General features: G+C 44.3%; 1 protein-coding gene, 1 long non-coding RNA gene, 1 other non-coding gene and 2 pseudogenes across 3 annotated transcripts; 2 read left to right on the forward strand and 3 right to left on the reverse strand.

Moving 5' to 3' along the window:
* Window positions 1–2,588: 2,588 nt before the first annotated feature.
* Window positions 2,589–3,317, forward strand: LOC136461687 (uncharacterized; annotated as a pseudogene).
* Window positions 3,318–10,590: 7,273 nt separating this feature from the next.
* Window positions 10,591–11,765, reverse strand: LOC136461707 (calmodulin-binding receptor-like cytoplasmic kinase 3; the record flags this gene model as incomplete). The annotated part of the gene is made up of 3 exons (XM_066461014.1): window positions 10,591–10,880; window positions 11,412–11,501; window positions 11,582–11,765. Coding segments are annotated over 3 exons (564 nt in total), but the record flags the coding sequence as incomplete, so codon positions are not given.
* Window positions 11,766–12,282: 517 nt separating this feature from the next.
* On the reverse strand, window positions 12,283–47,449 carry LOC136539054 (uncharacterized). Its single transcript, XR_010779525.1, has 5 exons — window positions 47,262–47,449; window positions 46,708–47,169; window positions 46,569–46,633; window positions 46,424–46,485; window positions 12,283–12,449 (listed from the first exon to the last, which is right to left on the reverse strand). It is a non-coding gene; the product is annotated as an uncharacterized lncRNA (long non-coding RNA).
* Window positions 47,450–58,195: 10,746 nt separating this feature from the next.
* LOC136511122 (small nucleolar RNA R71) lies at window positions 58,196–58,304 on the reverse strand. The gene has a single exon (XR_010772648.1). It is a non-coding gene; the product is annotated as a small nucleolar RNA R71 (small nucleolar RNA).
* Window positions 58,305–69,034: 10,730 nt separating this feature from the next.
* On the forward strand, window positions 69,035–70,971 carry LOC136491303 (uncharacterized; annotated as a pseudogene).
* Window positions 70,972–72,089: the final 1,118 nt, after the last annotated feature.

Below are 72,089 nucleotides of genomic sequence, written 5' to 3' on the forward strand. Positions count from 1 at the left end.
CCTGAACATTGGGTGTGGTGTGAACGTGTGATTCCCATACCTTTCTACAGCAGCGAAATCACAGACAAGGATTTGGGTGTCATCATTTGTGCTGTCTGTTGCACTGGTTCTTGTACCTGCCCCGCTGGTTGAATTCAGATACTACACAATTCCATTCGTGATACTGGTTCTTCACTCTCCAGCAATTGGCAATGGCAAATTGCTTGCTATGGGGTCACTTTATGCAGCCGTTGACTTGTCTACTCTGGTGATGTTTCTGTTCCGACCATTCCATTGGGAACATGAGCCTGGAACACAAAGGTTTATGTGGTATTTTAGGATAAAGCACGGAAGTTGGGAATAGAGCAAAAGCTTCATTTTACCATAGTTTTGATTTGAACTTCTAACAGGACCATTAAGCATGCCTTTACCTGTGTCCGGCCAATTTGGATCCTTGAGTGAATTTAATTGAAGAAATCAAAACAATAGTGCTGAGTATCGTCGTTTTCTTTTTGTCAGCTTTTATGTACACTAGGCATTCTAATCAACCATTGCACAAGTCAAAAATAGACAGTGGATACATTGTTTGATCACACGGCTTTGAAGGGCAACAGCAATTTATATGGATTGATATTGAACAGGAAGTGCAGTGTCACGCCATAGGCAGGTGGTGCTGATAATTTTGACGAGGTTGCCCTCTTCGAGTCAATCGCAGCTGACTGAGAGAAGCAGCTTTGCAAATGGATTCATGGTTTCACTAATGTCTATCTGGCTGAGAGGTTTTGTCCTGTGAGCTAATATTCTTGTATTGTTCCCCAAATCGCTGTCGTAATTGAAGCAATGTTTGCACTTTGCACCAGAAACTAATTAGACCTTGCGATGGTTTTAACATTAGTTTCGAATTTGGGTTTTGGCTGCATCTAAATTTAGCATGTTTGTTGAATATGTTGGACTGGTTTCTTAGGTCGATTTTCCAATTATACAGTTCATGGGCAGTCCAAAGAAGCATTTACAGCCTGTTTGGTTTCCGGAACGAGTCCATCCGGAGTTATCCGATCCAGAAACCGAACCTCATTATTCTGTTTGGTTTGCATCAGTAGTTGGCTCCGTCCGTCACCACGTAGTGCTGCATGTAGATTACAACGTAGTGCTGCATGTAGATTCTGTGGAGTGAGTTCATTCCACAGAAAATGACCGGACCGACCTGTTCTGCATGAGTTGATGCTGCATGAACCAAAGCGGCAAACCAAACACGCTATTAATGTCTTGCAAGATGACACAAGTGAGGAATCATAAATTTTAGTTTCCTTTATCACTAGTTATATCCAGAAGAAATTAGTAGTCAAAGGTTTCCTTCATGGAGTGTCTAACTGTTTTAAAAGCCTCACCCAACAATGCAGCTGTTTCCTAAAGTACACGAGCCATACACAGAAGCTACACTGTACTTCTCGAGGATACAGATTACTGAACAGCTTATGCTGATTCACAGTAATGGCTACACAGGGAAACCATCAATCGCAGGACATTGGTCCGCACATCTCTTAAACATAGAGCCATATACAACATACAACAACATTTTTGCAACCCTCTACAAAATTTCAGTTGTTCACAATCACAAATTTGCATTATTTTTATGTGGCCATCTTTGGTCTTCACAAGGAACTGACCCATGTTCTCCCAAGCAAAAACGGCAACCAGGATCGGATGGTTTAAGGATTCAGAGAGTCACTTCGGCTATCCTTTGTATTTTTGTATAACCCCGTCTTATCTGTTAGAATTAATTACCTCTTAGCTGTAATCTCTTAGTCCTATGCGCCACCTCTAGGCCAGTCCCTTTGGGCACTCCCTGCTCTCCTATATATACGTGTAACTCCTCTTGTAATCTAATTAAGTAATCCAAGCTTATTGCCCTTCCTCTATTATGGTATCAGACTAACTTACGATTCCTCTGCTTCCGCTATTACCGGCGCCCGCCTCGAGCCGCGCCCGCTCCTTCACCCACGACCCTTCCCTGCCGCCGGCGTGCCCGGAGCTGCCCCCGTCGACGTGCCTGGTGCCGCCCCAGCCGCGCGCCCATGGCCACTTCGACCTCCGGCGCCTCCGCCGCGGCTACCGTTATCAAGCTTTGTGATGAAGCTCTCGCCGCCGCCCAGAAGATGGAGGAGGAGGCCGCCTCCCTGCACTCCACCAACACCGAACGCAGCCAGCAGCTTCAGACGGAGGCCGACCTCCTCAAGTACGCTGCTGCCGCTCAGGATCGCGTTCGTGCCACCGCTGATGCCCTCGAGAAGGAGCGCGCGCAGGCCGACGCCCTGGAACAGCAGGCCGCTGCCCTCCGGGACTGTCTCCGCACGGACTCCCTCCATGACGACGACTCTCAGGACGGCGACGATCACTCCATCTCCTCCGACGCCGCGGCCATCGCTCATCTGCACAGCCAGGCTGCCGCTGTCCAGAACATCAAGAACTTGATTCCGATCGTTCTGGACCTCCAGTCCTCCAACTACTCCAGGTGGCACGGCTACGTCCTCCTCATCCTCGGCCGCTTCGCGTTGAAGGACCACGTCCTCAGTGACGCCTCCCGCTTCAACGATCCAGCGTGGTCCCGCATGGACTGCGTGGTCGTCTCCTAGATCTTCAACACCATCTCCACCGACCTTCTGGACGTCATCCACGAGCGTGACGGCATCTCCGCTCGGGCAGTGTGGCTCGACATTGAACAGCAGTTCCTAAACAATCGCGAGTCACGCGCCATGCTCCTTGATGCTGAGTTCCGCACCCTCTCCTAGGGTGCCCTCTCCATCGACGACTACTGTCGCAAGATGAAGGGCATGGCTGATGCCCTTGCCGATCATGGCGAGCCCGTCCATGACCGTACTCTGGTGCTGAACATACTACGAGGCCTCAATGAGGGCTTCCAGTTCATGTCGCAGTTCATCACGCGCCAGAAGCCGTTCCCCTCCTTTGCGGACGTCCACGCCGACCTGCGCCTGGCCGAGCTCAACATGGCACCTCCCTCGGCACCTCCATCGGCTCTCGTCGTCTCTTCATCCAGCAAGCCACCTGCATCCCAGCCGGCCTCTAGGTCTGCAACCCATGTCCTCAACAGAACGCCAGGGGGGCCTCGTCTGGTAGTGGTCGTGGGCGGCGTCGTCGTGGTTGCCGTGGCCAAGGTGGCTCGAACAGTGGCTCACCAGGTGGTTCCCAGTGGCCCTCCCTCCTCAACCCGTGGACCGGGTCCATCCACATGTGGCCTGGGTCCACTCCCGGTGGCCCTCGCGGTCCACCTCCCTGCACCGGCCCGCCTCCGTCGCAGTAGCTGCAGCAGCACGCTCTAGTGGCCGGCGTGCCTCCAGCCTACTACCCTTCGACTCCTAGGACATACCACCAGGTGCCCACCCAGGCGTCTCATCCTGCCTAGATGCCAGCACCACCTCCGACGCCTCCTGCTTGGTCACCGTGGGATCCCCAGTCCCTTGCCAACGCCTTCAGCACCGTCACCCTCACCACGCCACCGAACTCCTCAGACTGGGTGATCGACTCAGGTGCTTCGTCTCATATTGCCTCCAACCCTGGTATGATTACCGTATCTCCATCATCCTCTTTTCCTTCCTCCATTGTTGTGGGAAATGGCGCCACTCTCCTAGTTGTTGGCACCGGATACTCCACTCTTCCTGGCCCTTTCCGTCTCAACAATGTCCTTATAGCTCCTGACATCATTAAAAATCTTCTTTCTGTTCTCAAGTTCACTACTGATAACTTTGTTTCTGTGGAGTTTGACCCTCTTGGTGTCTCTATGAAGGATCTCCGTACCAAGAACACCCTCCTTCGATGTAACAGCTTAGGGCCTCTCTACACCTTGCAGCTCCTGTCGTCGCCTTCTGATCCTTGTGCTCTTGTGGCCACTCCTTCTCCAACTACCTGGCATCGTCGTCTCAGCCACCCCGGTAGGGCTACCCTTCAGAGTCTCGCCCAGTCATCTTCCATTATCTACAGCAAGTCTAAAGATGACTCCATCTGCCATGCCTGTCAGCTTGGGTGCCATGTTGGCTTGCCTTTTACTAGTTCCTTGTCTAGAGCACCTAAAAATTTCGATCTGATACATTGTGACCTGTGGACATCACCTATTATCAGTGTATCCGGATTTAAATATTATCTTGTTATTATTGATGATTGCTCTCATTTTCTTTGGACTTTTCGTCTTCGATTAAAGTCCGACACTTTTACTGTCCTCTCCAATTTCTTCGCCTCCGTGCACACTCAGTTTGGTTGTACCATCAAATCCGTGCAATGTGACAACGGTCGTGAGTTTGACAACTCTGCGTCTCGTGCTTTCTTTCTTGCCAAAGGTGTTTCTCTCTGCATGTCAAGCCCCTACACCTCGCAGCAAAATGGCAAAGCCGAACGCATGCTTAGCACCACCAACAATGTCACCCGCACCCTGCTCTTCCAAGCGTCCATGCCCCCCTCCTACTGAGCCGATGCACTTGCTACTACCACCCACCTCATAAATCGCCTCCCCACCAAAACCCTGAACATGAGCACTCCCTTCTTCGCACTCTATGGCACTCACCCTTCCTATCATGACCTCCGAGCCTTCGGGTGCACCTGCTACCCTAATCTAACCGCTACCACTCTTCACAAACTTGCCCCGCGCTCTTCTTTATGCGTTTTCATTGGCTACTCTCCCGATCACAAGGGTTACAAGTGCCTCGACCTCGCCACAAACTGTGTCATCATCTCTCGCCACGTTGTTTTCGATGGAACAACGTTCCCTTTCTCACTTCGCCGGCCCTCACCGCCTACACACGAACTGGATTTTCTAACTGATGACGACCCTCCGTCAGTCCCTTTTCTCCCTATAGGTACACCTGGAGTCGCTGCCACCTTGCCAACTCCTAAACCTCTATGGGCCGCCCTCCTAGCCGGTGTGTTCCGTCACCCCAACGCCGGGGCTGGGCACACCGGCATCCAGGTCACCTCCACCATGCTTCACCATACCCAGACCAATGGGCGCCTCGGTGCCCACTCCGGGCACGCTAGTGTCCCGGTCTCCTCCACCCGGCTTCACCGTGCCCATGGTGCCCCCTCCATAGGCGCCCGCTGTACAGGCATCCACGGCACCCCCTCCGCCAGCGTCCCCTCTATAGGCACCCATGGCGCCCCCTGTGTAGGCGCCCCTGGCTTCCTCCTTTAGCAAGCCGCCCGTTGTCCACGTCTACACCCGTTTTGCCCCCACACCCAGCTCGCCACCTGAGTCCCCCACTGGGGCTCCTCCTCGATGCTCCGACATGATTCCCCCTCCACCGAGCTATGTCAAGAGTGGTCCTCCACTACCAACAGGAGCCGTCTCCATCCCGCCAATCGCCAACTCTCATGGCATGGTGACCCGCGGGAAGTCCGGATACAGGCAGCCTCGCCTTGCTCTACACACCGAGGCTCTGTTCCCACTGCTGCGGTCCTGTCGTGACGCTCTTGCTAATCCGCACTGGCATCGGGCCATGGAAGAAGAATTGCTGCCCTCTTGGACAACCACACTTGGGATCTCGTTCCTCGGCCTGCCAAGGCAAATGTGGTCACCGAAAAATGGATCTTCAAACACAAGTTTCATGCTGATGGCTCCTTGGACATATACAAGGCTCGTTGGGTGCTCCGTGGGTTCACATAGCGCCCCGGAGTTGATTACGATGAGACTTTCAGTCCCGTCGTCAAGCCCGCTACCGTTCGCACCATCACTCTGGCTCACTCTCGGGATTGGCCCATCCATCAACTTGATGTGAAGAATGCCTTCCTCCACGGGACTTTGTTAGAAACAGTGTATTGCTCTCAACCCACTGGCTTTGTTGATCCTGCTCTTCCTAGACACGTCTGCAAGCTCAACAGATCCCTCTACGGCTTAAAGCAGGCACCGCGAGCATGGTATAGCCGGTTTGCCTCTTTTTTGCTCTCACTGGGTTTCACTGAAGCCAAGTCAGACACCTCTCTCTTCATATATCGCCGTGGCACCGCGACAGTCTACTTGCTTCTATATGTGGACAATATTGTCCTTACAGCCTCCTCTGAGCAGCTCCTACACCGTGTGATTGATGCACTGAAGAAGGAATTTGCCATGACTGATCTCGGTCCCCTGCACCACTTTCTCGGCGTGGCAGTTCAGCGACACATGGATACTCTCTTTCTCTCACAACGTCAGTACACTCTAGACATTCTTACTCAACACGGCATGAGCGACTGTAAACCATGCTCTACCCCTGTCGACACTTGTGCCAAAGTGTCTGCTGATGTCGGCCCTTCTGTTGATGATCCTACAGCCTACCGCAGCCTTGTGGGAGCTCTTCAATACCTGACCTTCACCCGGCCTGACATTGCATACGCCGTCCAACAAGTCTGCCTACACATGCATGATCCCCGGGAAGTTCATCTTGTTGCTGCCAAGCGGATTCTTCGCTACATTCAGGGCACTATCGATCATGGTCTGGTCATCCCCAGATCTGCTCCAACTCAGCTCGTCGTGTACACCGACGCCGACTGGGCCGGCTGCCCCGACACCCGCCGTTCCACCTCAGGCTACGCTGTCTTCCTCGGAGGCAGCCTTGTTTCCTGGTCATCTAAGCGCCAACCCACCGTTTCTCGGTCAAGCGCCGAGGCCGAGTACCGTGCCGTTGCCAACGGTATCGCTGAAGCCTCCTGGCTGTGGCAGCTTCCACAGGAGCTTCACCTACCTCTAGATTATGCCTGCCTCATCTACTGCGACAACGTCAGCGCCGTCTACCTCTCCACCAACCCTGTTCAGCATCAGCGCACCAAGCACGTAGAAATCGACCTCCACTTCGTCCGGGAACGGGTCGCCATTGGAGCCGTCTGTGTTCTTCATGTTCCTACCACATCGCAGTTCGCCGATGTCTTCACCAAGGGGCTTCCTTCTTCTGTATTTATGGATTTCCGCTCCAGTCTGAACATTCGCTCTAATGACGTTCCGACTGCGGGGGGGGGGGGGGGGGGGGTGTTAGAATTAATTACCTCTTAGCTGTAATCTCTTAGTCCTATGCACCACCTCTAGGCTGGCCAGGCCCTTTGGGCTCTCCCTACTCTCCTATATATACGTGTAACTCCTCCTGTAATCTAATTAAGTAATCCAAGCCTATTGCCCTTCCTCTATTATTATCTTCCACAGCCTCTCCACAACTTTTTTCATGGATGGTCTGTCTTCGCGGGTAGGAGCGACACACTGGAACGCCAGATCGAAGATTTTGTTCAGTATATCCTCGTTCACTTTTTCAGTTAACATTGGATCCAGTATGTCCCTAACATTGCCTCTCTGGTACTTATTGAAGGCCTGTATCAACTACAGACTGAACCTCAGACATCTTAAGTCTAGGACGTATACAACAACAGGAATGAAAAAGTACAAGCATGGGAAGGAGGTGGGTAAAAATTTAACCCAAAGAAACATTAAATAAGAGCTCATCTTCTTCACTTAATTAGTAGTAATTAGTTTGCAATCTGTCTCCGGCTTCTAACTGGCACACTGGTCTACTTCCCTCGGAAAAATCACTATAGAGGAACTAAAGGGACATTATATCATGTACCTTATAACAATGCTAATGGCAGTCTGACAAAAAGACATCGGAAAAAAAACATCAATCCTCGAATTGGTAGGCAAGAGTAGGGTAGAGAATACATACCCATGTCACTGTGATCCTTTCTGTTGGTGTAGCACCTGGTTTTAAGAACAAAACCAGATACACATCATATGTGAGCTCAGGAAGTCAAATCTCATATATAACTACAAATAAAGGTAATATCGAAAGACAATGCTCAATATATAACATACTTAGTATAAAGGATATAACATTAGACAGCAAATAGCGGAATGACAACTCCGATCTTCGGGTGAATACTCCAATTCCACAGGGACAACCTTTCTGGTTGATCACAAGCCTAATTCCTCCAAACTCTGGCAATCTGATACCCATCCGGGATTTTTATCCAAATAATTGAAAAATAAAGTAAGCGTATGTACATGTCGTACTCAACAAATATAATATGGGGTTCATGAGGCTCAAAAGGCTGATACTGGTTTAACTGCGATTAGCTTTGAATTGTCACAATTTTAGGATAGGAGTAGTAACAAGTTTATCACAAGCCCATATAAACACATGAGCAGGTAAACATGAATAATGAATAGCATAAACAGTAATTATTACTGAACATCTTCATCATTAGTATCATCAGTGTTAATCATCTATCCCGTAAGGGTTCCAAGGCCGCTCATGACCTTGAGCATGGCTGATATACTAGTTTTACACTCTGCAGAGGTTGTACACTTTCACTGTGAGTAGTGATTTACCCTTTCGCCAGAGGTAGCTAATCTCTTGACCCACTTCCAAGGAAGGTCGGCAGGGTTCACTATGAATCCTTTCAAAGGCTCGTCTAACAAGTTAGGCCTATTAGATTCACTCGGCAAAAAGAAGTAGTGCCCTCTTCCCGATGGCACAATGACGCGCAGTCTATACACAAGGGGACAAAGGCCGCACTATACCCGATTCGAAGAGCTATTCTTACGCCAATAAAGGTAACCACTAACAAGCTAGAAAATATCCTTATACTGAGCTAAAGCCAGAGCCATATAGCCCTCACAACTGTACTGTAAGTCCTAGATGATCACTTACAGATAAGTCCTTAGGGAGAGGAATCTAAAGCACCATAAAAATAGCCCAATGCTCTAGCCCCCTAGTTCTATGTTGCTAAAAAGCATCTTTTAGTGTTTATTGCATATACCATTAGTCAAGTTACAAGATCATGGTCTTTAATTGAGCACTAGCATCATACTACCCAATGCATATCCCATAGGAGACAAGGTATAAATTCAATTCTAGGAAATCCCAATCAAGGTGACACATGCAATATGCATTAAATGTATTAAAGTTGATAGGAAACAAGGATGATCCCATGCAATACTTGCTTTAAACTTAGATCCTTCTTCTATTGAATTATAACCTCCAAAGGACTTTTTTTTATCACCAACTTCTTTTATATCACCAACGCAAAGCTCACCATCTGGACATGATCATAAAGCACCACACAAGCATCCATGCAATCATACACGAAGCAAAAAATAGATCTAAATTAGAACAATACACCAAACATAATAAACAATAGGTAAAAAAGTTTTAAAGATGTTCTACATGTTACTACGAACACACAGACACAAAAAACACTCTAATCGGAGCTATAACGAAAAAGTTATGAATTAAACAAGATTTCCTTTAATAAAATAATAGATTAAATCTAATCTCAAATTTTAAAAGTTAAAAATATATTTAACAGTAAGATGAACATGTAGATTACTCAATTACGAATCTAACACAACTTGAATGGATCAAAACAGAGTTAAAACGGAGAAGTTATGGCCTAAAGAAAACTAGTGGCAAAACTGTAAATAGATGAAAACGTATTTTGAATCTACTAGAAAGAAACTACGCTTTCGGAATAGAAAAACGTATTCTGGAAGTGCGCCATGGGCTGCGGGTTATATTACGCGAAACTGCAGGGTCTCTTTTGCAAATAAATCCGGCGAAGGGGTACGGGCGATCTTGGACCATTGGATTGAATCTGGACGGCACAGATTAGAAAGGAGGGGGGAGAGTCACCGGCCGAAGAAGAAAACCGGCGCGGTGGAGCTCCATTACCGGCGGCGAGAAGCTCCCCGAAGCGCTCGGTTTGGGCCCTAGAAGCCACGGTTTGACAAGCCGAGAGCACAGGGAACAAGAGGAGAAGACGGCGAACTCAACTAGGGCCTTCTTGCGGTCGACGGCGGGTCTACGGCGTCGGGCAGCGCGGCGGTGACAGCGACGGCGACGACGAGAGGAGAAAAATCTAATTTACTACACGTGAAATTTCCCAAACTAGGGGCTCCCCTTACGGTAGTTTTGATGTGCTTTGCCCAAGGGGTTGGTACATATTTATAGGGAGAAAAACTCTCCACATCTACATCAACTAGTAATATGGTATAAATTAATGTTGCACCCTCTATATTTACTAATGGACCTAAATAATCATTAAAGCCCATTAGTAAATAAATGCACGAGCCTTTGAGATTTATTAGGATTATTGCACATGGGCTTTGAGAGTTGGTTGGAAAATGAGAAATATTATTTATTTTCGGAATTAATAAATTTTACGAATAAAATAATTCTAGAAAAGTCCAGAATTGATATTTAAGCCACGAAAAATACTACGAGACCTCCGAAAATTTGGGAAAAATTCCCAGAAATACTTTGGAACATGATGAACCCAAATAAAGTATTTGGAGCTCACGAAAAGATTATTGGAAACTCGGAACATAAAGATTAAGGTGAAGAAGGTAGGAATTACATTCCAGAAAGAAGCTAGAAAATTCCTAGAGATAGATATTCGTCTCGTAAACGTATTTAAAAAAAACACATTCTGCACATAGAAACACAAGGTGTGACCGGCATGAATACAACAAACACATTTCTACCTTAAGATAAATTTTAATCTAATGAAAATTTATTATTTCCCCATGTTTTCATGAGCATAAAAATACAAAATTAAACCATTTTAGCTCTATTTCAAGATAAGTAAATTTTAGGGTGTTACAGTTGGACCCGTCCTTGCCTCAATAGGACGACGGCCTGAAAGGATTTCTAGGAGCAAAATACCATAAGAGAACACATCGCTCTTGATCGTAAGATGGTTTGTCCTCAGATACTCTGGATCTACATAGCCTGCTCTTCCTCTCACATCAGTCTGAAGCTGTGACTGGCCTGGCTCAGTAGGACCAGTTCTTGCAAATCCAAAGTCAGCCACTTTGGCCATGAAGCCTTCTGTCAGTAGAATGTTTGATGACTTCACATCCCAGTGTATTATGGGCTTCTCTAAAGGCAAAAGAGCAATAGCATCAAACTATGATTTGAGAAAAAAATGCATGCATGTTTTTTTTTTTTTGTAGGAATGACAAAATAAACTTTTCTTGTTATCTGGGTGCATACCACTTCATCACTAAAAACCTGAAGAACATAAATGTGTTACAGAAACTTATTTTTCACTGAAGAGAGTTACACTGTTACATATCCATGGGGTTATTTCACATGTGGAACTGCATCATGACAAAAAAAAAATGTTTGGTTAAATAGAGATCTGGTCCAAGTTCTTATGGCCTACTTGGATTGGGTGGTTTGCTCTACAGATTTCAGATTTAGTTCCATTTTGGACTGAACCATAAGGAACTGGACCTCTATCGCCCCATCCTAACAAGCCTTAGTTGCAAAAGGAATTCTTTTCATCTTCAAAAAAGTGCCCTAAGCATACTGGTTCATTTCCTTACTGCAGTTTTGAGCAGCACAAGTGCATGATTTGGATTGAAAAGACTACATTGCCTTATGCTTAACTAAGTACGTGAAGTGTACCTGCATAGAGATGCAGGTAAGTCAATCCATGGGCAACATCTATAGCAATTTCAAGCCGCTGATTAAATCCCAAAACTAGGCCATGTTGACCTGAAAGAAGATTTCAAAATATTAGACCAATCATTTTGGAAGGAATAGAAAAAACTAGCAATCTGGTTTATGCACCTTACCATCCAAATGCTCCCTAAGAGTGCCATTTGATACATACTCTGTTATGAGAATCTGTTCATTGGCTTTGTCAATATAACCAAGCAATTGGACCAAGTTCTTATGTTGAATACTTTTTAGTAATGCGACTTCGTTGCTGAATTCAGCACGTAAAGAGACAAAATTTTCCTGCCAAATGAAACCATATTAGAATTATAGTTCATACTACAAAGTATGGTCTACAAGAAAACTGCTAATGCAAAGGGACGTTTATGAAGAAGCATATCGAAAAATAAAAACCATCACATAAAATTATCATTGACTGACTGAGTAAAGAATGGAATGAGTTCATAGTTCATCATCCAGCACCCATCTATCGGTCTATAAATATGGATCAAGTAACGGGTCTACAACATACCTAAACCTGGATTTGACACTCTACCTCAATCTTGATTCCCCAAAATACAATGCATACAAATGTGCGCAAATGCAGATGAGTAATTGTATGTATATAGAAAGGAAAGAGTACAAGATAAGGTCACGGTCCAATTGTCCAAATAAGTCTCAACACAAATAGAACATTCATAGGTAGCTCACCCAAACTGGCACCATGCGGGCTAAAGCTAGACCATTGTAGCTAGGAAAGTTGCTAGAATAGTTGCCTGGACAAAAATAAGTTACCTTCTTTGCCCTTTTAATAGCTATGACATGCCCATCGCAAGTTCGGCGCGAAGTTATGTGTCAGTTTAACGACATGTTCAAGGCTGAGGTTTAAAGGCTCGTTTCTACTTGGTAGCGAAGAAGACAATGAAAATCTAGATGGACTTGCAGGTACTCGAAGTGGGCTTCCAGGAATTCTATCAGAAATCGACCTCATTTCAGAAGAGTTCACTGAAAACAAATAAAAGCAATGTCACAATGTAACTAGTAATTGAAATCCCATGTTTAGAGCACCACAAGTATTTTATTTTCCTGATAAAAGTGTGTTAACTATATCGATGTATGTGTCACACCCCAAAATTTGTGAATAGAAAATACTAAATAAAATGAATGGTTTTAATATTTGGATAAATTTTACAAAGTTTAGTTTGAGCTAGCGTAAATTTAGTTACAGGGAAAATTGTGAATCTTCAAACTTTTCTGGATTAATTTGACTCGATGTGATGTTTGCTTGCTGCTTGAATTTGTGTTGTGAGTGAGTAAAGTTTTGGAAACACAATTATTAAGTTTTTTATCTTTTCCAGCTTGTCTCCACCTTGTTCCCCAGCTTAATCTTCTCATTTAGAGCTTTCCAAAATCTTTTCATTGCACTCCAAATATTTTATTTCCGTCCTCATGTTCTAAAATGTCTCTGTTGAAACTGGAGATTTCAGACAATGTGGGGGAGACTGAGGCCTCCGCCCGTCGGACGTCGCCCTTGGGCGGAGGCTCGGGATAGGCACGACAGGAGGGTGTGTAGTGAGTTGGCACGGAAAGCTAAGGTTTCATTGATTCATTCACCAACCATCCGCATGGTTACAAGTGTTCCCTATTTATAGGGCTCAACTACTTCCTGACAGAATTTATTACAATGCCCCTCAACTACTACGGTACATTCCTGGAATATTCCGCCTCTTGTCTCTTGTTTGCGGGGCATTCCTGCCACTCCGTCTCCAAGTAACGGGCCTCCATAAGCGGCCGGCCCACCGTACCTCGGTCTTCAGCCCAAAGGCCCGGGTTCCCGATGCTGGCCTCCGTCTTCGGGAGCGCGCCGTCGCATTGGCGGGTCTTCGCCGGTCCGGTCGGAGACATCGTCCGTATGTCTCTGCCCGGCCGCGCGGGGGCCGTGGTCCCCGACGCTGGCCTACGTCATCGGGGGCGTGCCGTCACCTCGGCGGGTCTCCGCCGGTCTGGTCGGAGACATCGTCCGTATGTCTCCGCCCGACCGCACGGGGGTCATGCTGGCGCGCTCGTGCGGACCACGGGCGCCTGCGCTTGAGTACCTGCACACACTCAGGCAAGATTGCTTGTTTAATTAGTTCAGAGGTAAGACGGCCTCCGCCCTCATCGCCAGAGGCGAGCCGAAGCGGGGCGGGGTCCGCCTGACTATAGGTTGGAGGTCTGAGCGCCCGGCCTGGGCGGAATTCGCGACAGGCCCGCCGAGCCTCATGTAGTGCCCTACGAGCATAGCCAGGAAAGTTCCTTTAATCAGCGCCAGGTCTCTGCCCTAAGACGGTCGAAGACGCCTTGGCGACACCTTGCTGTTGGAGGCCTTCGTCACTCGCCGAAGCCGTGTTACAACAGTTCCCCCCTTTTGAGACCATGGTTCGCCGGAGCGTGCCATGAGCTCAAAACGCCTTGGCCAAAGGTGTCCACGGGGGCGGAGGCCATATTCATCGGTGTCTTCGAGCGAGGCCCGGCAACTTCCCCCCTGGCCCGCTCTGGCGTGGCCGTTGGTCTCGTTGAGAGTAGCCGTTGGGCAGCAAATCTAGCCGTTGCCCTACGGCGTGGCCGTTTCTGCCGTGTCAGTTTCAGTTGCATACCCTACGACTTTTTCGGAGGTGACCGTTGTGCGGCGGGCGAATTTTCCGGAGGTGACCGTTGTGTGGTGGGAGCCGGACCGCCTGCCCGCTGCCTATATAAGGGTGCTGTTGGTGGCGAGGTCCCCCCCCGCATTGCTCATTCGCTTTCATTGCATTCAAGAAATCGCTCTCTGCTCTCTTCGCTTTCGCCTTTCGCTACCCTCGCGCGTTCCGTCTTTCTGCTTGCGTCTCGCGCTTAGGTTGCTGTCGCGGTGGCTTTCCTTTCCGCCTCCGCCCAAACTCGCCGGCCCACCTTTTCCGGACCCTACCGCCACCTTCTCGGTGTTAGGGCCATCGGCTGGGGTGCGTGCTTTGAGGAGTGCATGCTTGCCTCTGCCTCCGTGTTGGAGTTTGAAAAACTAGCGGAGGAGGATTTGGGGAGTGTCTCTGCGTCTATCGAAGACCTGATCGCCGCAGACTCTAGAGATATGGCGATAAAGTCTTGGGACTTCAGCCCCTCCTCTATTACTGAGGAGGCAATCGCGGAGATGTTGAAGGAGTCATGTTTTCCTTCTTCCAGGGTAAAAATCCCTCCGCCGAGTCAGACTATTCCGGAGCCGGAGGAGGGATACGCGGTGGTCTTTTGGGACTTCTTCACCTACGGCCTCCGCCTTCCTTACATCCCCTTCCTTCGCCAGGTGTTGGAGACCTTCAATGTCCAGCTCCATCATCTGACCCCTACTGCCTTCCTCACGCTTAGCAAATTTTGCTGGGCGTGCGTTTCTTACGGTGCCGAGCTGGATGTGGATACCTTCTACGTGTACTACGAGCTGCAGAAGCAGCCGAAGAAGAAAAATGAGGTGCGAGAGGGCAAGGAGGTGGAGGTGATCTACCAGTATGGTAGTTGCACCTTTATGTCTAAGAGGAACCAGGGCGCGGATCGCCTGGAGATCTCTTTCTGCCAGAAGGGCAAGTGGGACCACGGCTGGCTTGAGCAATGGTTCTACGTGAAGACCTACGGGGTCCATAGCACCGCCGAGGATGGCGCGGAGTTCTCAGAGTATCCATTAACTTCGAGGATGTAGGAGATGGCGCCGCTCACGCGTGTGGATCCACCGGAGGAGGTGTCTCCGACGAGGGAGTCTTGTGATCAGGCTTTTGCGGCAGCGTGCCGCTACTTCGGTGGCCGCGACCTAGTGGAGGAGATTATGGCCTCCAACTACTGGCCCCTGGGCAAAAACAACCCAGCCTTTCGGCTGGAACAGGTAAAGGTTCTTGTCTTTGGGCCGAAGGCCGGGATTCCGTTTCCCCGTTTTAGTCAGTCTTTGGGGGAGGGGGTGATGGAGGACAGTTTTGTCTCCGAGGTTGAGGAAGCCGCCATAGGGTTGGTTGCCAAGATTTCCGAGCGTGAGTACACATCTCGGATGGCCGTGGTAGGCACCATGCCGTGGCTCAATTGAGTTTTTGAGGAGGTCAAGATCGTCTACCGGGAGCGCAAGGTTCCCGCTGAGGTTCTGGCCTCGATTGAGAAAAAGAAGAAGAAGGCCTTCATGAAGAACGTTACGGCGGAGGCCGAGTCTAAGAAGAGGAAGGGCGCCGTTGTTGCTCGGGCACCCGCAAAAAAGAAGAGCAGTGCTCCATTGATTGCGCCGGCCATGTCTTCTGCCGGTAGTGTGGGCGTGGCCTCCGCCGGCAGTGAAGACATTGAGAGCTCCTCTGTCCCATCAGCAGACGCGCGGGTTGCGAGCAGAGGGCATCACAGCTCTCCCATAGCTCTGGTGTGCCCAATGAGCGGAGTTGTGAGCGGTGCCGGGCATCCGGAAACCAGCGCTGCCCTGGCGCGCTCCTCGCATGGTGCTACGAGCGTCGGCGAACAGCCAGAAGATAGCGCCGTCGAGCCTATGCCTGACATTCTTGGCGGGCTGTGCTCAAGCTCTGAAGAGGACACGGAGGCCATCCCGCGGCATGCTCCTTCATCCCCTGCCATTGTCATGCCTTTGCCCGTGCCTACGGCCGACATCGAGCTGCTGGAGGCCGTGCTTGCTGAGGAGGCCCCGGTGGCTCGGCCTTCTTCGAGTCCTCCACCCGCCGGGCCGCTGGCTGAGGAAGTCCGGCCCTTTGGGCCTCCGCCACACGATATGGCGGAGACTTCTGCTCAGAGGGCGCGGCAAGCTGCCTAGCCTAGGCTTTTTATTAGTAAGTCTGTTTGGTGCACATCTTTGTGTTTATTGTCTTCGCCCGGTTCATTCCTTTGCGTATTGCGCTAAGTGCTAATACTGTGTATCTGTTGCTTTGCAGGTGATGTCATGGCTGGACTCCTCACCCCGGAGGAGCGAGCAGCCATTGCGGGCGCTAGGTTCGGTCCGGGGCAGCCGGGGCTGATAGCGCCGAGTCCGAGTGAGTATAAAATGTTTTTATTTTGATCATCATTTGGCCTGTTCTGATTTGCCCTCTGACCTGAGCTGTTGTTGTTGTTTTTGTTTTTACGTAGGCTCCTCCGACACTTCTATCTTAGGTTGGGAGGAGTGTTATCTTGCCGTTCTTGGAGACGTCGGAGGTGGTCTTTGGCTGTTGGTGCGTTTAACGTGAGATTTGCTTTTCTCACCTTATCGTTTCGTGTTTGTTTGTTTTTCTTTGAACAGATCGCTTCAAACAGCGTCTGAGGGACATGGATTTCTTCCAGCTTCTCCTCGTTCACCTGGAACACCAAAGCCTGGTGCGTCTCCGGCGGTTTTGCCCCTTTCCTTCTTTTATTTTTTTGTGTATGCTCACTTCTAGACTTGTTCTTGATTCCGTTGCTGATCGCTTTGGTTTTTCCCCTCTGGTCGCAGGGGTATCACATGGGTGTTGTTATGGAAGAGCGCTATACCCGTGAGGTCTCCGACCGAGACGTCACGATCGAAGCGCTCAAGGCGGAAATCGAGCGCCTGGAAGGTGAAAAAGGGGGTCTGTCGGACTCTCTTATAGCTCTCCGCCTGTCTCTGACGGAGAAGGAGCGAGAAAAGGATGGCTTGAGGGCCGATCTTGCCAAGGCCCGGGAAGTGGAGGTTTTGTCCGTCGAGCAGGCCCATAAGGTGAACGAGCTGACCGAGGGTCTCCGGTGAGAGCTTGCCTCTGAGAAGGAATCCGCAGCAGCGGTGAGGGAGCAGCTATCTTTGACGACGAGGCATTTGGACTCGGTCAAAGGAGTCCTTGCTACAACCGTTGGCCACTACCGGGCCACCGTCGCTGAGCTCGGAGGCGAAACCTCCGCTCCTCCGGAGGAAGATAGCGTGTACGCCCTCGCCTCCTGGCTAAAGCGTCACCTTACGAAGCTCCCCGGTCTGATCAATGGTTGCACGGACTACGGGGCGCTAGCGGGAGTGGCAAATTATCCCAAACTTTTGGCACGCGGCGGGTGTATGCATACCGAAAGTATTCCAGAGGGGGCGCTACCTGGTCCGGAGGAGCTCGGTGAGACCTCTCTTGGTTTGCGAAAAACCTTGAGAAATTTCATTGGGCACTTTTGGGCTCCATTTGGGAGATCTGCTGCCCGGAAACTAGCGGAGGACAAGAGGGCGAAGGTATTTGTAGTCTTTGTAGCCGCCCCTTTTTCTTTTTGTTTTTGGCGATGCTGTGAAGGCTTTCATTGCTTTTGCCCCTGACACTCTAGCCTATGCTGTAGGATGCGCAGAAGAGTCTTGCGGGTAGGCCTCCGTCAGTTCCGCGCTTGGCGACTACGGTCGGTGCCTCCGCCGCTGGTGGCGCTCTGGGGGGATCTACGATTGGCGGTGGTGGTGGTGGTCGGAGGCCGCAGGCGCCGTGCCCGCCCATAGTTGATGCGGGCTCCGCTCCAGGGACTTCTGCTGCAGCCGATGCGTGGAGGTCTAGGCTCTTTGTAGCACTTAGTTGTTTTAGCGTGTATTTTGTAGTCCAGCTGGACTTTTGTGAATAAAGTTTATTTTGTTCTGAATGGTTTTGTGGAAAATTTTAACCTTGTGCAGGTTCTGAATCGGGAGCCTGCGCAAGATGTTGCGCCTTTGACTCTCTACAACGACGGTATTTACGTGAGCGGAGAGCTTTGGGAGTATTGGCGTTTGGCCTTTCCCCGCAGCATTGCGCGCGACGTGTTCGAGTCAGTTAGGTTTGACATAGACGACAAGCGCGCTGGGTTTACTCACGCGCTCGCTTGGCGCGAACCTCTGCCACAATAGTTAAGATTTTATTTCAAGTTGGTGTCCTATAAGAATGTTTCTCGATGCTTTATGGAATACAAGACAGGTTCACTTTCTTGATTGTTTGTGCGGTGGCTTGAGCCCATCGTGGTAGTTTACATATCTCGTCTAGTCCCGAGCTCGCACACTGTTGTCCTTTGCTTGGGCGAACGCGCGCGATACAGAGGTGGTGGCCAGGACCTTCGCCCCGTTTTTTCTCATTCTCTGTGCTCGCTTGATGGCCGGGGTAGAAGTCTCTGCAGTTTTTCAACCGGCGGAGGCGTACTTGAAATCCGCCTGGCGAGGCTTGCCGAATCATTGTTTGATCCGACTGGAGGTTTGGCGCAGCTTGTGCAGACGGCGGAGACTTTAGATATTTCTTTAGCTGGGTGTTTTAGCGGTCTGGAGGTATGGGTCTCCGACGCTGCACACCCATGGGACATGGTTGATCTTTGGAGATGGCAGGTTAGGTCTCCGGCACTAGGGGGATGTTACGAGATTTCATGCGATATCCCCCTGCTTCCGTAGGCCTCTGCTGTTCATCACCGTGCCATAGGTCCTATCTCTTTTCCCACTGCCTCCGACTGTCTACTGTTGCCTCCGATTTTACAAGTTTTCGTATAATATCTACGGCCGAGTTGGATATCTAAGGAGACCCCTGCCTCCATGGCTGCCGCTATGGCTTTTGCCTGTGCTATGCCTTGCTCCCCCCTTGCGCCCTTGCGCCCTATGCTGACTGAGTTTTTAAGGGCATGGGGGGAATCCGTTTTATAGCGGGGTGGTGGCTTTCGGGTGTTAACATTTTTGTACGTTGTTGGTTGGATCGTATCTTGGCTTTAATAGCCTGTATCTTGCTTGAATCATTCGTTCCCCTTGAGATCTTTTGAAGTACAGAGGCCTGGCGCCGCAGTGGTGGCAGTGTTTTGTCAAGCACTTTCTGTTTTTCCTATTTTTGATGTCGGAGACCTTGGGTAGCTTTCTAGCTGGAGACCTTCCTGGTCTAGTGCCACAAATTTTTTACCCCTGATGCTAGGGGTGTGTTTTTTTTTATATATATATTTTTTTGTTAAGGTCGGAGGCCTATTTAGCCGAGGTTGTTTTTTCCTTAGCGCCTGAACTTGTTTAGGTCTTCTTCGAGGGTCGGAGGCCTGTTCGGCCAAAATTTTTTGCCTTGATGCCTAACTTTGGTCAGGTCTTTGTCAAGGGTCGGAGGTCTTTTTGGCCAAAATTTTTTGCCTTGATGCCTGACTTTGGTCAGGTCTTTGTCAAGGGTCGGAGGCCTTTTTGGCCAAAAATTTTTGCCTTGATGCCTGACTTTGGTCAGGTCTTTGTCAAGGGTCGGAGGCCTTTTTGGCCAAACATTTTTGCCTTGATGCCTGACTTTGGTTAGGTCTTTGTCAAGGGTCGGAGGCCTTTTTGGCCAAAAGAAAATTTTGCCTTGATTCCTGACTTTGGTCAGGTCTTTGTCAAGGTTGAAGGCCTGTTTGGCCATAGAGGTCGTTTCAAATTGCCCTTGCCTGTGGCTAGCGCTTTGAAAGGACCTATAGTTTTTGTTTATCGAATATTGCGGCGCCAGAGCTGGCCGCTTTCGGTTTTGTGTTTTTTTGGGGCGTTCTTTTGGGGAATTACCTCTTTATACTTGTAGAGGATTTTTACATTGAGCCTGCCTTGTTAAAAACCTCACCTCCGCTTGGAGTTCCCCTATGAAGAAAAGAGTGCAGGCTCTTTTACATTTTGTTTTGATTGAAGTAAAAAAACTAAGGTAAATGCATGGAGGGGCCTCCGCTTATATTTTGCGGAGGTTGCCCTTTGGTACATTGCCTAGATGTAGTATCTGCGAAGGCTGTCAATATTCCATGTGTGGGTTGTCGTGACACCTTCGCTGTCGGTCAAGTGGAAAGAACCAGGTCGGCCTGCTGCCGTTGCTGTGTATGGGCCTTCCCATTTCGGTTGCAACTTGCCGACAAGTTGTGCGTTGGGTTTTCTTCTGAGTACGAGGTCTCCGTGTTTTATGTATTTCCCTACCACCTGGAGTCTCTCTAGTTTTTGGTTTGGGACTGATATTTTGCAATGTTTTCGACTGCTTCCAGTCTTATTGCTTCTATTGTTTCTTTTGCATATTCTTCATCTTGCAACATCAGCTGACTCGTTGTGCGGAGGCTTTCGTGCTTTATTTCTTTTGGCATCATGCCCTCTTCTCCATAAAGCAGTTTGAATGGTGTGAATCCTGTTGTTCTTGAGACGGATGTATTGTGTGACCAAATAACTCTAGGTAATTCATCTATCCATTTTCCTTTGCGTAGGCCCAACAATGTTTTTGATATTGCTAAAAACACTATTCTGTTTGCTCTTTCCACAGCGCCATTGGACTCTGGGTGGTATACCGAGGCGAAGGCTAGTTTTGTCCCTATGCTTTTGCAGAATTCTTTGAAGTTCTCTGAATTGAATTGTTTTCCATTGTCTACTGTCAAAATCCTTGGTACACCAAATCTGCAAATGATGTTCTGCCAAAAGAATTTTCTGATAGTTTCTGAGGTTATCTTCGCTAGCGGCTTTGCCTCTATCCATCTTATGAAATATTCCACTGCTACTACTGTGAATCTATTTCCTCCTTGGGACGGCGGTAATGGGCCGACCAGGTCCATACCCCATCTTTGCAGCGGCCATGTCGGAGGTATAAGCTGGGTCTCCAACGATGGTTTTGACTGTCTTGGAGAGAATGTTTGGCATGCTTTGCATGTTCTGACTATCTGCTCTGCGTCTTGTATGTGTGTTGGCCAATAAAAGCCTTGCCTTATTACCTTTGCTGATAAAGCTCTAGAGCCAATGTGCGACCCGCAAATTCCTGAGTGTATTTCTTGAAGCAACTCTATGCCTTCGCTCTACGATATGCATTTGAGGAGAGGCTGGACTACTCCTTTGTTGTACAGTACACCATCTATGATTGTGTAATTTCTTGCCCTGGCCTGTATTCTTGCTACTTTTGCTTCATCTTCTTCGGTGGTTTTGCCTTCTAGGAATTCTGTTATCGCCTTTCTCCAATCTTCATTTTGCAGGTGTAGTATGGGCTTTAGTGCCTTAGATGTCTCCGCAGTTGCCGGAGACTTCAAGATCTGGTAAAAGGTGTTTGGTGGCAGTGGCAGGTTGTTTGCCGTAGCCTTTGCCAATTCATCTGCCTCTGCATTTTCTGATCTTGGGATGTGCTTTAGGGTGAAACCCTCGAATCTCCGCTCCAAATTTCTGACAATGGATAGGTATTTGATGAGTTCTGGCTCTCTTGCTATGTATTCTTTCTCTACTTGGCCAGTGACCACTTGAGAATCTGTTTGGACTGTCAATGTTTTTGTCCCTAGGGCCTTTGCTTTGCTCAGCACTAAGATCAGGCCTTCATATTTTGCTATGTTGTTTGTTGATTTGAACTCTAGCCTTGCTGCGTATTTCAGTCTGACGCCGGAGGGTGCCGTTAGGATGGTGGAGGCTCCTGCTCCGGCTTGGCCCTAGGCTCCATCCGTGAATGCTATCTAGCCTTGAGTTGTTGGTTGTACCTTGGGCTCTGTCGGAGGTGTCCAATCTGCTACAAAATCAGCTAATGCTTGTGATTTGATTGCTGTTCTGGGGACATACGAGATACCAAACTATGATAGCTCTGTAGCCCATTTGCCTATTCTGCCGGAGGCTTCTTTGTTTCTGAGCAAGTCTTGTAGTGGCAGCGATGTTGGAACTGAGATTTCGTGGGCTTGGAAATAATGCTTTAGTTTTCTTGATGCCATCAGCACTGCGTAGGCAACTTTTTCTACCTCTGTGTAGTTTAGCTTGGCTCTGGACAGTGCTTCTGAGATGAAATAAACTAGTTTTTGAGTTTTGCCTGATTCTTTTTCCAGCTCGTGGACTAAGACTGCGCTGACTGCATGGTCGGAGGCCACCACATACAACAATAGGTGGCTGTCCGATTCTGGGACGGAGACCATCAGTGAGTTTGCTAGATACTCTTTCAAGTTATGAAATGCCTCCGACTGCTTGGACCCCCATTCGAAGTTGCCTCTGCCCCTCAGGGCTTGGAAGAAGGGTAGGTTGCGTTCTGCTGATTTTGAGATGAATCTATTGAGCGCTGCTATTCTCCCCGTCAGCTTTTGCACTTCTTTCTTGTTCTTGGGCTCTGCCATTGTCATTATTGCTCTGGTTTTGTTCGGGTTCGCTTTGATTCCTTCGATGCTTATGATATAACCAAGCATCTTCCCTTTTGTGACTCCAAATATATATTTCTCTGGGTTGAGGCGGAGGCCAGCTGTCTTGAGGTTGGCGAAGGTCTCCTGTAAGTCGGAGACATGATCATTCTTGTTCTTGCTCATGACCACTATGTCGTCGACATAGGCTATGATGTTTCTATCTAGTTGTGAGCCCAAAACTTCCTTTGTCATTCTAGCAAAGGTTGCTCCGGCATTTTTGAGGCCCTCTGGCATTCTGGTGTAGCAATATGTCCAGAATGGAGTGGTGAAACTTGTCTTGTCTTCGTCTTCTTTTTTCATCCAGATTTGGTGATACCTAGAGAAACAGTCGAGGAGAGAGAACCTCTGGCATCTGGCTGCCTTGTCGACGGAGGCATCTATTCTTGGCAATGGGAAATGGTCTTTTTTGTAAGCTTTATTCAGATCTGTGAAATCTATGCATATTCTCATTTTGCCATTTTTCTTTGGTACCAGTACTACGTTTGCAATCCATTCTGAATACTTGACTTCCCTGATCACTTTTGCATCTAGCAATCTTTGCACCTCCGCCTTTGCTGCCAAGATTCTGTCTTCCGACATTTTTCTCTGTTTCTGCTTTCTTGATCTCATGTTTTCATTGATATCCAGCTCATGCTGTATGATGTCCCTGCTGACTCCCTGGAGGTCAGAGGCTGACCAGGCGAAGATGTCCTTGTTTTTTACTAGAGTTTCCATGAGCTCTTCCTCTTCTGCCTTGCTCAATTGTGAGCTGATTGTTACTTTTCTATCTGGTAACTTCTTTTCTAGAGGGATTAGCTTTGTCTCTTCTTGACCTGCCATATCTGTTTCTCCTCTGGGCATATCCAGAGGCTCTAGTTCTTTGTCTACCGACTCGACTGCATTGATGTTTCTTTGGGCTCTATAGATAGCTTTCTCTATGTTTCTTGCTTCTTTCTGGCTGCCTCAGACTGTGATAATACCATGGAGTGCTAGTATTTTCATGCACAGGTAGGCCATATGCAGGGCTGCATTGAATTTGGTTGTGAATCCTCTACCCAAGATGGCATTGTATGGGTAATACAGATCGATGATGTCGAAGGTTATGTACTCGGTTCTGGCATTCGCTTGGGTTCCGAACGACACTAGGAGTGAGATTTTTCCTAATGCTTGTATCTGCTTGCCTCTGAATCCTATTAAAGGGGATTCAGAGGGCTGTAGTTGATTTCTGCTGAGCTTCATTTGGTCGAAGGTATTTGCGAAGATGATATCTGTTGAACTGCCGGTGTCAATCAGTATTCTGCTTATCTCCCATGCTGCTATGTTGGTCTTGATCACCATTGCGTCTGCGTGAGGGTAGCTCTCTAGCTGGAGATCTTCTTCTGTGAAGGTGATTAGGACTCTGGACCAATCTGTGTGTTTCGCTGGGCCTTGGACTGCTACATTGTTTACCAGGCGGAGGTGGTCCTTTTTCTGCTTTTTCGTTTGAAACTCCATTGATGATCCTCCGGCGATTGGCAATATCATGCCTATTGTTGGTAGTGCTCCATGAGGGTTGGCTTGGTTTTCTCGGTTTGGCTCGTTTTTTGGTGTTGGGGGTTTGTTGTGAGGTGGTGGCGGAGGCAGTTACTGCATGTGGTGCTGTGGCGGCGGAGGCTCGAACCTTATTCGGTTTTGTTCCGGTGGGTTTGTTTCGAGGTAGGTTATATGGGGAGATTTTGGGTTTATGTAGGTCAGGCTTGCCTCCGACCTGTAGTTGCCCGCCAGAGGCTGCTGCGAAGGCGATGACCGCCATGCTGGTAGGAAGTTTGGGTAATAGGCATAGGCCAGTGTGGAGGGATGTATTTGGGTTGCGTTTAGCGCTGGGTACATTGGGCAGTACTACTGGTGGCCAGTTGTGTAGGTGGTGTTGACCTCTCTTGCGCTCTACTGTGTCGGAGGTTGGGCAGTCTGCTTGTTCTTCATCCTTTCCTGTGTTTCTTTTGTCTCCAGACAATCTTTGGTGCTGTGCCCTGCGTTTTCGCCGTGAAAAACGCAATATGGCCTGCGTTGTTTCTAGCTTTGGTTTCTGTTCCAGTTTTTGCCTTGGTAACCTTGCCGACCTTGGTTCCTTGTCTGGGTCTCCGGATGTGTTGGCGCTGCCTGTTGCCCTTGCTCGGGGTGAGGTTGACCCTCGATGCTGAGCACTTGCCCCTGGTCTGGCTTCTGATTTGATACATTCTGGTTCGTATAGGTTTTCTGGGGATTTTTGGTGCTGTTTTGTTGTCTGTTTTGACCTTGCTCCTCTAGCCTTTTGCGGAGGTCATTGTCTGATCTGCAGTACTTCTCGAACTCGTCATACAACTGCTGTATGGAAGTTGGTTTCTTTCTTGCTAGGTGTGCTGCGAACGGCCCAATTTGGAGGCCTTTGATCGCTGCTTCAATGGCGATCTCGTCTGGGACATCTGGTGCCTTTGCCTTTAGTTGCATGAATTTCTGGAAGTAGTCGTGTAGTGTCTCTCCCTGCATTTGCTTGCACTGGAACAAATCTGTGGAAGTCAGCGACTGTGCTGTTAGCCCCTTGAAGTTTGCCAATATCTTGTCCCGGAGGTTCTCCCAAGAATAGACTGTGCTTGGTTTGAGCATAGAATACAAAGCCAGCGCGTCGCCTTCGGCCGCAATGACAAATGACTTTGCCAAGACAGCGTCGTCTCCACCGGCGGAGGCTACTGCTGCCGCGTAACTCATAATGAACTGATGGGGGTCTGTCTTTCCGTTGAACTTTGGTAGTGTGATTGGCTTGTACGCCGTTGGCCATGGCAATTGTTGTATGCCTTCCGAGAGTGGGGACTTGGGGTCGATAGGCCTCCGCATCGCCTGAGGTGGCATCGTGGTTGGGCTGATCACTGGCGGAGGCATGTTTGTGGTTGGTGTTGCTGCGGAGGCTGGGATCGCGGAGGTTGACGCTGGTACTGCATGCTGTATACTTAGCATCTCAGCATGTAGGACTGCCAACTGCTGCCTTATTTCTGCTGCTTGTGCTGACGCTTGAGTAGCTTGCTGATTCGCTGCGAATGCTGCTGCCATTCTGTCCCTTTCTTGTTGCGCTCATTGCAACTGTGCTTGCAGCTATTGCAGTTCTTGCTCGAGTGTTGTACCTGAGTTTGGTTGGGCCTCTGGCTCTTGGATCTCTTGATGTTGGGGTTCTGGTTGTTGACCCTAGGCATCTGCTCTGGTGCCATCGTCTGCTGGCAAGGTTGCGTAGGTGCTACGAGTGGTGCGCCTAGGCCTTCCTCTCTGACCCGTGGTCGTTGCTGCTCTGAGGGTGGTTTTTCTTTTCCCTGCCATCGTTGGTTTGTCTCGGCCAAACCACGGTGGGCGCCAATGTTGAAACTGGCGGTTTCAGACAACGTGGGGGAGACTGAGGCCTCCGCCCGTCGGACATCGCCCTTGGGCGGAGGCTCGGGATAGGCACGACAGGAGGGCGTGTAGTGAGTTGGCACGGAAAGCTAAGGTTTCATTGATTCATTCACCAACCATCCGCACGGTTACAAGTGTTCCCTATTTATAGGGCTCAACTACTTCCTGACGGAATTTATTACAATGCCCCTCAACTACTACGGTACATTCCTGGAATATTCCGCCTCTTGTCTCTTGTTTGCGGGGCATTCCTGCCACTCCGTCTCCAAGTAACGGGCCTCCATAAGCGGCCGGCCCACCGTGCCTCGGTCTTCGGCCCAAAGGCCCGGGTTCCCGATGCTGGCCTCCGTCTTCGGGAGCGCGCCGTCGCCTTGGTGGGTCTCCGCCGGTCCGGTCGGCGACATCGTCCGTATGTTTCCGCCCGGCCGCGCGGGGGCCGTGGTCCCTGACGCTGGCCTACATCATCGGGGGCGCGCTGTCACCTCGGCGGTTCTCCGCCGGTCCGGTCGGAGACATCGTCCGTATGTCTCCGCCCGGCCGCGCGGGGGTCATGCTGGCGCGCTCATGCGGACCACGGGCGCCTGCGCTTGAGTACCTGCACACACTCAGGCAAGATTGCTTGTTTAATTAGTTCAGAGGTAAGGTGGCCTCCGCCCTCATCGCCGGAGGCGAGCCGAAGTGGGGCGGCGTCCGCCTGACTATAGGTCGGAGGTCTCAGCGCCCGGCCTGGGTGGAATTCGCGACAGGCCCGCCGAGCCTCATGTAGTGCCCTACGAGCATAGCCAGGAAAGTTCCTTTAATCAGCGCCAGGTCTCCGCCCTAAGACGGTCGAAGACGCTTTGGCAACACCTTGCTGTCGGAGGCCTTCGTCACTCACCAAAGCCGTGTTACAACAGTCTCTGAAATTTATCTCCAAATTTTTGGACCTTTTAGAGTATTTTTCATGGCTCAAATAGTAATTCAAGACTTTTCTAGAATTATTTTTATTCACAAAATTAATTAATTCCGAAAATAATTAATGCTAACTCTAATCCGTCTCAAACCAAATCTTTTGGTTCTTAGACTAATGGATCAAGGTCTGTACAATTCCCTCTCACGTTGATCCATGTTCTACCTGTTCTTTTGTTTTGTTTCTTGGCCCATTTTTCTTTGACGAGAGGACATGGATCAAAGAAGCAAGCACCGAGCTCATATGCTTTAACTTTAATGATGATAGACAGCGTCGGCCAGCTGTTTCCTTTCCAATGATATATGCCGTGCAAGCCAAGGACTCCATATCCATCACGCCATGCCCGTCCATAAATAGCCATCTCCGCTTCATGTATCTTTCTTTTCGAAACCCTTGAAAATCTGAATTCAATCCATCAAAGATTAATGTGCAGACCTGCTGCTGCCGCCGCCTTCATCTTCCATGCCCTAGCTGCGTTACGATCGACGCCACAAGTTCGCCCGGGCCAGGTACTGCTATTGCCGTCGCCGCCCGTCAGGAGAGGCCGATGGAGAAAACCACACCACCGTCTCAAGATTTCGCACCCTGCTGGTGGCCATTGTCTAACCCTTGCCGGAAACTCGCCACATCACGAGAAGGCCATGTTGTGGTCATCTTCTACATGTCCGACTCTGCTCTCCATCAAACGTCTTCCGCGTCTGACGCTGGTGAGCCTATATCCATCGATCTGTCTCCTCTAATAATTCTCATATGTCAACTCCCGCTCACGTTCGTGTGTTCCCGTGATCTTTGCACGAGATCGTCGTCTGACTACCCTATGCATGTTGAGCCGATCAACCTTGTCCGCTTGTCCATCCATGCATCTTGAAGGAAGCTACCACGGACATGCTAAATCTTGCCGAGCTAACCTTCCTACCCATCACAGCCAGGAGCTTAATTACGACAATTGCTAGCACTCATTGCCGACCATCCTTGTGGGTGCAGCAAACCGGCCGAGCGGCAGGGCACCCAATTCATCATTGGTCAGGTACGTGAGCACAGATCATGTGGAGAAACTACGTAACTTTCTATCCATTCAGTAAGTCTTTCCGCACAAATCCAGATCCTTGTAGTCCAGTCTTAGCATCTTTGATCCCAAGTTGTTTATCTATTCTAGCTCTGACTCGATCGATCCGTTCTTTCTGCTGTGTGCTTTTGCTAACGTGAGATATATATTAGCAGCTACGCTGAGCATGACACATATTTCTGAATTTTACATTAAAAATACTAATTTGATTAATACGCATACAGCATGCTTTTCAAATTAAAAGCAACATAGGGTTACACATGGATGTTTGTACATAAATATTAATATGATTAATTAATAATATAAATGTGTTTTTAATTGTAAATTCCCTTGTTTAAACACCCATCATATAATCCGATTAGATGGTCTCACATGTTTATTTCTTTTGCAAAGTAAAGTTTAATGGCTTAAACAATAATATGAGATATGTTTATAAATAAAATATGATTAGCTTTAACTCAACTTTTGAAATTAAATATGTTATGATATGATTAATCTGAATTAATAAATTTTTCATAGTTTTGATTAATTAAAATTAATCAAGTTTGTAGTTGTTTCTTTTATAATATAAAACTTCCGGTAGTCGTTTTTTTAACGGTAGTTGTTCTGCTCTCGGCGTTTCTTGTGATCTCGTGACCGTAGAACTAGCTTTCTTTTAGTATGTTGTTTTCTCTTGTGTGGTGTAATGCTTTATTTGTTGCTTGTATGTTTGCCTATACGTGGTGCTTGCTACTTTGAGCAAGTGTAAAAGGCAAGTATAATATGTGGCTTTCCTTGATACCTAATAACCTTATGTCACTAAATTCATACTTGCATGTGTCCAATTTGATCTACCACTAAGGACTTACCTAGATGTTGTTATCCTGATCCTTGATACCTATGGTTTATGCATATGGGTAGTTTTGCTAGTTGCTCTACTTAATAATGAAAGTTCCTTAATATTGACTAATGGCATATGCAATGATGTTTAAAATGTGCTTTTTAGCAACATGGAATCCCTAAGGACTTATCTGTGAGAAAAATCTAGTACAACCATGAGTGCTATATGGCTCTCGCTTTAGTCAAGTATGAGGATCTTTTCTTGCTTGTTAGTGGTTACCCGAAAGGGTGCAAAAGGGGCTTGCCACGATGGATATAGTGCGGCCTCTGTTCCTAAGAGTACTTCTACGTGAGTGTGCCTTTCGAAAGGGGGCTCTATATCTACTTGCCGATTGAAAACCTAGCGGCCCTAACTTGTTAGACGAACCTTTGAAAGACTTCATAAGGAACCTTGTCGGCCTTTCTTGGTAGTGGGTCAAGAGGCTAATCACCTCGAGCGAAAGGGTAAATCATAGCTCATGGTGAAAGTGTACAACCTCTGCAGAGTGTAAAACTGTTGTAACGGCCGTGCTTACGGTCACGAGCAACTTGGAAAACTGACGGAATAATTGGTTCTTATTGTTATTCTATGATGTTGATGATCATGTTTAATCATTATTGTCTTATTGCCATTACTTATGATCATACAGGATTTGGAGCTTAAGCACAACTTTATGCTACATTAATGTTAAAATTGTGACTCACTAAAATCCTAGCAGTAAACCAGTATCATCCTTTAGAGTCTTCATTGGCCCATGTTGTATTTGTTGAGTACGACATGTGCTCAGCCTTACTATTTTCCCACTCCCTAGTCTCTAGTAGAAGCTGCTTAGAAGATTTAAGAAGACATGGAGGAGTTCCTAGAAGAATGATGGAAGTGCTAGGCATACGTTACCCCCAGTCAGTCATCCCTATGAAGAATGGAGCTTGAAAATTAGTTACCGTTCTGCGATACTCTGATGTAAGTGTTAATATAGCTCTCTATATGTTATTTAATAACATTGTTTCTAATACTATTCATTCTATTATTGTATGTGTGGACTTCCTGGGCACACATATGACGAGCTTGGTTTTCTTTGGAAAACTGGACGTGATGTAGCACCCGGTTTTAAGAACAAAACCAGATACACACCATATGTGAGCCTAGGAAGTCAAATCTCACATATAGCTATAAATAAGTTTAATATTATAAGACAATGCTCATTACATAGCGTATTAGTATAAAGAATACAACCTCAGAGTATAGACAGTGGAAAGACAACCCCAATCTTCAGGTGAAGACTTCACTTCCACAGGGACAACTGACTGGTTGATCACAAGCCTAATTCCTCCAAACTCTAGCAATCTGGTACCCATCCAGGATTTTTCCAAATATGTGAAAAATAAAGCAAGTGTAAGTACATGTCGTACTCCATAAATAAATCATGGGGTTCATGAGGCTCAAAAGGCTGACACTGGTTTAACTGCGATTAGCTTTTAATGAGTCATCTTTTAGCAATTGGGTGACAACAAGTATTTTCACAAGCCCATATAAACACATGATCAGATAAACATGAATAATGAATAGCATAAACAGTAATCATTAGTGAGCATCTTTATAATCAGAATCATCAGTGTTCATCATCTATTTCGTAAGGGTCCAAGGCCGCTCGTGACCGTGAGCACGGCTCATATACCAGTTTTACACTCTTTAGAGGTTGTACACTTTCACTATGAGTCGTGATTTACCCTTTCGCCTGAGGTAGCTAATCACTTGACCCACTTCTAAGGAAGGTCGGCAGGGTTCACTATGAAGCCTTTCAAAGGATCGTCTAACAAGTTAGGGCCATTAGATTCACTCGACAAACAGATATAGGAACCCCCCTTCCCGATGACACAATGACACGCAGCCTATACACAAGGGGACAGAGGTTGTCCTATACCTAATTCGGCAAGCCATTCTTACGTTAATAAAGGTAACCTCTAACATGCAAGAAAAGGTCCTCATACTAAGATAAAGCCAAAGCCATGTAGCCCTCATAGTTGTACTGTAAGTCTCGAATGTTCGCTTACAGATAAGTCCTTAGGGAGAGGAATCTAGAGCACCATAAAAACAACCCAATGCTCTAGCCCCCTGGTTCCATATTGCTAAAAAGCATCTTTTAAACATTTATTATATATACCATTAGTCAAGTTATAAGATCATGGCTTTAGTTGAGCACTAGCAACACTATCTAATGCAATAACCCAATGGTATCAAGGTACAAGTACAAAAGACTAGGATATTCTTAGTGGTAGTCAAGGTAGACACATGCAGCATGAACTAAATGATTAAAGGTGTATAGGACAACAAGGAAGATCCCATGCTATACTTGCCTTAAACTTAGATCCTTCTTCTAGTCCAAACCTTCAAAGATCTACTTCTTGATTCACCACGTATAGCTCACCGACTGGACATGATTGTAGAGCACCACACAAGCATCCATGCAATCATACACGAAGCAAACAATAGATCTAAATTAGAATAGTACATCAAACATAAAATCAAGATGAAAAGTTTGTAAAACAAATCTACGTCTCGGTAGGAACACACAGACGTGAAAAGCACTCTAATCGGAGTTATATCAAAAAAGTTATGAATTAAACAAGATTTCCTTTAATAAAATAATAGATTAAATCTAACCTCAAATTTCAAAAGTTGAAAATATATTTAATAGTAGGATGAACATGTATATTACTCAATTACAAATCTAACACAACTTGAATGGATCAAAACGGAGTTAAAACGAAGATTTTATGCCCTAAATAAGACTAGTGGCAAAATTATAAATAGATGAAAGCGTATTTTGGATCTAACCGAAGAAACTACGTTTTCAAAAGAATAAAACGTATTTTGAATCTAACAGAGGGATTTTACGCATTCTGAAAGAGAAAACGTATTCTGAATCTACTAGAAAGAAACTACGCTTTCGAAATAGGAAAACATATTCTAGAAGTGCACCATGGACTGCGGGTTATATTACGCGAACTGCAGGGGCTCTTTTGTAAATAAACCCGGCGAAGGGATACGGGCGATCTTGGACCATTGGATTTAATCTGGATGGCCCAAATTAGAAAGGATGGGGAGAGAGAGTCACCGGACGGAGAAGAAAACCAGCGCGGCGAAGCTCTATTACCGGCGGCGAGAAGCTCCCCGAAGCGCTTGGTTTGGGTCCTAGAGTCCACGGTTTGACGAGCTAAGAGCACAGGGAATAAGAGGAGAAGACAATGAACTCACCTAAGGCCTTCTTGCTATCGACGGCGAGTCTACGGCATCGGGTAGCGCGACGGCGACGGCGACAGCGAGAGGAGGAGAAAAATCTAATTTACTACACGAGGGATTTCCCAAACTAGGGGCTCCCCTTACGGTAGTTTTGGTGTGCTTTGCCTAAGGGGTTGGTATATATTTATAGGGAGAAAAACTCCCCACATCTACATCAACTAGCAATATGGTACTAATTGATGTTGCACCCTCTACATTTACTAATGGACCTAAATAATCATTAAAGCCCATTAGTAAATAAATGCATGGGCCTTTGAGATTTATTAGGATTATTGCACATGGGCTTTGAGAGTTGGTTAGAAAATGAGATATATTATTTATTTTTAGAATTAATTAATTTCATGAATAAAATAATTCTAGAAAAGTCCTGAATTGACATTTAAGCCACGAAAAATACTCCGAGACCTCCGAGAATTTGGGGAAATTTCCCAGGGACACTTTGGAACATGATGAACCCAAATAAAATATTTGGAGCTCATGAAAAGATTGTTGGGAACTTGGAACATAAATATTAAGGTGAAGAAGGTAGAAATTAAATTCTAGAAAGAAGCTGGAAAAATCCTAGAGATAGATATTCGTCTCCTTAACGTATTTTAAAAAAACACATTTTTCATATAGAAACACAAGGTGCGACCGGCATGAATGCAACAAACATGTTTCTACCTTAAGATAAATTTTAATCTAATGAAAATTTATTATTTTCCCATGTTTTCATGTGCATAAAAATGCAAAATTAAATCATTTTAGCTCTATTTCAAGATAAGCAAATTTTTGGGTGTTACAATTCTACCCCCCTTAAGATGAATCTCATCCTCGAGATTCAGAAGATGGTGATAAAAGAGATACATATTCTCCGCCTTTGGATTCTTCTCTACTTCCTCGTGTAGTTCCATCGTCTTGATAAGGATCCCACTTTATTTTGCATACCTATTAACCTTACTCCAAGTATCTTGCCAAACTGATTCCAAGATTCTGACAGATACTCCAAACAATACTCAGGTAACTCCAATCACTAGGCCACCTTTCCTTTTTAGTCCATAATATCAATTATTTTTCTTAAAATATTCACCTTCCAACGGAGCCTTTTCACTTTCTTGGTCTAAAGTAGGTTCCATTACCAACTTTAAAACTTTAATGACTATAGATGCTCAGGTTAAGTTGCTCAACTCTCAAACACAATTCTAAGTCCACGTAGAACCAACTATAGATGTCTCATATCTCCTTCCCAAGGTGTTTGTTCCTCTACATTGCCATCTGAAAACTCACAGACCACTTTACTATCCTCACAGGACACACCTTCTAATAGGTCATTCTCGTCTTCCTCAGGTGCAGGCTGCATACCCTCATACTCAATTCTTTTCTCCTAACGGTGTTGTTAGTAGCACCGAACGTTGAGCATAGTTAATTACTCCTTTACAAGCAGATACCCGACCCTTTCCAAGAATAACATCAATGTCCATTAACTCCAAAACTATAAGGTTTGCCTTGAAGTTCTTCCCTTTTATGTTAAGACTAACTTTTAGGCATATGCGGTTTGCCTTCTTTTCTCCTCCTAGAGAGTTAACTATTAGGGGTTTCCTCATCGAAAGCATAGTTATCTTATGTTCTTCCACATATTCCCTAGAGATGAATGAATATGACACACTGGGGTCAAACAACACCATAGCAGTGTCTGAGCTTACTGCAATCAAACCATAAATGACCTCCTTAGATCCATGAGTGATAATCAGATTCACATTGTTCAACCTGCCTTGAATGTAGTTTCACTTTAACTTATTGCCTTGCACCTGCTCCTTATGGGCATTCTGTTCTGGCTCCTACTGCTATTGATTCTAGATTTGATTACTCTCAGCAAACTTCTCAAGACAATCATTCTTATAGGGTTCAATCTCACCACAATCATAACCTTCCTTACTAGTAGAAGTATTTGTCATTATCATGGTGATAGTGGGAGATGATAGACATGGCTCTTGCGAGCTAAAAAGTTGCACTTCATCATTAGGTCGATGATACTGATCTTGATCATTACTTCTAAGCAGATTCATAGGGTGTGACTGATATTCTGGTTGTGTAATGAAACAAAGATGAGTATTTCTTAACTAGCGTTGAAGGTCATGCTTTCTCTTCTCTTCCATCTCTCGACGCTTGTTCTCAATTACAATTGCTTTGTCCACCAATGTTTTGAAATCAGGATACACAATAGTCATCAACTGCAATTGAACTCCATCATTCAGTCCTTTCAAAAAGCGTTTCTATTTCTTAGCATCATTATCCACTTCTTCTGGAGCATAGTGCGACAACTAAGTGAACATGTCACAATACTCACATACAATCATAGATCCTTGCTTGAGAGCCCATAACTCATCTGGTTGTTCTACCACACATGTGGGAATATGGTATGACCTAAAGCTCTCTCTAAACTCCTTCTAGGTGATCTATCCAACCTTGTTGGGATGTCCATACTGGTAAGACTCCCACCAGTCTTGTGCTGTGCCCTAGAGTTGTCCGGACGCAAAAACACCTTTTCATGGTCATCTCATTGAGCTATGTGCAATTGTTGCTCCACAGCTCTAAGCCAGTCATCAGCTTCTAGTGGTTTGCTTGTATGAGAGAATGTCGGTGGGTGTCCCTTCATAAATTCACCAGGCTTGTCAATAGGTGGTGCTTGCTCTAGGTTGTTCAACACACTTTGAGCGATAGTCTGTAATAACTGAGTCTGCGCCATCAAAGCTTGCTCTATAGATGGAGAATTGGATGGCGGTGGATTAGAATTGGTAGGATTCCTTCCAGCACCTTGTGAAGCACTTCTCCTGGTTGCAACCATCTGTGTTTCAACATGTATGAATTAGCATTCTTAAATGTAGCTTCGAGAGATGGCAAGATAGGATTGATAGTATGAGAGACAAGACAAGACCCCACCATAGATACAATTGATGCTTCCAAATAAATAACTAGAACGTATGAAACTTCATCTTGCAAATCCTTCAACTTGGCTACCCCCTTAAGAAAAGATCAACTAGGGGACACAAAAAGGTAGCTTGCATCTTATTCTAGATGAGCTAATTTGTATCAAGACATTCTGACATCCCAATGAGACTCTTGTGTATGGCAAGGTTAAGAAATCTAAAATTTCTCGTGGGATGAAAACAGCAGCACAGTAAAACAGCCATAACTCTCATTCTGTTAGTCCAATGAAGTTGTATCTTATACCATTGGAAAGCTTATCGATTCCTCCACAACTTCCTTATAGAACACTTTTCCAAATTCTGTAGTTTATGTAGTTGAAAACAGTGCACAACAGAATCTACTCTAGGCTTCAGACAGCACAGGTGCATCGTCTTGTGATTTTCATAGTTCCATAATCAACATAGCTATCAGGGTGATTCTTGTGGTCAGCGAAAGATATTGAAGTCTACTATTGTATAGAATTTCGTTATGATTTTTGGTAGTCCAAAACAGAGATATAAGCCAATAAGGACAGGTTGCTCCGAAAGACAGGATAGGAAAATCAGAAGAAAACCATAACCCAACTATTTATTTCATTAATCCTTATACGTTAGGCTTATAAACTAAGTAAAATTGTGGGAACACCCAACAAGATCATTGCAACCATTACAAAGATTCAAAACAAGCATAAGAATAATGATAATTCAACAAAGCACTAAAGGTGGATAATTCAATCATTGACTCAACTTGCGATACTATAGTCCTCATTGTACTAGAGGTAACAATCCTAAAACTCATCTTCAGATTACACAAGAAGGTGATGAGGGACATTTCTGAAAGCATATCAAATCAAGGAGTGAAGATGAGAACAAAGACTTTAAAATAAGCACCAAGGTAGAGATGAATAGCAAGGGTAGAGATATAGTAGAGAAGAAAATATCAAGGCTTATAGAGCAAGGGTTTTTGTAGCAACTTCTAAACCTTAGAATGACCAGTTTCTATGAGGTTTGCGTCCTATAGTCAGCATTGCTCTGATACCACTTTATAGCACCTGGTTTTAAGAACAAAACCAGAGACACACCATATGTGAGCCCAGGAAATCAAATCTCACATATAGCTACAAATAAGGGTAATATCATAAGACAATACTTATTATATAGCGTATTATTATAAAGAAGACAACCTTAGTGTATAGACAACAGAAAGACAACTCCGATCTTCAGGTGAAGACTTCACTTCCATAGGGACAACTGGCTGGTTGATCACAAGTCTAATTCCTCCAAACTCTAGCAATCTGGTACTCATCCAGGATTTTTCCAAATATATGAAAAATAAAGCAAGCGTAAGTACATGTCGTACTCAACAAATAAATCATGGGGGTTCATGAGGCTCAAAAGGATGACACTGGTTTAACTGTGATTAGCTTTTAATAAGTCATCTTTTAGCAATTAGGTGGCAACAAGTATATTCACAAGCCCATATAAACACATGATCAGGTAAACATGAATAATGAATAGCATAAATAGTAATCATTAGTCGGTATCTTTATCATTAGTGTTCATCATCTATTCCGTAAGGGTCCAAGGCTGCTCGTGACCATGAGCACGACTGATATACCAGTTTTACAATCTGCAAAGGTTGTACACTTTTACTGTGAGTCGTGATTTACCCTTTCGCCCGAGGTAGCTAATCTCTTGACCCACTTCCAAGTAAGGTCGGTAGGATTCACTATGAAGCCTTTCAAAGGTTTGTCTAATAAGTTAGGACCATTAAATTCACTTGGCAAATAGATATAGGAACCCCCTCGACCGATGGCACAATGACACGTAGCCTATACATAAGGGGACAAAGGCTGTCCTATACCCGATTCGGCAAGCCATTCTTATACCAATAAAGGTAACCTCTAACAAGCTAGAAAAGGTCCTCATACTGAGCTAAAGCCAGAGCCATGTAGCCCTCATAGTTGTACTGTAAGTCTCGAATGTTCGCTTACAGATAAGTCCTTAGGGAGAGGAATCTAGAGCACCATAAAAACAACCCAATGCTCTAGCCCCCTAGTTCCATGTTGCTAAAATGCATCTTTTAAATGTTTATTACATATACCATTAGTCAAGTTACAAGATCATGGCTTTAGTTGAGCACTAGCAACACTACCTAATGCAATAACCCAAAGGTATCAAGGTACATGTACAAAAGACTAGGATATCCTTAGTGGTGGTCAAGGTAGACACATGCAGCATGAATTAAATGATTAAAGGTGTATAGGACAACAAGGAATATCCCATGCTATACTTGCCTTAAACTTAGATCCTTCTTCTAGTCCAAACCTTCAAAGATCTACTTCTTGATTCACCACGTATAGCTCACCGACTGGACATAATCATAGAGCACCACACAAGCATCCATGGAATCATACACGAAGTAAACAATAGATCTAAATAAGAATAGTACACCAAACATAAAATCAAGATGAAAAGTTTGTAAAACGAATCTACATCTTGCTAGGAACACACAGACATGAAAAGCACTCTAATCGGAGCTATAACAAAAAGTTATGAATTAAACAAGATTTCCTTTAATAAAATAATAGATTAAATCTAACCTCAAATTTCAAAAGTTGAAAATATATTTAATAGTAAGATGAACATGTAGATTACTCAATTACAAATCTAACACAACTTGAATGGATCAAAACGGAGTTAAAACGAAGATTTTATGGTCTAAATAAGACTAGTGGCAAAACTATAAATAGATGGAAGCGTATTTTGGATCTAACCGAAGAAACTATTTTTTCAAAAGAATAAAACGTATTTTGAATCTAACAGAGGGATTTTACACTTTCTGAAAGAGAAAACGTATTCTGAATCTACTAGAAAGAAACTACGCTTTCGGAATAGGAAAATGTATTCTGGAAGTGCGGCATGGACTGCGGGTTATATTACGTGAAACTGCAGGGGCTCTTTTGCTAATAAACCCGACGAAGGGGTACGAGCAAACTTGGACTGTTGGATCTAATCAAAAATGGCCCAAATTAGAAAGGAGGGGTGAAAGCTCTAGTTTGGTTTTGGTGAATTGATGAAACTCTAAGTGCTAATCTAGTTTATCAAAGTGATTATGAGATAGGTAGCACTACTCCAAGTGGTGAAGCAAATGAAGATCATGACTTGATGATGGTGATGCCATGGTGATGATCAAGTGCTTAGACTTAGAAAAGAAGAAAGAGAAAAACAAAAAGCTCAAGGCAAAGGTAAAACTTGATAGGAGCTTTTTCGTTTTGGTGATCGAGATACTTAGTGAGTGTGATCACATTTAGGATCGATAGCTGTACTATTAAGAGGGGTGAAACTCGTATTGAAATGCGGTTATCAAAGTGCCACTAGATGCTCTAACTCATTGCATATGTATTTAGGATCTAGTGGAGTGCTAACACCCTTGAAAACATTTGTGAAAATATGCTAACACTTGTGCACAAGGTGATACACTTGGTGGTTGGCACATTTGAGCAAGGGTAAAGAATGAGTTGAAAAGGAGTTAGTCGTGCTAGTCACAGAGTGACCAGATGCATCTGATGTGTCTACCGAACGCGTCCGGTATTTGATCCAGACTTTGGGTAGTTAGACGGAAGTGATCGGACACGTCCAGAATTAGGACCAGATGCGTCCGATATTTAGACCCGAGGTGAGCGACTAAGTCAAAGTGACCGGACTCTGACTCAGTGGAGTGACCGGACGCTGACGAGTTACTGTTCAGCGTCAGGTCAAAGTGATATAGCCCAAAGCAGGATTGCTAACAGTGACCAGACACGTCCAGTCGCCATACCGGACGCGTCCGGTGTGAACCAGCAAGTCTAGGGTTTCAGCGCTATAATTGATCGGACTCTGGGAGCGTCCGGTCCGGTGTGACCGGATGCGTCTGGTGGGCCCAAAGCTGCTCTGGGAGCTCTTTGGACTTGACCAAATGCTGCATCTCCTGTGTCTAGTCCGGTGTGACCGGACACGTCCGGTCGACCCAGAGCGGCTCTGGGAGCTCACTGGACTCGACCGGACGCTGCGTCTCCCACGTCTGGTCATTTTCTAACAGCGCGTTTGATCACGTAGTATTACTGTGCATGGCTAAACAATTTGAAAGGGACACATGGTGGTTTGGCTATGACCGAACACGTCCGGTCACCACACCGGACGCGTCCGGTGCACACGACCTGGGCGTCCGGTCGTCCCACAGTTAGCCCAATAATTGAGCCAACGGCCCTATTATTTGGGGGTGTCTATAAATATCATTTGGCCAGCTCTAGCTCACTCGCTTGGCCATTTGCATTGACACAGCAACCTTGTGAGCTTAGCTAAAGCCCTCCCACTTATCTCCATCATTGATTCATCATGTTTATGAGATTAGGAGTGAATCCAAATGCGTTGCTTCAGTGTTTGCATCTAGAGGCACTTGGTGTTTGTGTTTTGCTGTGGGATTCACTTGTTACTCTTGGTGGTTGCCACCACCTAGATGGCTTGGAGCAACGAGGATCATCGAGCGGTGGTTGGTGATTGTCTCCGGCTCCGATCATGATGATTGTGAGGGGTTCTTGACCTTTCCCCGGTGGAGAGCCAATAGGTACTCTAGTAAATTGCTCGTGGCTTATGTGATCCTCATCTTGTGTTGGTTGTGCAGCACCCTATTGAGGGTTTGGCATGTGATACCAATTAGCGCGTGAACCTCTAAGTGAGTGTATCGCCACAACGAGGACTAGCTTGCCGGCTAGCAAGTGAACCTCGGTAAAAAATCATTGTGTCAACATTTGATTCTGAGGTGATTGGTATTCATTCTTGTGATTGATTGGTTTATTACTCGACTTGGTGGCATAACCATCTTGCTCTCTCTCTTTACATTACTGCAAACTAGTTGTCAAGCTTTTTAGTGTAGCTAGTAATGAGAGCTTGTTAGTTTGGTTAGTGTGGCTCTTTAGTTAGCCTTTGAGAGCACACTAACTTAGTGTAGTGACATAGCCATTGTGTGGATAGAGACTACAAAAACTAGAATTGTGGTAGGTGGCTTGGAATTTTAGTAGGCTAGCGCAACACTCGCTTCGCCTCATAATTGTCTAACCCGTTTGCTAAGTGTTGTTGTAGAAATTTTTAATAGGCTATTCACCCCCCCTCTAGCCATTAGAACCTTTCAAGTGGTGTCGGAGCCGTGGTCACCGTGATTTGAGGCTTAACAAGCTTCGGTGTAAAAATGGCTCAAATCAACAACACCAAGAAGCCACCCCAATTTGATGGCACAAATTATCCATATTGGAAGTCAAAGGTGACCACACATATCAAGTCAATCAATAGAAGGGTGTGGAAGGTGGTAGAAACCAAAATTGAGATTGCCGATCCAGAGAATCCCACCGCGGCCGAAGAAGTGCTTCTCCAAAATAATGACATTGCTCTAACTGCCATTCATGATGCAATTAATGAGAGAACATTTGAGCAAATCAAGAACATTGAGATGGCTCATGAGGCTTGAAAGAAGTTGGAAAAATCATTCGAGGGCACCAAGGCAATGAAGGGTGCAAAGGCATACATTCTCAAGGAGAAATTTGCTAGCTTCAAGATGAAGGAAGATGACAGTGTGCCAGACATGTTTCATCGGATGGAAGTGCTTGTCAATGATCTCAAAGCACTTGATGAGAAGGTGGTGGACAAGGACTTCTCTCATAAGTTCTTAAAATGCTTACCCGCAAGATTTGGCATGTTGGTCACATTGCTAGTGAGGACCGGTTTGGACACAATGACACCAAACCAAATCTTAGGAGATATCATGACCGATGATGCTTATAGAGATGATGATGAGAAGGAAGAAAAGAGGGAGAATAAAGATGACAAAAAGAAGAGTGGCATTCAAAGACAAATCATCCAAGGGCAAGGCAAAGCAAGAATCATCAAGTGAAGATGAAGACTTGAGCTTTGATGAGATGGATGATGAGAAGATAGCTCTCTTTGTTAAGAGATTTGGCAAGTTCATGATGAAGAAGGGCTACTATGCTAGAAGAAAGAAGTCTTCATCCAAGAATAAGGAAGAGTCAAGAAGGTGCTTCAATTGTGGAAGCAAAGATCATCTTGTTGCTCAATGCCCATACAATAGTGACAAAGATGATGACAAGAAGAACAAGAAGAAGGACAAGAAGGAAAAGAAAGAAAAGATGGACAAGATGACCTTCAAGAAGAAGAAGAGTGGTTCATATGTGGTCACTTGGGATAGTGATACTTCCTCAAGTGATGATGATGATGATAGTGATAATGACAAGACCACCAAGAAGAAGGCAATTGCAAGTATTGCTATCAATGAGAAGCCTTCTCTCTTTGACACTCCATCATGCTTCATGGCTAAGGCCACTAAGGTACAATCTTGTGATGATGGAATTGATGAGGAACATGATAATGAAAATGAAAATGAAAATGAAAATGAAAGTGATAGTGATGATGATGAACCAACTAAGGATGAACTACTTGACATGCTAGATGATGCTAAAGAACACTTTGACATTAAAAGAAGGGAATGCAAAAGCTTACATAAGGAAATAAAAGCCCTTAAGCAAGCCTTTGCTGAGCTCAAAGCATCTCATGAGAGGCTAGAGGAAGCCCATGAGAAGCTTGGCAAGGTTCACAAGAAGCTTGAAAAAGCTCATTCCTCTTTGCTTGACGAGCAAAATAAGAAGAAGCATGTTGAGACATGTGATGTAGGCTTAACTTATGATATAATTGATGAATCATTATATAAGCCTATCATTGTTGCTCCCGCTAACCCTTCTTGTAGCACTTCTACTTCCATATCATCTAGTAGTGATGGTTTTACTTGTAATGCCTCACTAGTGATTGAGAATGAGACCCTCAAGAAGGAGGTCAATGAGCTCACTCACACCTTGGCTAAGGCCTATGGTGGTGAGGACCGCTTGCTTATGTGCTTGGGTAGCCAAAGAGTTTCTTTCTACAAAGAGGGATTGTGCTATACCGCCAATAAAGGCAAGGTGACCTTTGGTCCCCACAAGACTAGTTTTGTGAAGAACAATGGTCGGTTTTGCACTAGTTACAAGCAAGTTGGTCATAAAGAGCATGAATGCAAGAACAAGAGCAAAAATGCTAATGTGTCCTCAATTAAGATTAATTCTTTCTATGTGTTTACTAAGGGTACAAATGGTGTGAAAGCTAAGTTCATTGGTACACCATAGACGGGCTCAAAGAAGAAAGCCATTTGGGTGTCAAAAGCTTGGTCACTAACCTTCAAGGACCCAAGCAAGTTTGGGTACCTAAAAAGAATTGATCTTCTTTTGTAGGTCAATTACAAAGCCGGAGGAAGGCATTGGGTTCTTGATAGTGGGTGCACTCAACACATGACCGGTGATGCAAGAATGTTCAACTCAATCAACACCAATGACAATGATGGTTATGATAGTATCACATTTGGTGATAATGGCAAAGGCAAGGTCAAGGGGCTTGGTAAGATTGCAATATCTAATGATATGAGCATTTTCAATGTGTTGCCAGTAGAGAGCTTGAACTTCAACTTATTATCCGTGGCTCAATTGTGTGATCTTGGATTCAAATGCGTATTTGGGATAGATGGTGTAGAGATCATAAGTGTAGATGGCTCTAACTTGATCTTCAAAGGCTTTAGATATGAGAATATATACTTGGTTGATTTCAATGCTAGTGAAGCTAAATTATCTACATGTTTGTTCACTAAGTCTAGCATGGGTTGGTTATGGCATAGAAGGCTTGGTCATGTTGGAATGAAACAATTGAATAGATTGGTTAAGCATGACTTGGTTACAGGCTTGAAAGATGTGTTTGAAAAGGATAAGCTTTGTAGCTCTTGTCAAGCCAGCAAACAAATTGGAAACACCCATCCCAAGAAAAGCATGATGAGCACTAGTAAAGCGTTTGAGTTATTGCATATGGATTTGTTTGGGCCAACACAATACACTACATTGGTGGAAACAAATATGGTTTTATGATAGTGGATGATTATACTAGATACACTTGGGTATTCTTTCTAGTGGATAAAAGTGATGTGTTTGCAACATTCAAATCATTTGTCAAGGGCATTCACAATGAGTTTGAAACAACCATCAAGAGAGTTAGAAGTGACAATGGTAGCGAGTTCAAGAACACTAGAATTGATGAGTTGTGTGATGAATTTGGAATTAGACATCAATTCTTGGCCAAGTACACTCCACAATCAAATGACCTTGTTGAGAGGAAAACTAGAACACTTATTGATATGGCAAGGTCTATGCTAAGTGAGTACAATGTGAGTCAATCTTTTTGGGCCAAAGCTATCAACATGGCTTGCTATTGTAGCAACCACATTTATTGTCACCAATTGAAAGAGAAGACACCATATGATCTCTTGAATGGTAGAAAGCCCAACATTGCATATTTTCGGGTCTTTGGTTGTAAATGCTATATCTTGAAGAAAGACACTAGATTGGGCAAGTTTGACAAGAAATATGATGAAGGATTCCTACTTGGATACTCAACTACTAGTAAATCATATAGAGTTTGGAACTTGGATAGTGGTACTCTTGAGGAAGTTCATGATGTTGAATTTGATGAAACCAAGGGTTAACAAGAAGAGAATGAGAACATGGAAGATGTTAAAGGCATCCAACTTTCAAATGCCATGAAGAACATGGTTGTTGATGAATTGAGGCCTAGGCAAGTGAATGATGATGAAGATGATCAAATGCAAGTGTTCTCTAACTCAAATGTGCAAGATGATACAAATCAAGCTAGTACAAGTGGCTCTCATAATAATGAACAAGATCAAGTGGCTAGTGCATCATCTCAACCCAATGATCAAGCAAGTGCAAGCAATCAAGTTCCAATCCTCCAACCAACCAATATTGCAAAGAATGATCCATTGGACACTATCATTGGTGATATTTCAAGAGGTGTGCAAACTAGATCAAGATTGGCTTCATTTTGTGAGCATTTCTCATTTGTGTCATCCATTGAACCAAAGAAGATAGATGAAACATTAAAGGATGTTGATTGGGTGAATGCTATGCATGAAGAATTAAATAACTTCATAAGAAATCAAGTATGGGAATTAGTTGAGAGACCAAAGGGACTCAATGTGATTGGAACCAAATGGGTCTTTAGAAACAAGCAAGATCAAGATGGGATAGTAGTAAGGAACAAAGCAAGATTGGTAGCACAAGGATATACACACATTGAAGGTCTTGACTTTGGAGAAACATATGCCATGGTTGCTAGATTGGAAGCAATTAAAATCTTACTAGCTTATGCTTGTGCCCACAACATCAAGCTCTATCAAATAGATGTTAAGAGCGCATTTCTCAATGGTTACATTAATGAAGAAGTATATGTTGAGCAACCTCTCAGTTTTGAAGATGACAAGAAGCTCAACCATGTGTACAAATTGGAGAAGGCATTGTATGGCTTAAAGCAAGCACCTAGAGCATGGTATGAGAGATTGGGGGACTTCCTACTCTCTAAAGGGTTCATGATGGGCAAGGTTGACACCACTCTTTTTATCATTTGTGTTGCAAATCTATGTTGATGACATCATATTTGGATCAACCAATCAAGACTTTTGTGAATAATTTGAAAAGATGATGGCTAATGAGTTTGAGATGTCCATGATTGGAGAGTTAAGTTACTTCCTTGGTCTTCAAATCAAGCAATTAAAGAATGGTACATTTATAAGTCAAGACAAGTATATCAAGGACATGATCAAGAAGTTTGGCATGAGTGATAGCAAAGCTATTAGTACACCAATGGGAACAAATGGCAACTTGGATAGTGATGCAACTGGCAATATGGTGGATCAAAAATTATATCGGTCTATGATTGGAAGCCTACTCTATGTGACCGCATCAAGGCCGGATGTCATGTTTAGTGTATGCATGTGTACAAGATTTCAAGCCTCATCAAGAGAAAGTCATTTGAAAGCTACAAAGAGAATATTGAGATACTTGAAGCATATACAAAATATTGGTTTGTGGTATCCTAAAGGAGCAAAGTTTGAGCTAGTTGGTTACTCCGACTCGGATTATGCGGGATGTAAGGTTGAAAGAAAGAGCACCTCGGACATATGTCAATTGTTGGGAAGATCACTTGTTTCATGGTCATCAAAGAAGTAAAATAGTGTTGTATTATCAACCGCCAAAGCCAAATACATATCCACCGGTAGTTGTTGTGCACAAATACTTTGGATGAAGGCCACCTTGAATGACTTTGGAATTAAATTCAAGAAAGTGCCATTGCTATGTGACAATGAGAGTGCAATCAAGTTAACCAACAACCCAGTTCAACATGCAAGAACAAAGTACATTGATGTCCGTCATATTTCATAAGAGATCACCAACAAAAAGGGGACATTTTCATTGAGAGTGTAGGCACCGAAGATCAACTTGCCGATATATTCACTAAGCCATTAGATGAGAAGATTTTGTAAGCTAAGGAATGAGTTGAACATATTGGATTTCTCAAATATGTGTTGATGCACCCCCCATTTATATGACATGCCTCTCCTTCGAGCATTCCACACGCGCGCGCGTGCGCCGCCGCCGCCGTCGCCGGCCGGGCCGGGCGTGGCAGGCGGGCGGCGAGCGGGCGGGCGTGGCCAGGTTTTGTCACTTAATGTACATAATCACGGGAGTTTCTCTCCTTTATGGTGGAGGCGAACTGATTGCGTCAGTTACCGTCTCTTTCGCTCTCCGTCTCCTGGGATCCTCCGCTGCCTTTCTCCCTCCCCGTCGTAGCCATAAGTCTGAAGTTCTCTATCAGTCCAGATCTCTTCCGCTTCGCTTCCGAGAGAAACCACATCTCAGCAGCCCTTTGGCTTTCCCCGTCCCGTAACTCTGCGCACACGGAGTAGCGGGAGAGCAGGTGCCTCCGGAACCCTCATCCGCCTGCGAACCCTGCACGGGGTGTGCGGCGATTAGGTTTTTGGGGAGCGATTCCGCGACTACTCGCTGGAACCCATCCCCGTCTTCTTTCTGGTGATTGCTGGAACCCGTGGAACCCGTCCCTGTCTTCTTCCTGTGGATCGTTTGCGGAATCCGTCTGGAGACCGTTTGTGGGACTGCACTGCGAACACCGTCCTGCATCGACTGTGGTCCACGACTTAGAGCAACGCACTATGTCGACTAGTGCGAATGGAGCCTCTGATGCCCTCGGCATGGGACCCTCTGTTGGGTACAATCTCAACTCTGTGTTTACCGTATTTTATGGTCTTACTATATCGATCTGTATGTCATACCTGCATGCTGTAACATTTGTTAGTGATATACACGTGCACATATATGGCGTTACAAACCTTCTGATGTTTTATTTCTGGATTAAATTGATCATGAAAAAGCCTAATAATCTAACAAGCACAATTCCTACTTAAGCATGCTTGCAAACAAGAAATGCACATATATAATAAGCCAACCGGATAAGGACCTTGTGGTTGCAGTTCCTCGAGTGCGAGTAATTGGGCAACGTGTTAAAGAGAAAACCGATTCCTGCAAATTCTTACAGTGAAGCGCTACATCACTCCAACGATAATCAATGGAATCTGATAATAAACTGATAAGAATTCACATACTCAGGCAACCTGCTTTGAGTTGGGGCGGCATCATTGCTCCCATCGTCATGTACCTCATTGGTAGCCTGTTAGTGGAGGAAATTTTTTAAAGACTTTCTTGACATATACTCCGTATGAAGGCACTGAAGAGGGAAGAGACCTGCCGGGCGCCGACGGCGGCAACAAGGGTGATCATGGGGATTAGGTTGATGTAGCGGTCGATCTCCTCCTGCGCCAGCCAAAGCTTGGAGGCCACCTCCGCGCCGGTAAACACCTGGTAGATCTGGCTTGTGTTCTCTTGTCGCTGGGCGCAGGACCTGACGAGCTTGTACGCACGGAAAAGGGCGCATCCAGCTGCTCCAGCGGCCTCCGCGTCTCCAGGTGCTGCCTGAGCGCCGGGATGTCCAGCTTCCGGAGCAGATCGGCGACGATCGGAACGTGCTGGGCCAGCTGCTGGCACAGATCCCGGTTGCGGCGTGCGGTGTGCGCCGCCTGCACGATCATGGACACCAGGCCCAACGCGTCGACGCCGGTGACCTGCATCACGCTCGCCGCCTGCCCCACCCTATCCCAGGACGACGCCATATATGTATGCAGTTGTTGTTTGAGAGTGACTTATGAACTGCGAGCATGTGGGATTACAAGTAAATACGAGTGATTAGATTCAGCAACAAAAGTAAGTATCGATCACGGAGCAGGCAAAAATTATGGCACCTTGGACAAGACACCAGGTCGAGCAAAGATTAGAGCTCAACCTTCATCGAGTAGCTCAACTGGATTTGCACTTGCAGGCTTGCAGCAGCAGGAGGTCTTCCGCCTGCTTGTTTGTAGATCAGCTACAGGCCAACGCTGTGAGAGACTGAAAGCAGGTGATCCTTCATCTCTCGAAAGTGTTATCCGGTTGTTGGAGACTCGCGTTTACAGGATGAGATTGTCTCTAACAGGCCATAAGGGCACCTAAACCCAAAATTGGTTGTATCAGCCTTCAACATAGTACCTATACATAGTACCTATACAGAAGACTCATGTTTAGTGCAAGGAGAGACATAACCTAAATCAAAATATGCTCTCTCCTGTAGACCAATTTGCAGAAATGGTTCTCTTTTGGGTCTTGTTGTTGGAGAAGACAAAAAATAGGTATTGAACCCTTTGCATATAGTGCTACCTAAACGTGGAATGGGAGTGCCATTGTTGGAGATAGTCTGATGACTAGTAAAACGCGTCTTAGAAGTCCGTAGGAAACTTCCGGTATCCGGAAATGCCCCCTATTCAGGTCCTGGCCGGTGTCCGATAGCTAACTGTCTGTTCTCACATGACAAGTGCTAAGGTATGGCCTTGAGACCAGCGTATATATTCTCTCGGTCCCAAAAAGAGTCTCACTGTGGGGTTTGTGTTCATCAAACTTTGTTAAATTTAACTAAGTTTATAGAAAATATTAGAAACATTTGTATCTTTAAATAAGTTTATTACGAAAATACATTCAACAATTCATCTAATCATACTAATTATGCACCATAAATATTAATATTTTCTTATATATATTTGGCCAAAGTTAAAAACGTTGACTTCTTGATAAGTGAGAATGACTTTTTTTTATGGAACTGAGGAAGTACATGCAGAGCTTTATATTTTTCATATTGGTTTTAATCATGCACAATGTACATATTGGGCGTTCAAAATTTTGTCCCTTTTGCCTCTTCCACTCGTCCATAATTCTATGTCTTCTTTTTATATATTTCTTCATGCCTCAACATTTCACCTTGCTATGACCAATTTGTCCCAGAAGATAAAATACCATTAATACGCCACACCTTATCATCCCCAAACAAGTGGCCAAGCGAAAACTTTGAACAAACAAGTCAATAACATTCTACAAAATACCGTGGGGGAGGGAAGGTGTGGAAGAACAAGCTTCCTGATGCACTTTAAGAATATATAGGACCGCATATGAGACACCCATTGGGATGTTACCTTATCAGCTCATATATGGCAAGACCTATTACCATCACTCGACCGAGTTGGAATTTAGAGCTCATTGACCAATCAAGAAGTAGAACATGAATTTTCAACATGCCAAGAGAAATAGATGAATGCAATTGTTGAGCTTGAGGAATGGACAGAGAAGGCATACCATTGTGTCATGATTTACAAGGAAAGAATCAAACAATGGCCAATGAAAGGCTCAAGAAGAAAGAACTCAAGTAAGGTAACAAGTTACTACTATTCAACTCAATAATAAGGCTATTCATGCATAGCAAGTGGGATGGTCCATTCAAAGTTGTCAACAAGTCATCACATGGAGCTGTCACACTTCAAAGGAACAAAGGATTTAAGCTAAATGGACAATGCTTAAAGGTTTACCTTGAACCCAATAAACATGAAAATGAAGAAGTGGATGTGATTAAATTTGTTCAACTTTGCTAACACATTGCTCAAACTTAACTTTAGAATCATGATTTCTCTTCTTGTGCTTGTTTATAGCCAACTCTTTTATATTTCTAGTTACCTTAAACCTTATAAGTGCACAAGTAAAATTGTGGCATGTGCTGGCACCAGGTGCGGGCAGCCAAACTAGGTGTTGAGTTCGCCAGACCTGGTCTATGTCGCCCAACCTAGCACAAAAGTGGAGTAGAGCAACGTTGGGTTTGAATGACCTCAATTTTCTTTAAAATCTCATTTGAATTCACCTTCTTCTTCTTCTCACCTCAAAGCCTTCATCCCCAAAGCCAAAACCACTGTTGACGGTAGTTAACAAATATTATAAACCATCAATATAACTTGTATAAGGGCATAAATACGATCACCAACAAAGGTCTAGGGGGTTTAAACTAACAAATTCCATGAGTTTTGGTTAATCCGTATTTTCTGCAGGGTTTATCCAGAAAACCATCAAGGTGGACCTAGATGTTAGACTTAATCGTGATTATCCACGGGATAAACAACTCTAGAAGGTTACAGAGGACACCACACCGAAGCGGTCAGGTGGGGTCGGTCGGTCCCACCCTCAGGCCGACTGGTCTGGGGCCCCACTTGTTAGTCTTCGCCTCACTATGTTGGTTTTTCACCGCCTTAAGAATTGCATCTACGCTATTTATTGAAGTCAGTTTGATCCAAGGGCTCAAGATTGATGCTCCAGCCTATATATACCAGTCCTTGCCACCCCCCCTTGAGGCATAAGTCATTTGAGAAGACAGAAACCCCAATCATCCTCAGAGCTCCATCATATTTTAGGGCATAGCTAATTAGGCTAGGTCTAGATGAAGGCAAGCATGTTTCGCTTGGATTCCCGATCTTGTCAAGAGCATGGTTTGGTATAATCTTTATACCCCTCTCGTTTTTGTATCTCTCATTACTTTTATATGTTTGCAACAATTGTTATGACATTATTATTCGTATCGTTTATGTTCCTACTTATCATGTTCATTGTCTACTTTGATTATATGCTTAGTATAGTTGGTGTCACACCCCAAAATTTTCGATTTTGGGTTGTGCATAGAAAACAATAAATTAAATAAATTATTTTAATATTTGGATAAAATTTACCAAGTTTAGTTTGAGCTAGCGCAAATTTAGTTATAGGAAAAATATGAATTTTCAAAGTTTTCTAATTTTGATGGGCGTTTGGATGATGTGATGTTTGCTTGTTGCTTCTTTGTGTGTTGAGAGTGAGCAAAGTCATTAAAATGCGTTAGTATGTCGATTTTCCTTCTCCGGCACGCCTTTATCTTTTTCTACAATCAAATTCTTTGTTTCTTGGCTCAAGTTTTTGTTGGGAGCTTCCTAAAATCTTTTCTTTGTAACACAAATAACTCCTTTTAGTTCCCCATCCATCAATCAATCTCTACAAACTTCTCGGAAAATTTTCTAGCTTTTTCTGAAACTCCTTCCTACTTGTCTATGAGCATAATTTAATTTTGAGATGCTCCAAATTATCTTATCAAGGGCTTCAAATACTTTATTTGGGTTCCTCGTGTTCCATAATGTCTCTGGAAAATATTCCCGAATTTTTAGAGCTTTCGGAGTATTTTTCACGGCTTAATAATAATTCTAGACTTTTTCTGGAATTATTTTATCCATGAAATTAATTAATTCCAAAAATAATAAATCTCTTATTTTTCCCAATGCTCAAAGCCCATGTGCAATAATCCTAATAAATCCTATAGGCCCATGCAATTATTTTGGTCCATTAGTAAATGTGGAGGGTGCGACATCAATTAGTACCATATTGCTAGTTGATGTAAATGTGGGGAGTTTTTCTCCCAATAAATGTGTACCAACCCCTTGGACAAAGCACACCAAAACTACCGTAAGGGGAGCCCCTAGTTTGGGAAATCCCTCGTGTAGTAAATTAGAATTTTCTCTCTTCCTGTCATGACACCGCCGGCCAACTCTGACAACTCTTCCGGTGAGCCACCGCCATCACAAGGTACCTCTCTTCGTTCTCAACATCTTAGCATCCTTGATTGTATCAATCCGTTATATGACCCGTCCCCTTGTTTTTCTCTATTTTCCGATGAGAATTCTAGCCAACTCCATTGGTGTGCACTGTGCTTATTCGTTTTCTGGCCATCTTCTCAGTTGCTCATTGGCTGTTTTCTTGCTGTCTTCAAGCTCGCCCTGAACCACCACCGTCTCGCCCTTGCTATTGGGCGAGACCGGCAAGAGGCTTCTGCAGCCCCGTGCAAGTCGCCGCACCACCACGGTCACTTATCGTTGCCCGATTTATCGCTCGGCGTTCATCCATCACTCGAGGTGAGAATATTACCACCTTCCCTATCCTTGAGGTGTTCCATTTTAGATCACATCTATATATCTCTCATGCCCTGTAACATCATCGCTTAGCTTCCTTTTTCTCTACATATCTATGGGTGCGCCTTCTAGCTCCCCTTTCCCCGTTTTTGCGGAGCTCCCATGGCCAAAAGTCTGCCGGCGTACATCCACCGTCCCAAGAAAGCCAGAATCAGCGCCACAAGTTTCATCTTGTCTTGGCTCGATCGAGTGTCGATCTGTACCAAGCAAGCTGTTCATCCATCCATACGCTGCTGCTCATCCCGTTGCCTTGCAAGCACACCTACATGCTCCCAACTCAAGCGCCATGCATGCATATAATATATATATATATATATATATATATATATATATATATATATATATATATATATATATATATATATATATATACGGAAATTTTTTCCTACTCCTATACACACACACGAGCAATCCATCCATGCACTACGGCAGAAACAGCTGGCCAATGGTAGGACATCGCTCCACACTTTTACTTCCATGTAAGCCCTTGTATCTATCTATCTTATTTTAATCTTTGGCCGTGTTCTCATATTAGCTTTGTTTTAATTCTTTCTTTCTGCGTTAGTTTCATAAAAACGCGATCTACGCGATAGTGTCAACATTCACCATATCACCTATTTATGTGTTTAGAATCAAACAATAATTTGATTAATCTACATGCAACTAGTTTTTCAATTTTAAAAGCAACATAGGTGTTACACCCTAGTATTTTATACATAAATGTTAATACGATTAACTAATTACATAAATGTGTTTTTGAATTATAATTTGTTTAGCTTGAACCCACGTTATATGGAAATTGAATAGGTGCTCTCACATGCCCTTATATTTTTGCAAAGTAATGTTTAACTCGCTCAATTTACATGGTAATGTTTATAAATAAAATATGATTAGAAGTTAAAATATAATTTGACTAATCTGAATTAGTAACTTTACATGGTTTTGCTTAATTACAATCAATCAAGAATGTAGTTGTTTCTTTTGTTTTATAATACAAACCACCGGTAGTTATTTCTTTTTTAACGGTAATTCCATTATTCATATTTCTTGTTGTCGAAACCACAACAACGAGCCCTCTCTCCTGGTATGTGTTTTGAAGCTTTTGCTATGATTGGTGCATTGTTCTTAGTTTATTTTTGTTTGCTTGCTTGTATGTTTCTTTGTGCTTCGTGTTTGCCACGAGTAGAAGAGAACTGTACGTAAGCACTAGTGATCAGAAGCTGAGTGCCCAAAGCTGCAGAAGATACAAAATGAAAGATAAAGTTGAGGTTTCTCTAAGCAAGTTGCTTTGGGTGTAAAGCAAGTTTAAGGCAAGTATAGCATGGAATCATCCTTGTTGTCCTATACACCTTTAATCATTTAATACATACTGCATGTGTCTACCTTGACTGCCACTAAGAATTTCCTAGTGCTTTGTTACCTTGTACCTTGTTACCTATGGGGTATTGCACTGGGTAGTATGATGCTAGTGCTCAACTAAAACCATGATCTTGTAACTTGACTAATGGTATATGCAATAAACACTAAAAAGATGCTTTTTAGTAATATGGAACAAGGGGGCTAGAGCATTGGGCTATTTTATGGTGCTCTAGATTCCTCTTCCGAAGGACTTATCTGTAAGTGATCATCTGGGACTTATAGTACAACTGTGAGGGCTATATGGCTCTGGCTTTAGCTCAGTATGAGGACCTTTTCTAGCTTGTTAGTGGTTACCTTTATTGGCGTAAGAATGGCTTGACGAATCGGGTATAGTGCGGCCTCTGTCCCTTATGTATTGGCTACGCATCATTGTGCCATTGGGAAGGGGGGCTCTACATCTATTTGCCGAGTGAATCTAATAGCCCTAACTTGTTAGACGAACCTATAAAGGCTTCATAGTGAACCCTGCCGACCTTCCTTGAAAGTGGGTCAAGAGATTAGCTACCTCAGGTGAAAGGGTAAATCATGACTCACAGTGAAAGTGTACAACCTTTGTAGAGTGTAAAACTGGTATATCAACCGTGCTCACAATCATGAGCGGCCTTGGAACATTTACGGAATAGATGATGAACATTAATGATACTAATGATAAAGATGCTCACTAATGATTACTGTTTATGCTATTGATTATTCATGTTTACCTGATCATGTGTTTATATGGGTTTGTGATAAACTTGTTGCTACTCAATTGCTAAAATCATGACTCATTAAAAGCTAATCGTAGTTAAACCAGTATCAGCCTTTTGAGCCTCATGAACCTCATGTTATATTTGTTGAGTACGACATATACTTATGCTTGCTTTACTTTTTAAATCTTGGAAAAATCTCGGATGGGTACCAGATTGCTAGAGTTTGGAGGAATTAGCCTTGTGATCAACCAGTCAGTTGTCCCTGTGGAATTGGAGTCTTCACCCGAAGATCGGAGTTGTCTTTCCGCTGTTTGTTGTCAAAGGTTATATCCTTTATACCAAGTACATTATATATCGAGCATTGTCTTTTGATATTACCCTTATTTGTAGCTATATGTGAGATTTGACTTCCTAGACTCACATATGGTGTGTATCTGGTTTTGTCCTTAAAACCGGGTGCGACAGTTGGATTATCAACATATTCATGCATAAGTTCATATAGCGCCCGCTCTGGTGTACATGGGGTGAGTAGTCGACATTGTGTAAGTGTGTTACTTATACGTTTACGTGTGGATGCACCCTATATTCTGGGTCATGTGGTAGATCGCGGATGTGACACTCCCATTAAGTCCTTTGTAGTCCACTCCCCAAATTAAGAATGACTTAGTAATTATTCCTCTAATATTCTACTTAACCATGCTAATGCCATAGAAAGGAGTACTCTAAGTGATCAAAGATTAGTTATTATGCACCATTCATATATACATTTACCTCTTGACTTACCCTAGTTGTGAGTAGAATATTGGTTATGATTTACTTCTCCATCAATAGCATAAGTTATCAATACATGTCCTTGCCAGACCTTCTCTGTGGTAAAAATATAAATAACGATACCTGAAATACTCCCAGGTGAAGTGCTAAAATGGTATATTATCTATGCGCTTGCAGACCCCTTTCATATATATATATATATATATATATATATATATATATATATATATATATATATATATATATATATATATATATATATATATAGAACTACTATCCTGTAGCTGGCTACAGAATAACTTATTCTGTAGCCACTTTGAGTTATGATAATTACTATGTTAATTTACGAGATTATAGTAACTCCTTACTAAGTGGTTTAATATAACGTTATGGTAAATATCCCCATGTGTTATAGTAACCCAACTATCGTAAATATGTATTGACATTATAGTAAATTAGTATATAAAATTATAGTAAATGGAAGTGGCTACAGAATAACTTATTTTGTAGCCGGCTACTGAATAGCCTCTCCCTATATCCCTATATATATATATATATATATATATATATATATATATATATATATATATATATATATATATATATATATATAATCTTCCTAGTCACATATAATAATAAAGAACTACTTAGTATTATTCTAGTGGTAATACTAAGTAGTACCAACAACTTCTCTAGCATGATCACTAGGGATGACAACCTGGTAAAGTAATGTTAAGAGATGTAGACATACATTAGGTGGCTACTAAAATAAGTGTCAAGTTAATAAATACTAACAAGCATTTCTGACGCCATTGCCGGGTAAGGTAGCTAGGCAAAGAAAATATTGATAAACTTGTACTTATTGATGTGATCGATAAAACCATATACCGCTGCTCAAGAAGAGTTACCCTTCTTTTGTCTCCTTTTGTATCTTATGCAGGGTAATGTATGACTAATTTTGACCTTTTGATGAACTATGTTGAAGATCTAGAAGCATTAATCAGGAGAACTAGAGCCAAACTCAAGAAAGTCTCAGCTCTAGAGTTGGAAGACAACCAAATATGGCGAAGCTTAACACCAGAATTTGAAGCCATGACTAACAAGACTCTCTGTGAATTCTTTGCTCCAACTACAACCAACATCCGTACTGGACCAATAGTTGATGTTGGAGACAATGGATTTGAGCTCAAGCCAGCTCACATCAATATGGTGCAAGCCAGCTAGTTTTGTGAAAAGGCATATGAAGATACGAGTGCTCATCTCCAACATTTTCTGGAGATCTACAGCACTTTCACCATCAAATGAGTGACCAAAGATGCCATACTACTTCGTCTCTTCCCATTCTCACTCTTGGGGAAGGTGAAGCAATGGATCTACGCCAACAAAGATAGAAACACTACATGGGATAACTATTCCACTACCTTCCTAGCCAAGTTCTTTTCCACAGGCAAGACCTGTAACAACCCAAAAATCCACACACCAAAAATCACAACTACAAAATTTTTGCTGTTACCCCATGCAATGTTGAGTGACATCTGTAGGAGCCAACCCTAGATGTTGCATTCATGTAAACCAACTAAACAATTTCATGAGCATGGCATGTCATTTGTTAATCATGTTTATTTAAATACTGACAAATGAAACATAGCATACATTGTTAACTCACATGGTGATTTGGATTTTCATTTGTTTTATGTAATGCCTAACAACTCCTTTAAAGAAATAAACCATAAAGTAATTATTACTCAAACCAAAGAATAAATGTTTAAAGAGAAAACTATTTCCATTTTTGTATAACAAAACTACACTTATTTTGTTATACAAAATAGCTAAATAAATTCCTAATATATATATAAAAGAATGTTGTGGGCCTCATATCTAAAACTCCCATGAATAAGGTACACCAATTTGAATTCAAATTCCAAATCAATTTGAATTTAAACAAAGGAGAATAAAAATAAAACAGAAAAAGGAAAAGAAAAGAAGAAGGTGCGCAGCTGGCTCGGCCTGCTTGGCCTGCTAGCGCAGTGGTAGCCAGCCAGCCCAGCTTACGCGCGCAGCAGCAGACCGGCCCAACTCGCGCGGCCAGCCTAGCAAGCTAGCCAGCGCGCTGCTCATGCCCGCGCGCCTCCCCACTTCGCCTGCTGCCACTGCCACCGGACCCCACGCGTCAGCCGCACCCCGCCACAGTGTCGTCTTCCTCCCCACGCCGGCACCGCCTCCGACCGAGACCCGACCAAAATGACAGGCGCGGGCCTAGGGTCACGCAAATCGTCTAGCCCTGCTCCCTTGGCGCCGTGCCCACACAACCTCCGCGCCAACCACCCACGCCCGTGATGCCGTTCGATGCCCTCGACGCATCACCAGCCGTCCGCCCCATCCGCCATGGATGGAGCTCGGGCACCGAGGGCTATAAAGCAACGCCCAGAGCCCTAGCGCGTTCCCATGCCCCGCCGCCACACGGTGACCTCTCCCAAACCACACCAAGCTATGGAGAAGGAATAAGAGAGGAGCAAGGAGAGGAGGATCGGAACCACCCGCGTGCTGCCGAAGTCGTCGGAGCCGAAGACGACGCCGTCGTCTTCATCACTGTCGCGGGTCGGCACTGCACTACTTCCGTCTACACGGCCACGACCCTCCACTGCACCGCCATCCTTTCGCCTTCGACACCGATGGTGAGTCCCTCGCTGGTGAGACTCCTCCTAGCCCCATGGACGCCGTAGCAGAGCACGCACACGCCGCGCTCACGACACCGCCATCATGGCGTGGCCACCACTTGTGCACCCGGCCGCCTCACCGGACTAGGAGGTAGCCATAGCACCACCTTGATGCCCGGAGGGTAGCCGCGTAGACCAAGACCCCGTTAGCCGGCCACAGCGCCCCGTCCACGAGCACCGGACCTTGGCCGGAGTTCCACCGTGCACCATCACCGTGTGCGGACTCCGCCGCGCCCAAAGGTCATCATCGACACTTGTCCCGGTCACTCGCTAGCAGTCTGAACAGGAACGGGGCACTAGGACCCTTGGAAGAGCCCCTTGCTGCCCCACCGGTGAGCACCGCCACGACCAAGCCACCGACCACCGTGGCCAACGCCCTGGAAAGCCCCGGCCACCACCTAGACCCCACCACCGTGTTCACCGAGGCCTAGGGTAGCTTTTCCCCACCTTAATTGGACGCCAGCGCCGCCGTAGGATCTCACCGATGAGCACACCACCAGCGGGAGCACTCCGAGGATGGAAGTAGAGGGCTCCCCTCGCTGGCCGCACGCGCCTGCACTCGGTGCACGTAGGCTAAGCCAAAAAGGGAAGGAGGGTGGACTCGGTCCACCGAAGACCAGCCAACGGTCCATGGACCATGAACATGAGTCCACCATGAGCCACGCAGTGCGGGCCGAATGGTAGACGAAGCCCAGTGGGGGCCCTTGGCTATGATGTGGCAGCGCCACAGCATGTATGACTGATTTTGACCTTTTGATGAACTACATTGAAGATCCAGAAGCATTAATCAGGAGAACTAGAGCCAAACTCAAGAGAGTCTCAGCTCTAGAGTTGGAAGACAACCAAATATGGCGAAGTTTAACACCAGAATTTAAAGCCATGACTAACAAGACTCTCCGCGAATTCTCTGCTCCAACTACAACCAACATCCGTACTGGACCAATAGTCGATGTTGGATACAATGGATTTGAGCTCAAGCCAGCTCTCATCAATATGGTGCAAGCCAGCTAGTTTTGTGAAAAGGCATATGAAGATACGAGTGCTCATCTCCAACATTTTCTAGAGATCTACAGCACTTTCACCATCAAAGGAGTGACCAAAGATGCCATACTACTTCGTCTCTTCCCATTCTCACTCTTGGGGAAGGTGAAGCAATGGTTCTACGCCAACAAAGATAGAAACACTACATGGGATAACTATTCCACTACCATCCTAGCCAAGTTCTTTCCCACAGGCAAGACCAATGCTCTGCATGGGAGAATTTCAAGCTTCCAACATGAACATGATGAATCTATCCCTGAGGCATGGGAATGCTTTCAAGATTACATTGCAGAATGTCCTCATCATGGGATGGAGAATTGGCTACTCATGTAGACTTTCTACCATAGGTTGACCAATAGTACCCGTGAGACTATGGATGCTGCTGCTGGAGGTGCATTCCTGTCACTCACCATACTAGCTACAATAGCTCTTGTGGACAAGATGGCCTCCATCCAGGGTTGGAATGAAGAATGTCTTTAGACCTGCAAGAGGGGTGGAGATATGCATCAACTCAAGGAGGTAGACATGCTGTCTGCCAAGATGGACCTACAGATAAAGAAGCTTGAAGACCGAGGCAATGAGAAGCAAGAAGTCATGCACATTCATGATTCCCGCAAAACATGTGAAGAATGTGGAAACACTGGGCATTCGGGGAACAACTGCCTTGAAACCCATGAGGATGTGAACTTCATCAACAACAACTACTTTTGTCCTCAACAAAATCAAGGATGGAATCAGCAATAGAGGCCGAACTACCAAGATAATTACCAAGGTAACCCTCAAGTTAATAATTTCAATAATTTCAATCAACCACCCGTAAGACAGTTGATTTCTAGCTAAGCTAAAATTATGGAGGGCTTATCTAGAAAACTAACTTCCAATGATAGAGTTTTAGAAAATATAAATAATAGAATAGATAACCTGTCCTCTGCCTTTAAGAACCAACATAACTTTAATAAAATGATAGAATCGCAAATAGGTCAGATGGCTACCACTGTTCCTCTGACCAACAAAGGTAAGATTGTGGGGCAACTGAAAGATCTAGAAACTGCAAATCTTGTCGATATTCACAATACAGCATACTACTGTATACAACCATCGACGGGAAGGTGAATAGATTATGCCTTGCCCGAAAAGAAGAGTGATCCAGGAAGACTTATCATCCCCATCACCATTGGACTTCATATTTTCTAAGAAGCTGTCTGTGATTTCAGCGCAAGTGTCGACATCATGCCTAAGGTAATCTATGATAAAATTAATGGAGATACTTTGTTGTATACAAACATGTGTTTGCAGCTTGCAGATCAGTCACTCTACTACCCCAAGGGAGTTCTTGAAGACACCATTATTCGTGTGGGACAATCATATGTCCCTGTAGATTTTGTGGTTTTGGAAACAGATGGAGATGTATTGGCACCTATTATCTTGGGCTGACCTTTCCTAAGCACCACAAAAGCCATCATTTATACGGACAGTGCCAAGATCTGCTTCACAATCAATGATAAAAAAGAGAAGTTTTCTTTCAAGAATCATATCTTGCATTCTCCAGATCATCCATAAACGTCGTACCTGCCCAAAGAGACAACAGTGAGTAAGAAGAAAATCAATTGGAGAAGAAGAAAGAACAAAGTCAGGCAATCACCAGAAAAATCAGTCAACATGATCAACACACTGCGGTCAGAGTACGGCCACCTCCTCACTTCACCATTCCTTGCTAAGAAGGATGATCCAGGCGTACCCACGATCAAGTGTGCCATTAGACAAAGAATCTTCCATAACACCTTCTGTGATATTGGATCGAGTGTTAATATAATGTCCAAGGTAACGTATGAATACTTATTTGGTGATGAACCTTTGTTCCCTACATATATGCAATTGTAGATGGTGGACCAATCAATCTAATTTTCGGAGGGAATAGCGAAAGATGTCATGGTAAGAATGCATGATCACTATGCCTCTGCCAACTTCATTGTTCTAGACATGGGTGAAGAAGAAGACACACCCATCATCCTTGAAAGACCGTTCCTCAACACCACCAACGCAATCATCTACGTCGGATCTAGACAAGTCCATTTCCAATTCCCTGGAGAAAAGATACGCTACTATTTCAATAGTTATACCACTTATGAACAGCCAAAGAAGACCCGCTCCAGAAGGAGACATCGATCATCCCGACGCCACAGGAATCAACCCCAAGGAATGAATGGGAAGAAGATGAAGAACCTGAAGAAGTTGTTAAAGATAAACCTACTCCATCTAAGACCAGTCCACAAATGAAGCAAATATGGAAAGAAAAGGTGACATCATCCAAGTCACCATCACTAGAGGTGCAACCATCAAGGTCTGCATCCTTGGGACTGACAGATGCACCAAAAGAATGAACAAGAGAGGAGAAGAGTCCTGTCCGAAGGACTTAAAAATCCGAACCCTCGCTAGGAGGTAAAATTGGTAGTTATCCATATTTACTTTCTAGCATTGCATGAATTATTCTTTTCATTTTAGCATATTTACTTTCCTGCATTTACATTATGCTAATAAAAGAAAGATAAAAAGTTTCATGACTACATTTTATCATTGCATTATAAATCCTAAGCCCCATGTGAATAAATCTATGGTGTAAATACCCATGGGAATATTCACCGTGGTGGCATAAAAATTTAAAATACCATGCATACATATTTTTTTGTTCTGCATATCATAAATTAGAAAAAGCCAAAATATATTAGGTAAACATCCTGCTAAAATTCTGCCAATACAAAAATATTTCTAACCCTCAAGAACAACTAATCTTCGGATGGCTGACCGCTAACCCTTTATCCTAATCCGTTCCACGAGTTTTGGTATTCTTGTTGGTATTATATAGGATGATGCACAAAGATCAAGAGCAAGTTCACCCGGTCATCTTCATCTCGCTCCACTTCGGGACGAGAGGGACATCCGCTAGCAAATCTGCTCTGAGAAGGATCACTCAATTTCAACATTCGACCATGCTAACATCCAGCTTGGGGGAAAGGCATCCCCCATGTATCTAGCTAAGTATTTCTTTTCTTTTGTTATTATTAAGTTTGCTTTACATTTGCTAAAACAAAGAAATATGACGCCTAACTAAATGCAAAATAAAAATTTATCTTTGTCTTATATATATATTAATAAGGTGTGATCTGAAAAAAATGAGAAAACAAAATAAAAGGTGTGCCTAGATTTTTAAGAGCTAAATAAATAGACTCTGAAGATAATCTCCTACAATGGAAATGATGAATAGATGCTATGTTGTAATTCCTTTCATGTACCTAGTTTTTATCCTTGAATTCTCCCGAGTTTTGGATACGACTCTTTTGATATAAGGATTTACTCTGAACTTGAAACTCATGGGTAGCATATGCTTGATCTAAGTCTAGGTAATTGACGGATATGATATGAGAAGGTCTGAGCTGCTGTTTATCTTGTTCTAAGTGATGCTAATGTTCTGGAGATTTATCTTTTGAAAAACATAAAAAAAATGTTTCATGATGAGTTCCCATATGACAAAGCTTAAATTCCTACCAGAGCCATATATGTTATTTAGAATATGAAAACTTCCACTCATATATACTATTTGTTTTGCATTGAGTTTAGTCAAGCTTTGTTGAACCTTATCAGAGGTTTGTCATACTCTTAAAATCAAGATCACGTACACACCACCCAAATATGCACTACTCCTATATTGGGGGTAGGCGCAAAAATATGCCATTCTATCTAGATCCACCAAAAAATGTTTTACTCCTACATTGGGACTAAACACACAAAAAATGTTCATAGGATTATACACCAAATAAATGCTCCAAGTTCTTATTGCTATCTCTCAAAAGTTTTGTTGCAGAAAAGAAGTATGGGGCTATGCAAAAGTTACTCATTAAAAAAATGGACATGTGTCTGAGATATTGAAAACAATAGGTACTCAGATGCCTGCCTAAAAAAGAGAAAAGAAAAAAAGAGATGAATGAGATGGCCCATGTTTTCTTGCAAAGTTATTTCTCAGTTCTAAAAGAGAGATATATTTTCAAGGCGCATAGTAGAATTAGGTTAGCCACCATATATATCCACCATATACATCCACACACATGCACATCTTGATTTGACTGTATAACTCAACTCTCTTTGGATCCGAGGTTTGACTTTACAATATATATATTGCAAGTATGCTCTTTCATGATATTTCCACTCCTATGAGCTCCACATAAGCCTTAGTTGTAGGAAGAGAAAGGCATAACATCACTATTGCGTTGGTAAGGATCCACAAATACCACATGTATTGAGAGACTTGAGAGTGTCATACAATGGAAGCTCTAAGTTTTATTTTGAAAATCTATAAAAACTCTGGAATAATGGTTGAGCAAAGAACTTGAGATATAGTGCTTGACTTGATCGTTCTATCTTTCAATTGCTCAAGACCCAAGTGAAGGCTAAGAAGCCCCATGGTTGAAGGTAGTATGGGTAAGTTTGAAAGTTAGATCAGTTTATTCTAATCCGGATGAGAACTTTTGTTTGAACGCATGTGTACTTTTGAGGAGTGAAAACATCGATGCAACTCCTGATTGATTTACTGAGTTTATCTTTGCTAAGGGACTAGCAAAGGTTAAGCTTGGGGGAGTTTATTGACGGCAGATAACAAACATTATAAACCATCAATATAACTTGTATAAGGGCATAAATATGATCACCAACAAAGATCTAGGGGTTTAAACTAACAAATTCCATGAGTTTTGGTGAATCTGTATTTTCTATAGGGTTTATCTAGAAAACCATCAAGGTGGACCTAGATGTCAGACTTAATCATGATTATCCATGGGATAAGCAACTCTAGAAGGTTCTAGAGGACACCAGAGGACACCTCACCGAAGCAAAGGGCGAGAGGCCGCCAGGTGGGATGGGCTGGTCCCACCCTTAGGCCGGTCAGTCTAGGGCTACACATGTCAGCCTCCGCCTCGCTATGTCGGTTCTCCATTGCCTTAAGGATTGTATTTATGCCATTTATTCAAGTCAGTTTGATCCGAGGGCTCAGGATTGATGCTCTAGCCTATATATACCACCCCCTGCCACCCCCTGAGGCATAAGTCATTTGAGAAGATAGAAACCCTAATCACCCTCAGAGCTCCATCAAATTCTAGGGCATAGCTAGTTAGGCTAGGTCTAGAAGGAGGCAAGCAGGTTTTGCTTGGATTCCCGATCTTGTCAAGAGCGTGGTTTGGTATAATCTTTGTACCCCTCTCTCTTTTGTATCTCTCATTACTTTTATATGTTTGCTACAATTGTTATGACATTATTATTCATATTGTTTATGTTCCTAGTTATCATGTTCATTGTCTACTTTGATTATATGCTTAGTATAGTTGGATTATCACCATATTCATACATAAGTTCGTATGGCGCTCGCTCTGGTGTACACGGGGTGAGTGGTCGACATTGTGTAAGCGTGGTGCTTATACGTTGTTTACCTGAGGATGCACCCTATATTTTGGGTCATGTGGTAGATCGCAGATGTGACACTCCCGTTGAGTCCTTTGTTATCCACTCCCCGAATATAGGACAAGTAGGATCTAGTTACGAAGGAAGACAATCTATGTTCTTAATCTTCCATAGTAATATCCCTTATGTGTAGATATGAAGTTGATCTTAGACATGATTACTAAGTGTAATTGCACTAATCAATGTATGCTTTGACTTGTAATTAAGAATGACTTAGGAATTATTCCTCTAATATTCTACTTAACCATGCTAATGCCATAGAAAGGAGTACTCTGAGTGATCAAAGATTAGTTATTATGCACCATTCATATATACATGTACCTCTTGACTTACCCCTATTGTGAGTAGAATATTGGTTATGGTTTACTTCTCCATCAATAGCATAAGTTATTAATACATGTCCTTGCTAGACCTTCCCTGTGGTAAAAATATAAATAACGATACTGGAATACTCCTGGGTGAAGTGCTTCAATGGTATATTATCTGTGCACTTGCAGATCCCTTTTCATATATATATAATCTTCCTAGTCACATAAAATAATAAAGACCTACTTAGTATTATTCTAGTGGTAATGCTAAGTAGTACCAACAAGCATCTCTGGCATCATCACTAGGGATGACAACATGGTAAAGTAATATTAAGAGATGTAGACATACGTTAGGTGGCTACTAAAACAAGTAACAAGTTAATAAATACCAACAACCACCCTTGCCAACGGTTGACTGCACCCCACCATTACTCCAAGAACCCAACCTTTGGCCATCCTAGACCCCCTTCTAGGAAAAACCCTCTGTCCAAAACCTCATAAAACATAGAGGAGATCAAGGCCATATCCAATGGTGCCTCTAGTCATAATGCCATTAGAGGGGGACGTCGAGAGGTCTTCTCCTAAAGCTAGGCAACCACCCTAGAGGTCTGCTAGCCTAGGGGTGAGGCCCATTTGCCTCTCCTACTCTATTGCCCAATCCCTTTCTTTGAAGAGGACACTAGGGAATGAATTAATGGTCGTGCACCCCATTGTCCAGAAGGCCATCTACAAGGTCTCTTGGACTCAAGAAGCCCCTAGTGGTTCACTTTTTCCAAGGTAATGATCTCCTAACTCCTAGTCCTAAGGGGGGCGAGAGCCTTGTGGTGGTGAGCACTAGATTAGGGAATTGAAAGGATGAGTTGATGGATGGAGGGTGTGAAATGTTTCCTTCAAGCCACAACACAACTAGCCCCAAGTATTAGTGTCAAAGGTGCGCCCTAATAAGCACTACTTGCACCTAGTTTTCAAACCAAGCAAGCACTCTTACACAAGTCTAGTGATGTAAGAGCTAAAGCATCTAGGCTACTAACTATAACAAACAACTAACAAATAGGAGCACAAGTTACAGTAAGAACTACTCTAGCAAGAACAACTATACTAAAACAAGCAAGAGCTACTCACTACATAAGCAAAAGAGCACAACAAGTAAGGACCAAGTGTAGAAGGCGCAAATCACTAGGACAAAGCTAATGCAAGATTTTTTCCTCGAGGTTCAGTAGCTTGCGGGCTACCTACTCCCCATTGTGGCACGTTCAAGGATCGTCGCTCCTCCATTTGCTGAACGATCCCTCAAAATCATCTCCCCGCAAGTGCTTGCCTTTGAGCTAGCTTGATCACGAGGTTGACCAATAGCCATGATTCCGCTAGAGTTACTCTTCACCTTCGTTGGTGGGGAGCGAACACAAGAGCCCCTCACAAATCCTCCTACCAAGCCCCTGCACAATCTGCATGCAGTGCTCGTGGAGTCCTATACCTCCAAGTTGTCTAGGCCAGGCAACCACCAAGAGTAACAAGAATCCCATTGCTTCTATGATCCTCTAGTGCCACTAGATATAAATCTTAATGCAAATGCACTGAATCCTATCCAAGCTCATCCAACCCATAAGCACAGTCTTTTTTTGTCTATTCCCGCCGCAGTAGAAATGAGGAGTCGCTACGACCGAGAGATCTCCAGTCGAACAATTCTACCGCTTGGTGAAGCTTGAGGGCAAGCTTCGTTCCAAGTAGGGGGAGAACTTGTCATGACCCAACTGTTGTTCCAAACAAATGTTTTTGAGAACCTCCTTGATAACCTTGCATAGTCCCTCTTAGTTAGAGAACCTCCACATCACTCCCTCCAAAAGGTTCCTATACTCTCCGATTGGGCAAGGACTCCAAATTCGCTAATCAATCTCATTGATTTCCCCTAATCAACCTAAGTCAATAGGGGGTCAACCCTAGTCAAACCCATGGTTCACTTATAGGAGATACTCTGAGAAAAGTTGCCAAGTGACCTTCCCAATCTCTCTAAAGGTGCTTATCAACCCCTAGAGCAAGATCAATGGCCCTAATGTGAGCCCCTCTCTCTAAATCAAATTCTCCAACTTCAGTGATCTACTAGACCGTTTGGTGATTCGACAGATCGTCTGCCTGATCACTCATTCAGTAGAATCAATCTTTGATGAGCTGTCCCTTTCTCCTATCACATGTCCCACATGTCAGCACAAAATGGAGATACTTCTTAGCAGCCCATCTCCACTCTCTCTCTCTCATCCGTTCATTCCCCATTCCCCATCTATCTCTACAAGTATGAACAAGATGAACTGGAGAGAGAAAATAAAGGAGAAGAAGAGAAAGAAGAGAAAGAAAATAAGAAGGGAAGATCAACATCTCTTTCAAGCATCAAGAGACTCTCAAGCTCTCCATCTCCATCTCCATTTTGGTGAGCTCAAGAAACACTTTTCTCATTTTCTTGAAATCATCTCTCAACCCTAACACTTGAATCTCTCTATGAATGGATGCAAGATGAAGCCTCACAAGTGTAAACTCAATGCCATCTCTCACTCAATATTCTCATGAATCTCTTGGATTTCTCTCTAATGGCATTTCTATGATTTTTGCAAGAAAAATCCTGAAGGACCAAATCCATCTCTTTTACTTGGAAGCAAGGAAGAGCAAGGTTTAGTATGATCTAAGTGTCCCAAAGGTCACCCAATCTCAAAGATAAGTTGCCATGCCCAAGTTCATGAAATCTATCTCTCTTTTCTCATGATTTATTTGATCTCCAAATCTTTAGATGCACTAAACATCTAGAGCTCAAACCCTGGCAATCACAAGCCTAACATGTCACCTAAACAACCCTAGAGACCCCCTCTACATGCATGGTAAGCATCATCCACAATCTAGATTATAGCACCTAAGAACACCAAGATCATTTCAAGAACATCGGTTCTGTCGAAGTTCAAGCGGATCGCCTGCCATGACACCGGATCGTCCGCAAGAACGCACACTTTACCAAAACACAATCAACAATTAGTCTTCACGGCTAATGTTCCTGTAGACCATCCGTGAGAATCTTGAACCAACCGAATAAAATTGAATATTTATTTTTTAAGGAACCCGAGCACACCCTCTCCAATTTGTGCACGCGCGAACCCTCCGCAGATCTATGGATTGTCTGTGAGAACAATCATAAAATTTGACTAAGCCATGGAAGCTCGGACCATTTTGAGAAATGTTCCGATGCACCAGTGGACCAACCGGCAGAACACCGGAACGTTCCGTCAAAACACCCGAAGCCCAGATTAAACTCCCACTCTTCGGGAATGCTCCAGCGGACTGTCCGGGTGAACCGCAGACCGTCTGGTTATAATTCATTCATTTTTATTCATGTTAACACTTAACCCTAGGACTTGACCACCCTATCATATACCTAGATGAAGATCAATGCATCACTAATCTATCTTCCAATGATCATCTGTCATCCATCACAAAGTGTACCACTTTGTCTCCCACTTTTCGCACTTTTCGATCTCCAACTCCTCTTATGATGCGTTGCACTCTTACAGGTCTACATAATATGTGAGGAACACATATGGGTAGTCATTATCACCCTTGATCATCGGGACTTCATGACAGACAGGCACCACTACTATTATCCCTATATTGGATACATAGTTGTCTGTTCATTATGAGTCTTGAATTTCATTAAACATGATTAACTATTAAATCTTGTCTCAGTAAGTTAGACCAACTCACTTAGGCTAATCAGAGCCCCTTACTTACTCATTTGGTTTTTGAACACTTAATGTGTTTAGTTTGGCTAGTATCCATAGAAGTCGGGTGTGAGCGGGAACTCACTATCGCGCGTGTAGGAACATCACCGGGATTAAATAATCACATAAAAACTTGCAATTGCAAGGGTTCAACCAGATGAAACTTGTTAAGTCTGACTAAGGACCAACCCTTAACTGGAATTTATTAAGTGACGATCAATTGCTAATCTCTACTCAAGCGAGGGGGAAGGTCACTATGAGTGTTGGATCTTAAGTGACGTAGCTCATGGAGTAGCTAAGGACTGGTCATGGGATGGTAAGTCTGAGTAACCACATGTACAGACCATATGTCACTTATGGGAGCGTTAAGCTGAGTACTTAGTCATGACTTGCTTATCGCGCGGATTCGGCACGAGGGGTGACGCGAGGTAGATGAGATGTCATTACCTTGGTACCCATTCAAACCGTTTGTGGATTTGAAAGCCACATTCAGAAAAGGTCAAAACCTCGAGGCAACCCTTATCCGGGCGCAGGTATGGAGGCTTGCCCTTGGTCTTCGTGTGGGTTCAATTGTACATCTATCTTTTCGAAAGCCTAAAGTCTTTAAACGAAATTGTTCGGTTATTCTCCCTTCTAGACTCATTGTAGTGAGAATGAATGAACTTAGATATGAGACTAATTATAAAGTTGATCACTTCATTGTTGTTCTCAATTGATACATGTAAATGTAATTGCTAAGTAGATTCATGAGCATCTTATTTCTTAACGAATGCTATGCTTTTATGCAAGCAAACAAACACCTATTAATCCTTTTGCATCCACCAAATATGTATGTTGGAATAAGGCCTCTGAGTACGAAATGTACTCACGGTGCTGCCGATAAGTTGTTTTGCAGGTACATCAGACTTGATAACCATTTGAGCCAAGCTCAAGTGAAGTCGAGGTGTAGCAGACTGCGGGACGGACGTCCCGAAAGGGCTGCCGTTACTCTGATGCGAATAATAAACTTGGAACACGGGGTTTTATCAATGAATCACCTAGATACTATTTCAATCTTCCACTTGTATATTCAAAAGTAATGATGAAACTTGTTAATTATTTCCAATCGTGTAGCGATCGAGTTATGTGAAGTCTTGATGATTGGTTCGTGGAATGTAACTCTACTTATAGATTTTGGTAATAGAGGTGCGGATGACACTCTCATGGGGATCAGCGTAGTTGGTTTGGCCTAAAGTGGGTCGGTCATGTAGTGGATGACACCTGGTTTAGATAAAATAACAGGACGGACCCCCACATGGACCGTGATGAAAATATATGTCTCTCCATAGATGAGAACAGGAAACTAACATTGGATTAGTCTTAATTGGGCTGCCAAAGTCCGTATCAACATGCATCTTCTCCTTAATCCTTAAGCTATGAAAGGCGGCCGGCCATTGAACCAATAAACGATCTGGCTGCACCTGCATGCAGCGAACGCGATGCCGCAGCCGGGCCGAGCCCGCCTCTCTTCCCGGCCCTACTATTCCGTGGCAGTTGCCGAGCGTAGCAGTAGCACCGCCAGGGGCTGGCTGGCCGTCCGTCGAAACAGGCCCTCCAAGCGGGCGCGGGCGCCGGTCGACACGATCGCGCAAGGCGACGAGGACGGCACACCGCTCACGGATGAGATCCTCGTCGGCATCTTCGCCGGCTTGCCGGATTTCTCCGATCTGGTCCGTTGCGTGGCCACATGCAAGCGGTGGTGCCGCCTGGTCTCCGACGAGGCCTCCTTCATCTGCCGCAGTAGGCGCTGCCGGCCCTACGTCTGCAGCCTTGCCCTTGGTTTTTTCTACTTGCACCGTCGAGGCGCCGTGCCACGCTTTGCCGCCACCGCGTCCGCCTCGCGCCGACTCGCCCTTCGGCAGCCCTCGCTGAACGCACTCGTGGAAGGCCTGGACGACGGCCTGTTCGACTCATCTAGACTCGTTGCCTCCCGGAACGGCCTCGTCGTCGTCGAGCTCCAGCGTGGGAAGCGCGAGCGGGCACTGAAGTTATGCGTGTGCAACCCAATGACCGGGGAAGTTACTGTCCTCCCGTCCCTCAGCGGCAAGGAAATCGTGCGACCGTATGCTTCTACCATCGTCACCGCTGACGATGACGACGACAACGACGATAGGACTATCGGCGTCACGGCAGGGACTCGCCGAGAGCAGAGTCAGATCCTCCATTCTTCAGAGTAAGGATTCAAAATTTTGTTTTCTCATATTTTTTTTTGGATTGTAATAAAATGGGTAATGAATATTTGAACAATTGTTTGGTCATATTTATGGAGAGAGAATTCTTCACTCAAGTGAAAGATGATGACATCGTTAATCTGTTTCAAAAAAGGGATCCTAGAGTTACATTTGTAGTAGCCTTGCTGTTTTCTAATGTTTCTTAATTATTAGAGACAATGGCACTATGATACTATGTTTAGAACTTTTACTTTGCTTATAACTATTGCTTATTTACACATGAAGTTTTCTGTACGTGGAATACCTAGCTGTCAAATCCTAGCTCCGCCACTCGATCGGAGTCACGCCGGGGACTCGCCGAGAGCACCGTCCTCTTACAACGTGCTGCTCGTGTACTGCATGCCAGACCTACGCGTCCGACAGCGGCCGGTGGGGCCCCGAGGAAAAGGTGACCGATGCCAGACGTCTGGGCAAAAAGCAGATGGCAGCAATGGCGACGGGCAAGAGCGTCTTGCTCCACAAGGTGGTGTACTGGCATGCAAAGACCATGGTGTTCGCGCTGCGCCTCGACACGCTGCAGGCACAGCACGTGCACATGCCAGACACCAGAAACGACCCCGCCGGCAACACGCTGCTGGGCGTGTCGCCGGAGGGGAGGCTGCGTGTCGTCCAGGTTGTTGAAAAGACGTCCTACCCTACCCCAGCGACGGTCAAATGGAGCGTTGCCATTGTCGTGGTCACCGGCCAGAGTACCAGCAACGGCACATGCCTATGGGATCAGCCCCAGCCCCGGCAGGTAATCGAGGTGGTGGGTCGGTTTCTGCCGGCCGAGACGACGTGGATCCAGCTGCAGTGGATGTGCGAAAAGAGCGGGGTTGTCTTCTTCACCGCTGGGTGCGTCGACGACCAGACTGGTGACGTGTACGCGATGAGCCTCGACAAGCAAGAGGTGGAGAAGGTGGCGAATCACCATGGAAGTCCATCGTGGGAGAACTTGCATGGGTACGAGATAGACTGGACGTCATACCTGTCCTCGCTCGCCATGGATGAGGATGACCCATGATGGCTATGATTCTCGATTCATTGATCATATATGCAAGATGTAACTATTATTTGCATATAAGTTGTCTAGTGGACAATATATCAGATGCAAGGAGACTTGTACTGATACATGAATTTTTTATTAGTTAGATCTGAAATTGAGAGTTCACATCAAATATCTCTTTACCTTGTATATTTTTTCTTGAAAAGAGCGGGTTGTCTTTTTCACCGCTGGTCAGACAAGTACAGGCACACAACGAGCCTCGACGAGCCAAAGGTGGTTACAAAATAAACATATTGCTTTGCCCATTGTTGGACCTAATATCTTGCAACATGTACACAATAACGATGACAGTGCAAAAGAAAAAGAACATGGCATTGTGTCAGGTAAGAGCTCTCTTGATATCCTGAATTTGCCACCATTGATGCTAATAATGCTATATTAGACATTACCTTTGTCACAAGTAGATTTTCCTGCTGATCGTTGTGATAAAGAAGAGTTTGTGTGATAGTGCTATGATTATCCCTTTTGTCACAACTTGTGAACGAAATTGATTTTTTTGTTTTGGAGCCATATACGTATGATGAAAGTACAAATTTTCTTTCCCATTATTGCTACTGAGCAAGATGACCTAAAATCGTTGTCTTCTTACATAGGGTTGTATCGAATTTGATATATACTATGTGTGCTCCAAGTAATTTGAATAAGGAAAATTTTCTATGGGCTGAATTGCCATGGTTATTTAGATATACCTATCACTTTATTGGCAAACATAATTGTAAATGAGAGTTATGGTGCATTGTGTCTACATTTGTTCAAATCTGAATTCTCCTTATGATCAACTAGAGGGCTACAATAGCTATAATCTTGTAGGGGCGCACGCCCCTCCTGTTCATTCAAAAAAATAGCTATAATCTTGTCATGGCAAGTTCTTCTAGTTTTGTTTTAAGGAAACATGATAAGTCACAAGAAAGAGAGCACTGTTGGCTACTCCATACAACATGTCCTCCAACAAAGGTCAAAATGAGGACGGTTTGCTATTAAGAAGGCAAGGATGATGAGGACATAACACCTAAAGATATGACCATCAAATACATGGTGAGCTCGTTTTTATGTTTGCATAACAATATAAGTAAAAATTTAATGGTGCATGTAACAACCCAAAAATCCATACACCAAAAATACCAACTACAAAATTTTTCCCAAAACTCCCATATGATGATGAGTGTCATGTATAGTAACCCAACCTAAGAGATGCATTAGGTCTAACCCCAAC

The sequence above is a fragment of the Miscanthus floridulus genome, chromosome 1 (genome assembly GCF_019320115.1).
Source record: "Miscanthus floridulus cultivar M001 chromosome 1, ASM1932011v1, whole genome shotgun sequence".
NCBI classification, from domain to species: domain Eukaryota; kingdom Viridiplantae; phylum Streptophyta; class Magnoliopsida; order Poales; family Poaceae; genus Miscanthus; species Miscanthus floridulus.